The sequence below is a fragment of the Anser anser genome, assembly GCF_964211835.1.
Source record: "Anser anser genome assembly, contig: HAP1_SCAFFOLD_68, whole genome shotgun sequence".
In the NCBI taxonomy this organism is placed as follows: domain Eukaryota; kingdom Metazoa; phylum Chordata; class Aves; order Anseriformes; family Anatidae; genus Anser; species Anser anser.
The window spans coordinates 172,346-243,162 of record NW_028153654.1 but is presented as its reverse complement, the minus strand read 5'-3'; the positions used below and the strand labels follow the sequence as shown (position 1 = coordinate 243,162).

The 70,817-nt window shown below is 46.9% G+C and overlaps 3 protein-coding genes and 1 long non-coding RNA gene across 5 annotated transcripts; all 4 read right to left on the bottom strand.

Moving 5' to 3' along the window:
* Positions 1-20,046: 20,046 nt before the first annotated feature.
* Positions 20,047-26,018, bottom strand: LOC310891680. The gene is made up of 2 exons (XR_014577670.1): positions 24,009-26,018; positions 20,047-23,592 (listed from the first exon to the last, which is right to left on the bottom strand). It is a non-coding gene; the product is annotated as an uncharacterized lncRNA (long non-coding RNA).
* A 2,628-nt stretch (positions 26,019-28,646) lies between these two features.
* Positions 28,647-35,340, bottom strand: LOC310891677 (zinc finger CCCH domain-containing protein 11A-like). Its single transcript, XM_083853921.1, has 5 exons — positions 31,827-35,340; positions 31,266-31,459; positions 30,927-31,046; positions 30,021-30,144; positions 28,647-29,576 (listed from the first exon to the last, which is right to left on the bottom strand). Exons 2-5 carry the CDS (start codon positions 31,317-31,319, stop codon positions 29,473-29,475), a joined length of 402 nt encoding a protein of 133 aa, XP_083710047.1. The 5' UTR covers positions 31,320-31,459; positions 31,827-35,340; the 3' UTR covers positions 28,647-29,472.
* A 143-nt stretch (positions 35,341-35,483) lies between these two features.
* LOC310891675 (uncharacterized protein) lies at positions 35,484-42,243 on the bottom strand. Its single transcript, XM_083853919.1, is given in 5 exon segments — positions 35,484-39,078; positions 39,286-39,323; positions 39,326-39,344; positions 39,816-39,842; positions 40,038-42,243. Coding segments are annotated over 5 exon segments (453 nt in total). The 5' UTR covers positions 40,215-42,243; the 3' UTR covers positions 35,484-38,886.
* Positions 42,244-48,968: 6,725 nt separating this feature from the next.
* On the bottom strand, positions 48,969-62,999 carry LOC310891676 (zinc finger CCCH domain-containing protein 11A-like). Of its 2 annotated transcripts, none has more exons than XM_083853920.1 (6): positions 60,130-62,999; positions 52,143-59,658; positions 51,582-51,775; positions 51,243-51,362; positions 50,337-50,460; positions 48,969-49,892 (listed from the first exon to the last, which is right to left on the bottom strand). In XM_083853920.1, exons 3-6 carry the CDS (start codon positions 51,633-51,635, stop codon positions 49,789-49,791), a joined length of 402 nt encoding a protein of 133 aa, XP_083710046.1. In that variant the 5' UTR covers positions 51,636-51,775; positions 52,143-59,658; positions 60,130-62,999; the 3' UTR covers positions 48,969-49,788. The 2 variants fall into 2 exon arrangements, 1 of the variants encoding a protein (XP_083710046.1); XR_014577667.1 differs by having other exon boundaries at positions 49,113-49,892; positions 51,243-51,775; positions 52,143-59,393; positions 59,601-59,658.
* Positions 63,000-70,817: the final 7,818 nt, after the last annotated feature.

Sequence of the window (70,817 nt, the reverse complement as noted above, 5' to 3'; positions counted from 1 at the left end):
TACCAGTTCCAACTGTGCTTTAAGTCTCATTGCAAAGCCTCAGTTAGAAAAAGGATCACCTCAGGGTATCCAACAAGAAGAAGAGTTGTTTTTTTTTTTTTTTTTTTTTTTTTTTTTTTTTTTTAATATACCATAGGACTATGCAGTTCAATCATCAATCATCTTGGAAAGCTCAAGGAGGAGGTCATCCTCATCCTTCCCTGGGTCCAAGTCGAGCTCGGCTTCCAGTATGCCGTCTGAGAGTTCCCAAAGTAGCATCTCTAAATCCTCGTCTACAGATACGGGCGCGTTGCCTGTGGAACTCAGCCGGCGTGTCCTTGCTTCTTCTAGCTGGGAAGAAGCTGAAGTCGAGCTTGAGAACTCCATTGGCTCCACGGATTCTGCCTGGCTTCCAAGATGTGCTTCAGGTCTTGGCAGAGCAAGGAAGAGAACAATCAGTATATGCCATTTCTTAACGGGAAATCCCTTTTCTGCAAACCGGCTCTTAAAACCGTAGCCAACCCCTCCTGCACTTCAATCTTACCCAGGGATTGTTATTCAATTAACCCAGGGCTACATTTAGAGCCCAATATATTAGCAGGTACATTTTTCAGTTTGGGGGTTTCTCTGTGAAGCCAGAGCACCCGGAGTCTAGCAAAGATGGGAAACCAACATGGCCTCCCGGAAGCCCAGTGTCTGAGAACTACATCTCCCGGCATGCTCTGGGAAAACAATATGGACTCCCGGAAACCCGGTGGCCAAGAACTACATTTCCCAGCACTCCCCAGAGAATTGAGCCTCGCACCTTGCCGTAGGACGCCATTTTTTGCTCTGTTACATTACCGGTTTCGTGTTTATGGAGGGTTTTCCCGCCGTTTTGGGGGGTTTCCCCTCAATTTCGGGTTTTCAGCTCTCCATTTCAGAGTTCTTCCCCGCAATTTTGGGGTTCCTTCCCCTAATTTGGTGCTTCGCCCCCCCCCCCCACTTTTGGGGTTCCCCCTCCATTTTGGGGATTCCCCCCAATTCCAAGCCCCCCACAATTTTGGAGGCCCCCACCATCCTTTCTTGGCCTGCCACCCTAATATTAAGGTTCTTTCCCCCAATGTTGGGGTTCTGACCACATGTTTGAGGTTCCTTCCCTTAATTTGGGGCTTAGCTCCCCGGGATCTGGGGCTTTAACCCCAATTTTGGGGGTCCCCCCCAAGTTTGGGGATTCCTCCCCAGGTCTGGGGGGGGTCCACATTCAATTCTGGAATTTCACACTTCCATTTAAGTCTTCTTCCCCCCCAATATGGGGGTTCGCCCACCCAATTTTGGGGGTTCCTCCCCTAATTGGGGGGGACACAACCGATTTTGGGGGGGACACAACCAATTTTGGGGGGGACACAACCGATTTTAGAGTCCCCCACCCTCCTTTTTTGGGTTTCCCCCAATATTAAGAGCTCTTCCGCTCAATTTTGGGGGACCCCACAATTTTGACGTTCCTTCCCCTAACTTGGGGCTTCAACCCTTCAATTTTGGGGGGGGCTCCCACCCTCTTATTTTGGCCTTCCGCCCTAATATTAGGCCTAACCCCTAAGAACCTTGACCCCTAACGCTATGGCAACCACAGATCTAACCCTAACCCCTACCCCAACTAACCCTAGAAACCCTAACCCTAAAAACCCTTACAGCCCTAACCCGATAAAATTTACCACACTAAACCCCTGAAGACTGTTCTGGGGGGTCCACATTCAATTCTGGAATTTCACACTTCCATTTAAGTGTTCTGCCCCCCCAATATGGGGGTTCGCCCACCCAATTTTGGGGGTTCCTCCCCTAATTGGGGGGGACACAACCAATTTTGGGGGGGACACAACCAATTTGGGGGGGGACACAACCAATTTGGGGGGTCCCCCCAATTTTAGAGTCCCCCACCCTCCTTTTTTGGGTTTCCCCCAATATTAAGAGCTCTTCCGCCCAATTTTGGGGGACCCCACAATTTTGACGTTTCTTCCCCTAAATTGGGGCTTCGACCCTTCAATTTTGGGGGGGGGTCCCCCCTTAGTTTGGCCTTCCACCCTAATATTGGGCCTTACCCCTAGGAACCCTGACCCCTAACACTACGGCTCCCACGGATCTAACCCTAACCCCTACCCCAAAAAACCCTAGAAACCCTAACCCTAAAAACCCTTACAGTCCTAACCCGATAAAATTTACCACACTAGACCTACGCCTAAAAGCCCTAACCCTAAAAATTAAGACCCTCTAAACCCTAACCCAAAACGTAAAGATTCTCAAAGCCCTAACGCTGGAGACCCTAACCTTAAAAAAAAAAAAATAAGACCTTAAAACCCTAACCCTAAATACCTGACCATAACTAAAACCCTAAGACCCTAACCCTAAAAACCCTATCAACACTAAAACCACAAAATACTTTAAAACCTTAACACACTAACCCCCAAACCCTAACCCTTATAACTCCAACCCTAACAACCTTAAAATCCTAACCCTAAACCCTGGAAACCCTAACCCTGAAACCCAACCCTAGTGCCTTAGCCCTGAAACCTTAAAACCCTAACACCCTATTAGAAACACTCTGTAACCAATACCATAGGCTCAGGCAAGTATCTCAGTGAGGTAGCATTTTTATTCACGATTGCAATGGCAGGCGTCCCACAAGCCACCTACTAGTTCCATAACACAGTTTATATAATTTTTTTTTTCCTCTCGGTGACCAGGACCCTCCCCAGTTTCCCCATTGACTGGGTAATCCATGTTCACGATCTATCCAGTGCTTCACAGAAAATACACAGCTGCTGGCCTGTTACTAGTCAATTTTATTTTTTTCTTGACTGTTTTCCTCTTTGAGGTGGTAATGTTTCTTACACCGTGATTTCCACCCAATTGCTCTAAGGATTCTGGTTGTCTGCATTTTACAAGGTTGTCTGTTAAGCTTTCTTATCACTGCAAGCATATATCAATACCACCTTCCTTCCCTCTAAACGATGTAACTCTGTGCAAAAACATTTTTATTCCCACAACCTTGATCCCCTTACCCTAAAATCCTTATTCTCTTTAACCCTAACAACTCTAACCACAACCCTAACCCTTCATATTGTAAGAAATGGTCCAGCAATTCGTGCCACTAAGGGGTTTTGAAGGGTTAACATTGAGGCCTGGGTTTAGGCGAGAAGAGAACAAAGGGATTTCTTCGGAGAAAAACTGCTGACTTTGCACGAATGTGCAGTAACTTCTGACAGCCGGCCAAGAGACCACTAGATAAGGAGGAAGAATATGAGCCTCCCTGTCTCCCTGTCCGAGCGGCCCCCGAGAAAGTAACAGAGACTGATAAGCAGGTGCACCTGGAAGGACGTCGGATTCGGGAAACCAATTATAATAACCTTGCCTCTTTTAGAAGTAGTAATAAATATGTATTAGCCTAGGAGTATAAAAAATTAGATGCCTTACGTAACGGGTGTGCGTCCCGGTGGAGCAGAGACTCCCGGCGCACCCAGCGCTGTTTGCTTGCCTCTATTCGTTTAATAAATTGTAAACTCTGATTGTAATCCTATTTGGGACTCAGTCATTTATAACAATTGGGGGCTCGTCCGGGATGGTCTTGGTTCCTGAATTCTGACTTGATCTAGGAGGGGCGCCCCCACCATTTGGTGGCTCCTGTTCGAGTCAGGTCGGGACTAATGCCATCTCGAACCTGAATAAGGGCAAGCAAAGATTTAGATTTTTATGAGCTCCCTTTTGCCGGCTGCAGCACTATATTTTGCCCGTAATTCTGCGCGCGAAGATCCGAACGAAGACGACGGAGTCGTAAGTATTTAATGTGTATACCGTTCGGTTGGGTGGGATTCGGTTGCCTGTGTGTGTGTGAGAGTGTGATTGAGACGGAACGTAGTTCCGAAGCGATTGTGGAGGTCTTCTAACCGCGGTTCCAATCTCCCGCGAGGGACTTGGCCGGTGAAGGACCGAAGCGATTCCTATAGGATTCGTGGGCGGGTGATAGGTCCTAAACCCCCTGCAAGACACTCTCACTAAGGCAACCAAGGGCTGTAGGAATTGCCACAGTAAAATTCCTAGATGGGTCAGATTAAATCGAAGACCCAGGACCAGAGAAAAGGGAGCAAATTACCAGACATACCACCAGAAAGTCCATTAGGGATAATGATTAGAAATTGGAACGATAGGGGCCCCAGAAAAGGAAAAAGCAAAGTAAAAATGATTCAGTATTGTATGATAGAATGGCCAAAGGAGCCTTTAAGACCACATGTCTTTTGGCCTATTTTCGGATCTTTTGAAGACTGGGTTTGCCAGGCTTTAAATCTACATGTTAACTCAAAGGAACCTTTTAGTCAGGAGGAAAGTGATTATGCAAGATTATGGATCAGGACTTCACGTCCTTTTCCAGCCTCAGTATTTACACTAAAAACAGAGGAGGAGTTTGAAGAAGGAGAAGAAAAACGGGAAAAAGAAAAAGAGGATAAATGGGAGCCATTAGATAATTTACCACCTCTATATTCTAACAATCCACCTCTGGCAGTGGCCCCACCTCCGGCAGCTGTGGTATCTCCACCGCCGACAGCACCGGAATCAGACCGACCCCCGGCTGCATGTACGAGAAGTAGGACTGCCACATATGAGGGAGCTTCTCTATATCCCTTAAGAGAGGTACCCCTGGGAGGCAATCAGGGAGGCATTGGGTTTGTGGCAGTCCCCTTAAATACCACAGATGTAAGGAATTTCAAGAAAGAAATGGGGGCCTTATTAGATGACCCCCTCGGAGTAGCTGAAAGACTGGACCAATTCCTAGGTCCCAATACTTATACCTGGGAAGAAATACAGTCCATTTTAGGGATCTTATTTACTGTCGAGGAAAAAGGAATGATTAGGCAAGCTGGAATGAGAATGTGGGAGAGACAGAATCAGGCAGGACCCCCAGGAGACCAAAAATGGCCAAACGTGGATCCCCACTGGGATCATCAACAACCCCAAGGAAGACAGAATATGAGGGATTTGAGAACATTAATCATACAGGGAATAAGGGAAGCTGTTCCCCGAGGGCAAAACATTAATAAAGCATTTAATGAACAACAAGGGAAAGACGAATCTCCAACAGAATGGTTGGAGAGATTAAGGAGAAGTTTACAAATGTATTCTGGAATTGACCCGAATACAGTGGCTGGAACTGCACTCCTTAGAACGCAATTTGTAGCTAAATCCTGGGGGGACATAAGGAGGAAATTAGAGAAGCTGGAAGATTGGCAAGAGAGGGGATTAGAAGAGTTACTTAGGGAAGCACAGAAAGTATATGTTAGGAGAGATGAGGAAAAACAAAAAGCAAAAGCTAAGATTTTTGTAGCAGCAGTAAGAGAAAGTCAGAGAAATAAGACTCTGTCCGGAGAAAGGAGGGAGAAGGGAATAGAGAAAGCCCCTAGGGGGCAGTCTTGTCGAGAGAAATCCACCATTCCCGCTTGTTACTATTGCAACAAGAAGGGACACATTCAGAGGAACTGTCATAAGCGGGAGCAAGATGAGAAAACATTCAAAGAAGAATAGGGGTGTCAGGGGCTATATCTTCTGGGGACGTCAACATCAACGGAGCCCTTGATAAAACTACTAATTGGTCCCCATAAAGAGGAAGTTTTGTTTTTAGTGGACACAGGAGCTGAAAAATCTACTATTCAAAAACTTCCAAAAGGAGTAGAGGAAGGGAACAATTATATGTCAGTGATAGGGGCAAAAGGAGAGCCTTTTAGAGTGCCTGTCTTGAAAAATGTAAAAGTAGAAACTGGGAAGAAAACTTATGTTAATGATTTTCTTTTGCTCCCTGAAGCGGAGTACAATTTACTGGGGAGAGATTTGATTTTAAGATTGAATTTGAGCATTCAGAGTCAAGGGGACGAATTGCAGATTAAATTATACACTTTGACACAAAAAGATGAAGAAGTCATTAACCCTTTAGTATGGTATAAGGAGGGGGAGACTGGAAGGATAGAAATGGACCCCATAAATATTCAAATAATGGATCCCCATCGTCCAATCCGAGTCAAACAATACCCTATACCAATGGAGGGTCGAAAGGGGTTAAAACCTGTGGTTGACGGACTTCTGGAAAAAGGAACTTTAGAACCGTGCATGTCGCCTCATAATACACCCATCCTCCCCGTAAAAAAATCGGATGGGTCATACAGGATGGTGCAAGACCTGAGAGCTGTAAATCAGCGAACACTCGCTAAATTCCCTGTGGTGGCAAATCCTTATACTTTATTGAGTCGCATATCTCCCAAACATACCTGGTATAGTGTAATAGATCTGAAAGATGCATTTTGGGCCTGCCCTCTGGATGAGAGATCCAGAGATTATTTTGCCTTCGAGTGGGAGGACCCCGAAACGGGAAGAAAAAAACAATTAAGATGGACTGTGCTACCACAGGGGTTTACAGAGTCACCAAATCTATTTGGACAAACTTTAGAAAAAATTTTACAAGATTTCACGTTACCTAGGGGGGTCAAATTATTGCAATATGTGGATGATCTATTAATAGCAGGAGAAACTGAAGAGGGAACCCGAGAAGCTACTATTAAATTGCTAAACTTTTTAGGGGAAAGGAGATTAAAGGTGTCTCGATCGAAATTACAGTTTGTGGAACAGGAAGTAAAATACTTGGGGCACTGGCTGAGTAAGGGGAAAAAGAAATTAGATCCTGACAGGGTATTAGGGATTCTATCTTTAAGACCCCCACAAACTAAAAAGGAAATTCGGCAAGTATTGGGATTATTAGGATATTGTAGACCATGGCTTGAAGGCTACAGTGAAAAGGTCAAATTCTTATATGAGAAATTAACTAATAACCAGCTTAAGTGGTTCACAGAGGATGATCAGAAATTTGAGGAAATAAAAAGGGCTTTAATACAGGCACCTGTACTGAGCCTTCCAGATCTGGAAAAACCTTTCTATCTCTTTGTAAATACATCGAACCAAACAGCATATGGAGTTCTCACTCAAGATTGGGCAGGGATTAAGAAACCTGTAGGGTATTGCTCTAGGTTGCTTGATCCAGTAAGTAGAGGGTGGCCTGCTTGTCTTCAAGCTCTGGTCGCTACAGCATTACTAATAGAAGAAGTTAGGAAGATTACCTTTAGTGCTCCTTTAAAGGTGTATACTCCACACAATGTTAGAAGTGTCTTACAGCAAAAAGCAGAAAAATGGTTAACGGATAGTCGGATCCTAAAGTATGAAGCAATACTAATTGACTCACCTGACTTAGAACTGAGGGTAACCTCTGCTCAGAGCCCAGCACAATTTTTGTTCGGAGAACCACAGGAGGGAGTACAACATAACTGTTTAGAGGTAATTGAGACTCAGACAACAGTGAGGCCGGATTTAAAGGATGCTGAGTTGGAGAAAGGAGAGGCACTGTTTGTAGATGGCTCCTCCCGAGTAGTGGAAGGAAAAAGAAAATCAGGATATGCAATAATTAATAAGAACTTAGAACCTGTGGAATCCGGACCTTTGAGCCCATCATGGTCAGCTCAGGCTTGTGAGCTGTATGCCCTATGTAGGGCCCTGGAACTATTAAAAGGGAAAAGTGGGACGATATATACAGACTCTAAATATGCATATGGGGTGGTCCATACTTTTGGAAAAATTTGGGAAGAAAGAGGTCTAATTAATACTCAAGGGAGGAATCTTATACATGAAGAGTTAATAATAAAAATTTTAAGGGCATTAAGAGAACCAAAGGAGATAGCAGTGGTACATGTAAGAGGACACCAAAAGGGATTGGATTATCGAATCAGAGGAAATAATCTAGCAGATAAGGAGGCCCAGGAAGCAGCCCTGAGGACTCAGGTTGTTAAAATCAATGTGATACGAGAGGAAGAAAGGCGAGAAAGAGAAAAGAAATTTACCCCTGAAGAACAAGCAAAATTGGAGAAAATAGGGGCTAAGTTAGAACAAGGAGAATGGACACTGCCTGACGGGCGAGAGATATTGCCAAAAGCCTATGCGAGGCAAATACTGGAACGTTTACATGCACAAACACATTGGGGTATGAAGGCATTAAGCGATCATTTCCTTAAACAATTTGGTTGCATTGGAATTTTTGAAATAGCGAAACAAATTACACAAGGTTGTTTAACTTGTCAGAAAATAAATAAGAAAGTGTTTCAACAAGCAGCTATGGGAGGGAGAAAAACAGCTTATAGGCCTTTCGAGAAAGTACAAGTTGATTTCACTGAATTGCCCAAGGTAGGGAGAATGAAATATCTATTGGTAATCGTAGATCATTTAACACAATGGGTAGAAGCTTATCCTGTAGCACGAGCTACTGCACAGACAGTGGTAAAAATTTTATTGGAACATTTAATACCAAGGTATGGGATAATCCAGTACATTGATTCTGATCAGGGCACACACTTTACTTCTAAAATAATAAAATTGTTGTGTCAATCATTAGGTATTCAGTGGGAATACCACACTCCCTGGCACCCACAGAGCTCAGGGAAAGTAGAAAGGATGAATCAAACAATAAAACAACAATTGACTAAGTTAATGATCGAGACACAGCTGCCCTGGACGAAATGCTTACCATTGGCACTTTTAAACATAAGAACTAAACCACACAGTGAGACTGGATTATCATCATATGAAATGTTATATGGTATGCCTTATTCTCAAGGGATGCCCCTAGGGAACAATGTAATTGAGGATCATAGTATCCAGAAATACATAATTACCATTGGAAGGAGATTACAGGAGCTAAGAGAAATTGGGATGATGACTCAGACACCACCTTTAGGATTTGCTATTCATAAGATACAACCAGGAGACAAGGTCTTAATAAAAACCTGGAGAGAAGAATCATTGAACCCCCGATGGGAGGGACCGTACCTTGTTTTACTTACTACTGAAACAGCTGTGAGAACAGCAGAAAGGGGTTGGACCCACGCATCCAGAATAAAAGGACCAATAACTACCGAAGCCTGGAGGGTTGAGTCCACTCCTGGGGAACTGAAACTGAGATTAAAGAGGAACTGATATCCCAGCAATGAGGTTCTGCATGAAGTAAGGGCACTGGATAAAGAGGACAAGGCTGAAGGGAGGAAAGGGAGAAGGCAAGACCGGGGTAGGACCCTCCACTGCGGTGTGTATGGTCTACCGAGGGAGGCAACCCCTATGGGTATTGACTGCCGAGTGAGAGGGCCTCGACCGGACTTCTCCCGCGCTAAGATCAGGTTGTCCTGAGAAAAGTAACATGAGAACCTCTTAAACCCATAATGAAATTGTGATTAGTTTTTCCAGGAGCTGGATCACCCCGAAGGGCTGAATGGTAACACAAGCTCTGAAAGCGGGCCCAACCTCATGATTGAAGGCGTTTCCCACACTCTCAAGATTGGACGACGAAAAAGGATAAGAAATGCTATACTTTCTGGTATTGTTTTTACAGGGGCAATTGGGCCATGGGCAAGAATGGAGGAATAACTTTTTCACTTTGGGGGAGGAAGTGGCTAGGGCCTTTAACCTTAGTAACTGCTGGATTTGTGGAGGACCGGGGGGAACTGAAAGTTGGCCCTGGGTAGCAGGCCCAGTTGAACCCAAGTGGTGGGTCAGTAATCTGAGCGAAGTTCATAATGGGACGCAATTTTGGAAAGAGGAAGGAGGCCCATGGCAGTTACACTCATCAGCTCGGGGTGTATACTGCTTGAACAGAACAGGAACAGTGGCGGTGGGAAAAAGCATTTGCAATTGGACTCTGTCTCCTGGATATGATTGTACCGATCCTGGATGTAGTCCTATAAACTGTACAGCACGTAGTGGGAAATGGAACACCACACATGTTCAGCTGAGAAATGGGACTTGGCTGAAATGCTCATACAGAGAATTTTTTGGATCCGGATGTAAAACTGTGGCAAGAGCACAAGCGGGGGGACAATTTGATGGTCAAATCTTGAGCTGTCAGCGCGATAACACCACTAAGGAACAGCATGTGGTGCGGGTCTATCGCTGGAGATGGCAGAATGAGAATGGGAGGCGAGTGTTCTTTAAGCATTTCTGGTCAGCTTATAATATAACTGGCCACCAAGGAGAACTGAATTGTGACTGTAAGTGGAAACCCGATGCGGGAGCTTGGAAGTGCGCATATACGAGTACGAACGGGGCAGACATTGTAACAGGACCACTCGGTAACAAGGACACTCTGTATTATCACGCCCCAAGGGCTAAAAAGGGATGGAATGGTCCTTTTCCAAATGGGACATGGGCCCTAAAGGGACATTATTGGGTGTGTGGCAAACATGCTTACAAGAGGCTACCTGAAAATTGGTCGGGAATATGCTATGTGGGGTACATAAGACCCTTGTTCTTTTTATTGTCACAAACACAAGGAGATCATTTAGGAATAAGATTATATGATGACCTGAACAGAGTGAAACGATCTATAGATACTTCCTTAACCGGGGGTAGTGCCCAAGAATGGGGAAAGGATGAATGGCCTCCTGAAAGAATCATACAGCATTATGGGCCAGCCACCTGGAACCCGAATGAGTTGATATCAGGAGCCCGAGAACCTATTTATAATTTGAACCGAATAATTAGGTTGCAAGCTATCCTCGAAATTGTAACAAATCAAACAGCGACAGCCTTGGATCTTTTGGCTGACCAATCCACTCAAATGAGAAATGCTATATTCCAACATAGAATGGTCTTAGACTATTTACTAGCAGAAGAAGGGGGAGTATGTGGAAAACTGAACGATTCTAATTGTTGTCTACAGATTGATGATAATGGAAAAGTGGTCAAGCAGATAACAAAGGAAATTAGAAAGCTAGCCCACGTCCCAGTACAAACTTGGAAGGGTATGGATTGGGATTTCTTTTCATGGTTGCCTGGTGAACCATGGGTTAAAAGGATGCTGTTTTTATTTTTATGTGGTATAGTGACATTATTGTTTATACCTTGTATGATACCTTGCTTTACGTTGTTGATACGGCGAGTAATAAATAGCACCCAATTTGTGATGACTTCAGTGGAGAGAAAAGGTGACGTGTCGATAATGATGCTTAAGAAGTGGACACCCCGAGAACTGACTGATGAAATCCAATTGTTACTGACAAAGGTTGTAGGAGAGACACGAATTGATGATTAAAAAAAAAAAAAAGGGAGGAATTGTAAGAAATGGTCCAGCAATTCGTGCCACTAAGGGGTTTTGAAGGGTTAACATTGAGGCCTGGGTTTAGGCGAGAAGAGAACAAAGGGATTTCTTCGGAGAAAAACTGCTGACTTTGCACGAATGTGCAGTAACTTCTGACAGCCGGCCAAGAGACCACTAGATAAGGAGGAAGAATATGAGCCTCCCTGTCTCCCTGTCCGAGCGGCCCCCGAGAAAGTAACAGAGACTGATAAGCAGGTGCACCTGGAAGGACGTCGGATTCGGGAAACCAATTATAATAACCTTGCCTCTTTTAGAAGTAGTAATAAATATGTATTAGCCTAGGAGTATAAAAAATTAGATGCCTTACGTAACGGGTGTGCGTCCCGGTGGAGCAGAGACTCCCGGCGCACCCAGCGCTGTTTGCTTGCCTCTATTCGTTTAATAAATTGTAAACTCTGATTGTAATCCTATTTGGGACTCAGTCATTTATAACAATATCAACCCCCCGACGCTAATGACACTGACTAATGATCCAAACCCCAAACCCCAGGCAACCAACAAAGAAACAGACACAAAGCTGAAAACTACAAAAAAGGCAAAACCCTGGATACAGACCCCAAATCACAAACACGCTACCAAAATGCTACAGAAAAGCCCCAGACGCAGGCCCCAAGCACTACAGCTAGGCCCCAGAAGCTCTAGACACATCCCAAAGCCAAAATGCAATCCCCAAACACTACAGAAAAGCCCCCAAACACCAGACACAGGCTGCAGAAGTCTACAAGCAGGCCCCAGCCACACCCGGATGCAGACCCCAACTGTCCACAAGCAGCTCCCAACCCACCCCCCCCCATGAACTGGACCCCCCCCCCCCCCCCACCACCCAGATGCATGCCCCAGGCCCCAGGCCTCAGCCCCAGCCCCCACACCCCAGACTCAGGCCCCAAAGGTGTACAACCAGCTCCCAACTGCCCCCCTCAAAGGGAGGCCCCAAAGCCTGCCAGAGGACCCTAGAGCGTACAAGCAGCTCCCAACCCCCCCGGCACAGGCCCCAACCCCCCCCCAGACACAGGCCCCAAAGGTGTACAAGCAACTCCCCATCCTCCCCAGAGGCACGCCCCAAAGGTGTACAAACAGCCCCAACCCCCCAAGACCCAGACCCCTACAGCGTAGAAGCAGCTCCCAACCCCATGCCCCCAAGGCACATGCCCCAACCCCTCCCCCAAGGCAGGCCCTAACAGTGTACAAGCAGCTCCCACCCCCCCCCAGACGCAGGCCCCAAAGGTGTACAAGCAGGCCCCTACAGTATACAAGCAGCTCACAACCACCCCCCCCAAAGGCAGGCCCCAAGCCCCTCCAGATGCAAGCCCGAAAGGTTAAAACCAGCTCCAACCCCCTAACCCCCCCCCGCCCCGCGCAGACGCAGGCCCCAAAGGTGTACAAGCAGTTCCCAACCCCTCCAAGGCAGGCCCCAAAAGTGTACAGGCAGGCCCCTACAGTGTAGAAACGCTCCAACCCCCCCCGCTTCCACCTCGAGGGAGGCCCTCCCCCCCCAGTATACACGAAGCTCCCAACCCCCTCTCAGAGGAATGCCTAAAAAAGTATACAAGCAGCTCCTAACACCCCCCCCCCCCCCCCCCCCAAAAGAGGCAGTCCCCAAAGGTGTACAAGCAGGCCCTCAAATCCCTTAGGTGTACAAGCAGGCCCTTCAAATCCCTTAGCCCCTGCGCCAGCTTTATTGGCGAGCAGCGAGGCTGGGGGGGGAGGGGGGCAAGACAGCCTTAAATAAAATAGAAATATAAAAAGTGTTATAAATGGCTGTTATAAATCCAAATAGGATTACAATCAAAGTTTACAATTTATTAAACGAATAGAGGCAAGCAAGCAGCGCTGGGTGCGCCGGGAGTCTCTGCTCCCCCAGGACGCACGCCTGTTACGTAAGGCGGCTGGTTTTGATGCTCCCAGGCTAATACATATTCATTACTACTTCGAGAAGAGGCAGGGTTATTAGAATTGGTTTCCGGAATCCGAAACCCCTCCCAGGGGCGCCTGCGTACCTGTCTCTGGTGGTCTCTCGGGGCTTGCTCGGGCTGAATGCTGGTTGTCTTCCTCTCAGGCTTTTGTCCTTCAATTGTCCTTCAGCTCCCCCTTCCTCCTCGTTTGGGAGCCTCTGCGCCGGATTTCAGAAACTCTAGCAACATCCCCTGCAGTAGTCAGCACTTTTCCCTAAAAACCCCTTTGTTCTCTTATCACCTAGAACCGGGCCTCGATGGTAACCCTTCAAATCCCTTAGTGACACGAATTGCTGGACCATTCCTTACAAAAGGAAGGATAAAATATGTAGAGGAGCAATGGCACACGCGAAAGCCCAGCGCCGCGGGCAGAGGCAGCGAAGGTTGACGGCAGAACAGTGCTCGGTTTGAACACGGAGAGGGAAAGCGAGGGGAAGGTGGCCAAAGCCGGCCGCAGTCTCTGAGCTCTCCTCCTCATGATTGTTTTCTCTCAAAGCCATTTCTGTCTGTGTGCGGGCACCCGGAGCCGGCAGAAGTCCCCGTGAAGTCCTTCGGCAGGACGGAGGGCTGCGTGGGCTCCAGTGAGAGAGGGAGTTAGGAGAATCTTATCAAGTAGAGATAGAGCGCTGACAGCGTTAAACTAGGATGCTACTTAGTGTCTTTGCTAACTATGGTGCATTGTGCCAATTAACTAAAGCAAGAAGCCTTGGGCCCCTTACCAAGGTCAGTCTCCTAATAAGAGAGTGAGCCTGTCTTAAGAAACTGGGAGAAACTGGTCTTGCAGATGGACAAGAGCCAAGGAGCAACTGAGTCTGTGCAAAGACAAGAGGTCAACTAGCGGTGACGAGGAAGAGTCATCAATCTTCATGCCCACGACCTCCCATGCTGCCCAGCGCTGAATAAACATACCTACTTTACAATCTCACTGATTGTGGAGTCCCTTTTCCGCAAGTCACTAGCAGCGGTTTCTTCCGCAGAGGTTTTCCCAGAGCCGCTTCAAAGCTCCCCTCGCGGAGCTGGGGCGTCGCAGGGGGTCGTCAAAGCACGCACGCGTGCACACACACACACACACACACACACACACACACACACAGGCGTTGTTGTCCAAACAGAAAGTATTTACAACAAATTCGACAAGCGGTTTTCCTCTGCCAGCAGCAAATGCCTGAGGGCCCCTACAGCTTCACAAATCATAGCACAAAGAGCCTAAAGTTCCTCTAAAATTTAGGGAAATGATTCAAAATAGATCTGCTAGGGGAAAACGATCACTGGCGGCAGGGTACACAATACACGCGAGTCTCAGCTCTCCTCCGCAGGGTCAGTGCCCACGCCCAAGTGCGACGCTGATGGCACCCGAACATTTGCTGTAGCAGGCAGCAGAGCCAGCAGCTCAGGGGAGCAATTTTAAAAACCAGGAGGCACTTAAACCAACCCTTAATTGACCCAGTTACTGCAGGAGAGTCCCGACTACTCGCCCTGGAGTCCTACTGTCACCAGCAAAAAGCACCAACCAAAGCTTGGGGGAACTTTGGTACAGCACAAGAGAAGGGAGTGGGGGTAGCGTAGCCGTATCGCAGAGCTGCTGCTTTTCACACCATTTTATCATCCCCGATAATTGAAAGTAAGGCCGGGTGGGCTGACCCCACCACCACCACTCCTGGCAGCATGTTTGGTCCACAACGCTAGAATAATTATTTTGCTCCCTCCCGCCCCTACAGCTTCATCATCTGAAAAGATTACAGTCAAAACAATGGCATACACAAATAAAAGTCAAGAGTTGACATAGTAACTCCGGGATTTGGGTATCAACTGTCCGAGAAATCAGAACACCCAGGCTTCACAATGTGCCCAACATCGAGCTGTGCCAAGGGGGGCGGAAGGAAGAAGCTTTCCGTTTAAGCCTTCAGGGCATCGCTCCATCACTACGTCAATTCACAGCCACCACAGCGTGCCGATGGACATCTTTCTGTGCCAAAAGAAACAAGTGCTTTGTCCTCTTGATATCAAAGGTAGCCACCTATAGTTACGGAACCATGCACAAGACCTTAACTCTGACCAGCAGGAAAACTTAGGACAACTGAGTGCAGATCCTGCCAATTTCTACCAGTTCCAACTGTGCTTTAAGTCTCATTGCAAAGCCTCAGTTAGAAAAAGGATCACCTCAGGGTATCCAACAAGAAGAAGAGTTGTTTTCTTTTTTTTCTTTTTTTTTTTTTTTTTTTAATATACCATAGGACTATGCAGTTCAATCATCAATCATCTTGGAAAGCTCAAGGAGGAGGTCATCCTCATCCTTCCCTGGGTCCAAGTCGAGCTCGGCTTCCAGTATGCCGTCTGAGAGTTCCCAAAGTAGCATCTCTAAATCCTCGTCTACAGATACGGGCGCGTTGCCTGTGGAACTCAGCCGGCGTGTCCTTGCTTCTTCTAGCTGGGAAGAAGCTGAAGTCGAGCTTGAGAACTCCATTGGCTCCACGGATTCTGCCTGGCTTCCAAGATGTGCTTCAGGTCTTGGCAGAGCAAGGAAGAGAACAATCAGTATATGCCATTTCTTAACGGGAAATCCCTTTTCTGCAAACCGGCTCTTAAAACCGTAGCCAACCCCTCCTGCACTTCAATCTTACCCAGGGATTGTTATTCAATTAACCCAGGGCTACATTTAGAGCCCAATATATTAGCAGGTACATTTTTCAGTTTGGGGGTTTCTCTGTGAAGCCAGAGCACCCGGAGTCTAGCAAAGATGGGAAACCAACATGGCCTCCCGGAAGCCCAGTGTCCGAGAACTACATCTCCCGGCATGCTCTGGGAAAACAATATGGACTCCCGGAAACCCGGTGGCCAAGAACTACATTTCCCAGCACTCCCCAGAAAATTGAGCCTCGCACCTTGCCGTAGGACGCCATTTTTTGCTCTGTTACATTACCGGTTTCGTGTTTATGGAGGGTTTTCCCGCCGTTTTGGGGGGTTTCCCCTCAATTTCGGGTTTTCAGCTCTCCATTTCAGAGTTCTTCCCTGCAATTTTGGGGTTCCTTCCCCTAATTTGGTGCTTCGCCCCCCCCCCCACTTTTGGGGTTCCCCCTCCATTTTGGGGATTCCCCCCAATTCCAAGCCCCCCACAATTTTGGAGGCCCCCACCATCCTTTCTTGGCCTGCCACCCTAATATTAAGGTTCTTTCCCCCAATGTTGGGGTTCTCACCACATGTTTGAGGTTCCTTCCCCTAATTTGGGGCTTAGCTCCCCGGGATCTGGGGCTTTAACCCCAATTTTGGGGGTCCCCCCCAAGTTTGGGGATTCCTCCCCAGGTCTCGGGGGGGTCCACATTCAATTCTGGAATTTCACACTTCCATTTAAGTCTTCTTCCCCCCAATTTGGGGGTTCACCCACCCAATTTTGGGGGTTCCTCCCCTAATTTGGGGGGACCCGACCAATTTTGGGGGTCCCCCCGAATTGTAGAGTCCCCCACCCTCCTTTTTTGGGTTCCCCCCTAATATTAAAGAGTTCTTCCGCCCAATTTTGGGGGACCCCACAATTTGGCCGTTCCTTCCCCTAACTTTGGGCTTCAACCCTTCGATTTTGGGGGGGGGCTCCCCCCCTCTTATTTTGGCCTTCCGCCCTAATATTAGGCCTAACCCCTAAGAACCTTGACCCCTAAGCCTATGGCAACCACGGATCTAACCCTAACCCCTACCCCAACAAACCCTAGAAACCCTAACCCTAAAAACCCTTGCAGCCCTAACCCGATAAAATTTACCACACTAAACCCCTGAAGACTGTTCTGGGGGGTCCACATCCAATTCTGGAATTTCACACTTCCATTTAAGTCTTCTTCCCCCCAATTTGGGGGTTCGCCCACCCAATTTTGGGGGTTCCTCCCCTAATTTGGGGGGGACACAACCGATTTTAGAGTCCCCCACCCTCCTTTTTTGGGTTCCCCCCTAATATTAAAAGTTCTTCCGCCCAATTTTGGGGGACCCCACAATTTGGCCGTTCCTTCCCCTAACTTGGGGCTTCAACCCTTCAATTTTGGGGGGGGCTCCCACCCTCTTATTTTGGCCTTCCGCCCTAATATTAGGCCTAACCCCTAAGAACCTTGACCCCTAACGCTATGGCAACCACAGATCTAACCCTAACCCCTACCCCAACAAACCCTAGAAACCCTAACCCTAAAAACCCTTGCAGCCCTAACCCGATAAAATTTACCACACTAAACCCCTGAAGACTGTTCTGGGGGGTCCACATTCAATTCTGGAATTTCACACTTCCATTTAAGTGTTCTGCCCCCCCAATATGGGGGTTCGCCCACCCAATTTTGGGGGTTCCTCCCCTAATTGGGGGGGACACAACCAATTTTGGGGGGGACACAACCAATTTGGGGGGGTCCCCCCAATTTTAGAGTCCCCCACCCTCCTTTTTTGGGTTTCCCCCAATATTAAGAGCTCTTCCGCCCAATTTTGGGGGACCCCACAATTTTGACGTTTCTTCCCCTAAATTGGGGCTTCGACCCTTCAATTTTGGGGGGGGCTCCCCCCTTAGTTTGGCCTTCCACCCTAATATTGGGCCTTACCCCTAAGAACCCTGACCCCTAACACTACGGCTCCCACGGATCTAACCCTAACCCCTACCCCAAAAAACCCTAGAAACCCTAACCCTAAAAACCCTTACAGTCCTAACCCGATAAAATTTACCACACTAGACCTACGCCTAAAAGCCCTAACCCTAAAAATTAAGACCCTCTAAACCCTAACCCAAAACGTAAAGATTCTCAAAGCCCTACCGCTGGAGACCCTAACCTTAAAAAAAAAAAAATAAGACCTTAAAACCCTAACCCTAAATACCTGACCATAACTAAAACCCTAAGACCCTAACCCTAAAAACCCTATCAACACTAAAACCACAAAATACTTTAAAACCTTAACACACTAACCCCCAAACCCTAACCCTTATAACTCCAACCCTAACAACCTTAAAATCCTAACCCTAAACCCTGGAAACCCTAACCCTGAAACCCAACCCTAGTGCCTTAGCCCTGAAACCTTAAAACCCTAACACCTTATTAGAAACACTCTGTAACCAATACCATAGGCTCAGGCAAGTATCTCAGTGAGGTAGCATTTTTATTCACGATTGCAATGGCAGGCGTCCCACAAGCCACCTACTAGTTCCATAACACAGTTTATATAATTTTTTTTTTCCTCTCGGTGACCAGGACCCTCCCCAGTTTCCCCATTGACTGAGTAATCCATGTTCACGATCTATCCAGTGCTTCACAGAAAATACACAGCTGCTGGCCTGTTACTAGTCAATTTTATTTTTTTCTTGACTGTTTTCCTCTTTGAGGTGGTAATGTTTCTTACACCGTGATTTCCACCCAATTGCTCTAAGGATTCTGGTTGTCTGCATTTTACAAGGTTGTCTGTTAAGCTTTCTTATCACTGCAAGCATATATCAATACCACCTTCCTTCCCTCTAAACGATGTAACTCTGTGCAAAAACATTTTTATTCCCACAACCTTGATCCCCTTACCCTAAAATCCTTATTCTCTTTAACCGTAACAACTCTAACCACAACCCTAACCCTTCATATCAACCCCCCGACGCTAATGACACTGACTAATGATCCAAACCCCAAACCCCAGGCAACCAACAAAGAAACAGACACAAAGCTGAAAACTACAAAAAAGGCAAAACCCTGGATACAGACCCCAAATCACAAACACGCTACCAAAATGCTACAGAAAAGCCCCAGACGCAGGCCCCAAGCACTACAGCTAGGCCCCAGAAGCTCTAGACACATCCCAAAGCCAAAATGCAATCCCCAAACACTACAGAAAAGCCCCCAAACACCAGACACAGGCTGCAGAAGTCTACAAGCAGGCCCCAGCCACACCCGGATGCAGACCCCAACTGTCCACAAGCAGCTCCCAACCCACCCCCCCCCATGAACTGGACCCCCCCCCCCCCACCACCCAGATGCATGCCCCAGGCCCCAGGCCTCAGCCCCAGCCCCCACACCCCAGACTCAGGCCCCAAAGGTGTACAACCAGCTCCCAACTGCCCCCCTCAAAGGGAGGCCCCAAAGCCTGCCAGAGGACCCTAGAGCGTACAAGCAGCTCCCAACCCCCCCGGCACAGGCCCCAACCCCCCCCCAGACACAGGCCCCAAAGGTGTACAAGCAACTCCCCATCCTCCCCAGAGGCACGCCCCAAAGGTGTACAAACAGCCCCAACCCCCCAAGACCCAGACCCCTACAGCGTAGAAGCAGCTCCCAACCCCATGCCCCCAAGGCACATGCCCCAACCCCTCCCCCAAGGCAGGCCCTAACAGTGTACAAGCAACTCCCACCCCCCCCCCAGACGCAGGCCCCAAAGGTGTACAAGCAGGCCCCTACAGTATACAAGCAGCTCACAACCACCCCCCCAAAGGCAGGCCCCAAGCCCCTCCAGATGCAAGCCCAAAAGGTTAAAACCAGCTCCAACCCCCTAACCCCCCCCGCCCCGCGCAGACGCAGGCCCCAAAGGTGTACAAGCAGTTCCCAACCCCTCCAAGGCAGGCCCCAAAAGTGTACAGGCAGGCCCCTACAGTGTAGAAACGCTCCAACCCCCCCAGCTTCCACCTCAAGGGAGGCCCTCCCCCCCCAGTATACACGAAGCTCCCAACCCCCTCTCAGAGGAATGCCTAAAAAAGTATACAAGCAGCTCCTAACACCCCCCCCCCAAAAGAGGCAGTCCCCAAAGGTGTACAAGCAGGCCCTCAAATCCCTTAGGTGTACAAGCAGGCCCTTCAAATCCCTTAGCCCCTGTGCCAGCTTTATTGGCGAGCAGCGAGGCTGGGGGGGGAGGGGGGCAAGACAGCCTTAAATAAAATACAAATATAAAAAGTGTTATAAATGGCTGTTATAAATCCAAATAGGATTACAATCAAAGTTTACAATTTATTAAACGAATAGAGGCAAGCAAGCAGCGCTGGGTGCGCCGGGAGTCTCTGCTCCCCCAGGACGCACGCCTGTTACGTAAGGCGGCTGGTTTTGATGCTCCCAGGCTAATACATATTCATTACTACTTCGAGAAGAGGCAGGGTTATTAGAATTGGTTTCCGGAATCCGAAACCCCTCCCAGGGGCGCCTGCGTACCGGTCTCTGGTGGTCTCTCGGGGCTTGCTCGGGCTGAATGCTGGTTGTCTTCCTCTCAGGCTTTTGTCCTTCAATTGTCCTTCAGCTCCCCCTTCCTCCTCGTTTGGGAGCCTCTGCGCCGGATTTCAGAAACTCTAGCAACATCCCCTGCAGTAGTCAGCACTTTTCCCTAAAAACCCCTTTGTTCTCTTATCACCTAGACCCGGGCCTCGATGGTAACCCTTCAAATCCCTTAGTGACACGAATTGCTGGACCATTCCTTACAAAAGGAAGGATAAAATATGTAGAGGAGCAATGGCACCCGCGAAAGCCCGGCGCCGCGGGCAGAGGCAGCGAAGGTTGACGGCAGAACAGTGCTCGGTTTGAACACGGAGAGGGAAAGCGAGGGGAAGGTGGCCGAAGCCGGCCGCAGTCTCTGAGCTCTCCTCCTCCTGATTGTTTTCTCTCAAAGCCATTTCTGTCTGTGTGCGGGCACCCGGAGCCGGCAGAAGTCCCCGTGAAGTCCTTCGGCAGGACGGAGGGCTGCGTGGGCTCCAGTGAGAGAGGGAGTTAGGAGAATCTTATCAAGTAGAGATAGAGCGCTGACAGCGTTAAACTAGGATGCTACTTAGTGTCTTTGCTAACTATGGTGCATTGTGCCAATTAACTAAAGCAAGAAGCCTTGGGCCCCTTACCAAGGTCAGTCTCCTAATAAGAGAGTGAGCCTGTCTTAAGAAACTGGGAGAAACTGGTCTTGCAGATGGACAAGAGCCAAGGAGCAACTGAGTCTGTGCAAAGACAAGAGGTCAACTAGCGGTGACGAGGAAGAGTCATCAATCTTCATGCCCACGACCTCCCATGCTGCCCAGCGCTGAATAAACATACCTACTTTACAATCTCACTGATTGTGGAGTCCCTTTTCCGCAAGTCACTAGCAGCGGTTTCTTCCGCAGAGGTTTTCCCAGAGCCGCTTCAAAGCTCCCCTCGCGGAGCTGGGGCGTCGCAGGGGATCGTCAAAGCACGCACGCGTGCACACACACACACACACACACACACACACACACACAGGCGTTGTTGTCCAAACAGAAAGTATTTACAACAAATTCGACAAGCGGTTTTCCTCTGCCAGCAGCAAATGCCTGAGGGCCCCTACAGCTTCACAAATCATAGCACAAAGAGCCTAAAGTTCCTCTAAAATTTAGGGAAATGATTCAAAATAGATCTGCTAGGGGAAAACGATCACTGGCGGCAGGGTACACAATACACGCGAGTCTCAGCTCTCCTCCGCAGGGTCAGTGCCCACGCCCAAGTGCGACGCTGATGGCACCCGAACATTTGCTGTAGCAGGCAGCAGAGCCAGCAGCTCAGGGGAGCAATTTTAAAAACCAGGAGGCACTTAAACCAACCCTTAATTGACCCAGTTACTGCAGGAGAGTCCCGACTACTCGCCCTGGAGTCCTACTGTCACCAGCAAAAAGCACCAACCAAAGCTTGGGGGAACTTTGGTACAGCACAAGAGAAGGGAGTGGGGGTAGCGTAGCCGTATCGCAGAGCTGCTGCTTTTCACACCATTTTATCATCCCTGATAATTGAAAGTAAGGCCGGGTGGGCTGACCCCACCACCACCACTCCTGGCAGCATGTTTGGTCCACAACGCTAGAATAATTATTTTGCTCCCTCCCGCCCCTACAGCTTCATCATCTGAAAAGATTACAGTCAAAACAATGGCATACACAAATAAAAGTCAAGAGTTGACATAGTAACTCCGGGATTTGGGTATCAACTGTCCGAGAAATCAGAACACCCAGGCTTCACAATGTGCCCAACATCGAGCTGTGCCAAGGGGGGGCGGAAGGAAGAAGCTTTCCGTTTAAGCCTTCAGAGCATCGCTCCATCACTACGTCAATTCACAGCCACCACAGCGTGCCGATGGACATCTTTCTGTGCCAAAAGAAACAAGTGCTTTGTCCTCTTGATATCAAAGGTAGCCACCTATAGTTACGGAACCATGCACAAGACCTTAACTCTGACCAGCAGGAAAACTTAGGACAACTGAGTGCAGATCCTGCCAATTTCTACCAGTTCCAACTGTGCTTTAAGTCTCATTGCAAAGCCTCAGTTAGAAAAAGGATCACCTCAGGGTATCCAACAAGAAGAAGAGTTGTTTTCTTTTTTTTCTTTTTTTTTTTTTTTTTTTAATATACCATAGGACTATGCAGTTCAATCATCAATCATCTTGGAAAGCTCAAGGAGGAGGTCATCCTCATCTTTCCCTGGGTCCAAGTCGAGCTCGGCTTCCAGTATGCCGTCTGAGAGTTCCCAAAGTAGCATCTCTAAATCCTCGTCTACAGATACGGGCGCGTTGCCTGTGGAACTCAGCCGGCGTGTCCTTGCTTCTTCTAGCTGGGAAGAAGCTGAAGTCGAGCTTGAGAACTCCATTGGCTCCACGGATTCTGCCTGGCTTCCAAGATGTGCTTCAGGTCTTGGCAGAGCAAGGAAGAGAACAATCAGTATATGCCATTTCTTAATGGGAAATCCCTTTTCTGCAAACCGGCTCTTAAAACCGTAGCCAACCCCTCCTGCACTTCAATCTTACCCAGGGATTGTTATTCAATTAACCCAGGGCTACATTTAGAGCCCAATATATTAGCAGGTACATTTTTCAGTTTGGGGGTTTCTCTGTGAAGCCAGAGCACCCGGAGTCTAGCAGAGATGGTTCAATTTTTGTAGCAAGAGGCACTTTGCCACCTTGCTTAATTTTCCTGTAAAAATGTTAAGAAGTCTCCATCTGCAAATATCTGTTTACTAAGTTAGTCATTTTTCCCACGGCACACTCAGCAGAGTTTGCTCCCCACTACAGGAAGCTGATCTGCAGCCATCACTTCCCTCTGCTCTCCCTGCACTCTTGTCACCTTGTATGTTTGTTCGGGTGGCATTCTTGAGGACCAAAAGGCAGAGGACACTACTCATCATTTATCACCTCACGAGGAAGTAGAAGAACTTCACCTCATCCTCATTTAGGTATTCAGACAGAGCAAGAAGTCACTGGAAAGCTGTACCGACTTGCAGCATTTAAAGAAAGTAAGTCTAATTAAGCATTCCTGCTAGCTGCTAGAAAGTCATTTCACGTGACTTATTTATCTTATAAGATAAATAAGTGACTTATCCTCTGATGGATTTGGGCTTTAATTATCTCAGAACCCTCCTTTTTTCCCCACCTGTGACAGAACTTATGTTTCACTGGGGATATACACCGATTGAGAAAAAGAACAAGTTGTGGTCATCACCTGTTTTGGGGATTTTCTTCAAGTCTGGTGGCTGGGACGTGCTCCAACGTGGCTGGAACAGCCTAGAAAGCAGCAAAACAGTGTTTAGGACTCATGGGTAAAAGATTCCTTGCTAGCTTTTTCCTCCATGCTGCTTCTCCTCTGGCATTGCGGAGCCTTAGCCAAAATACAAAACCAAGGTGCTCCTGAAGAAAGTTAATATTCACTTGGAGGTTACTAATGATCTTGTGTCTTTTAAGAACACAGCATTAATGGACAAAATCCTCCACACCAGAGAAATCACAGAATCACAGAGGACTAAGTAAATAGTGCCATTAATCTAATAAATATGGAAGGGTACTACAAGAATTCTGTAGGCAGCTACTGGATTTAAAAGGAAACAGAAGGCCTGTAGAACATTTGAGTTTTCCATCTTTTCTCCTAGAGGAGGGTATAAATTTTACAAGGGATCCATTTCTGCATTAGCCCCTGTCCTTACCATAGCTGCTTTTTTGGCTGGAGGTCCCATTGTGTCTGCATCGGAGGCAGTCCGTGGTTTCACAGCTGCTACAGCAGAGGGAAAACTGCCAGGTGCCTTACGTTTCAGTGCCTTCTTCTTGGGGGAAGCGACTTTCCCATCCCAAGGCTTCGCAAACATGTTAAAGTTGGCTAGAGTAAAAGGAAGAGAGAACTGATACAGTCTTGCTCTGCCTCATGAAAAATCCACGTTCTCTTCCTCATTTCCACGGCCCTTCTACACAGTTAACTGTATTTGGCCAGCAGAATTACACTGCCATTGCCTGGATTCTCAGCAATATCTTCCACATAGTAAACTCCGTCTACCAACAATCCATACAAAGGAACAAAGAAAGTGAATGGCTACAGTAAATCATAATCCAGGACGAGGGAAACTCAGACACAGAGCGATCCCAAGTGCAAGCAATACTCTAAGACGTTGTATGAAGTCTAGTAAGATTCACAAATGTTGACAGCTTTTGTATTTAAAGTCTTGCTCCCTCTAGGAAAGGAAAAGCAGCAGGTATAGTAAGACAAGAGAGTGTATGCAACTGTTGTACCAGCTTCCTCTCCCCTGCAGTGATGTCCCACAAAATTTATTAAGTTGTTCTACAAAATCCAAATTTGTAGAGTCATATTCTAGTCTCCCATTCCTGACCTAACGTCTGGCTGGCAGGAGAAGAAACGAAAGAAAGCTGGGTACTTGTTTTCTTTGTGTGTTTATTTCCTCGTGTCCCGTGAGACAGAGAGAAAGGCTACAATGTGCAGTGCATGCAGCCTTTAAGCCCTCCTTATCTCCCTCACACAATCTCATTTTACAAAGTTGATATAATCTTAACAACGAGGCCTTTGATCCTCTGTCATTTTTGACAGAAACTGGCCCCCCACATTAAGATGCTGATGCATGCTTTACAAACACATACACGTGTCAAGCTAAGCAACACATGCCAAAGAGGAAGGTGAACTTGAACTCAACACAGGGAGGACTTCATACCATAAACAGATGGCAGAAAAAAACAGAATACCAAAATTAGACTAAAAAGCCCCTCAATGTGTTAATTTTCTAGTGGGAAATACAGAATACCATCACGTAATTAACGAAAACAGACATGGTTGCACGTTCTGGCCCTTCTTTGCCTTTGAACTTTGTAGCCTTAAACTCTTTTATCCTCCGCATTGAAGGAAAAAGCAAAGCAGATCCTGAGCAAATGGAACTTGCTCAATATGGGAAGCACCTCACCGGGGCAGGTATTAAAGCATCTTATTACCTGATAGCTTTGTGTTCCATAACGATTTCTGCCCGGCTGGGGCAGGTCCAGGTTGTGCTGGGGGAGCTGGCACATTTCCTCCACTCTGCTGCATCCGCAGAGCTTTCTCGCGCTTTATTTCTTCCAGGGTTTTAACACGCACTTCTCCTTCTGGCTTGGCTTTACCTGCCGGCTCCTTCGACTGCACTTTGCTGGGCCCGGAAAGAGTGAGCACACTCTGCTTCTTGGGCTCACCCTCAATTTTTGCCCCTGCGCTGGGATCTTTGGTTTTACCATGCCATTCAGCCTGGGCTTTGGCTTGACTTTCTCGAAGAGCTCTCTCACGATGGATTTCCTCCAGTGTTTTCACATGGATCTCTCCCTTTGGCTTAGCAGCCTTCCCTGTCATCATCAAGAAATGAGAAGCACCAGCATTTAAAGAGAGTCCAACAATAGTTTAAGTCTCCAAAATTTGTCACAGTACTAAGGAAAACTAAGCCTGAGCGTTCCCAATAACCCATCTTAGGACAATAGCCTAACATTCTCCTCCTCCTCTGAGCCACTTGTTGTATTTTGAAGACCAGCCCTATCCAGAGAGAGTTGCTACACAGAAATGCTAGTTTACTTGATTACTTTTTCAGACTGCATTTCAAATTCCTGCTCCCGGCAGTGGCTCTATTCTAATTGTATATGATGGTTCACAGAAGCAGCTTAAAACCTTGACAAGGCACAAGCGGAAAATAAACACACACCTAGAGGCAGATTTCTGATAGTGGCTGTCAGAAGAGCTTCAGCACTCGAGCGAGAGGAACCAGTTCTTTGTTTTCATTTGAATTCCTTTTTAGGGCTGTATGAAAACGGTCTAAGTTCACGGAAAGGAAGAAGGAGAAAGTATATTTAATAGCCAGTTGTTACCTTTCGCAGTACTAGTCCGTTGAGAAGGTAATCCTAGTCTCTCCTTCACAGACTTGGGAACTTGAACTGCAAAACAGAAAAAGACCAAATTAGGGAGGCTGCATAAACGTCAACTTTGTGTTCACATTCGAAAACAAGGCAGGAAAGGTAACTTTGAATCCCGGTGATTAAGACCTCAGCCAACATGCAAAAAGAAACATCGCAGGAAAAGGACAAACAGAGAGCCTAAATACAAAACCCGTGAATCACATCCAGATGCCTGTTTAGTAGCTGTACCTCTCTTTGGTGCTTTGTCAGCATTTCCCGGAACCTCCACCTTCTTCCCCAGCCTTTCAGCAAGGCTGCGCTTCACGGGAAGGGCGCTTACATCAGCTTCAGACAGAGAAAACAAGGAATATTTTAAGAACATTTCTTTGCAGGAAGATTTGAGAACAGTCAACCACAAGCTTCTATTTTTCAAGCATATTTTCATAAAATTGCCTTTCAGCTGCTAAATGGTTTTTTTGCCATTTCTGCAGTCAACACAGATCTCCACTGCAACGCATTTTCCTCTCACACGTCAAAAATACTCTTCGATGCAGTCATATAGAGAAGGCGGCACCTAAATAACAGCTCATAAAAAGTTCTTACCCACGGAGGCTTTCCGTTTTCCTTGTTTCTCAGCAAGATCTAGTCGAACCACAGGTTCCTCCCCTAAAACAAAAGTAAAATTTTTCTATTTCATAGAGACCAGTAGCCAATAGAAATAGTATACTGTTAGCCCATGTCCAAAAAAACCCAGCAAGACACTGTTTTGACAGCTAAACCACACAAACTCATATTACAACTATAATTAACTTAGAAAAAGTATCCATAGTCTCAGTGTTTGCCTCAAATTCCAGCTGAATGTAGTCGAGAATGAATCTGAGTCTGCTTGACAGCTATACTTTGTGCAGAACAGAGCTGCATAAGCAAGCAGAATATTATTAGGTACCAATGCTGAGAAATATTCCTTTCTAAGGTGAATGTCTATGAGTAAAAGTACTTCTTCACTTCTTTCCCTTTCAAAGGAATTTGCACAACTCTAAACAATATAATTTATACACAGACTCCTATCGCACTACTGTCCACACGTGCCACTGTCAGCCTCTTTAAAGCTTCAGAAATTGCTTCTTACATAGCACTGTCCTCTAGAGCTCTTTCTTCTCGTTACTCTCCTGTTTTTCAGTTATCCCCCTATTTGCATACTGACACATTTTTTTCTTTCTCCTGCTACTGCACTTAACCTGAGCACCAAAGCTTTCCAGTACAACCAGGGACTTTCAGCATAAAAGCATGTTTTGAACAGAAGGCGGCAGCACCAGGAGGCTAACAGGGGTGAATTGCCTTCCTTCTTGCTTAACCTTCCAGTTTAGGAGTAATGAAATCAAAACAAAAGCATGAATTATTACCTTCCTCTGTAGACAGTGTCACAGTTCTCACCACTGTCCGGACATTTTCCTTTTCCGGAGCAGGAAAAATCATAGAATCGACGGGAGGAAGAGAAGATCTTGAAGGACCTTCTGCTCAGAGCAAGCAAAACATAAGGAAGTTTACCAAACAGAAAAAACTATCACGAAGAACAAAAAACTGTAATTATTCATTACTGTCAAACATACAGTGACCAGAGCATGCAAATAAGAGAGGTGACTAATTTGCCTCTGGTTGCCCTTGGAATTCCCATCTAGAATACCAGCTGGCTGAGAATCAGGTTGCTCGATGCCCCCAGCTAAACATGGAAGTCTATCCCTCAAGCAGCTCCCAGCCACCATCACCTGCCATTCTGAAGCCAATCAAATTTCACTTCTTTGGCAAATAGTTGGATTCACCAAAGCATAGCCAGCTACCCGGTATTACTGGAAGAATTTTTTTTTGAAAGAAAAATCATCACACAGGATGAAGGTGAAGAGGGTAAGAAAGTAGGGAATATTAACTCACCACCGTGTCTCTTAGTTTTTTCCTTCATTTTCTGCAATTTGATTTCTTCAAGTGTTTTTATTCCAAAATTCAGACCGTCCTCTGAAAACAGAAAACAGTTAATGAGACTAAGGCTTAGAGGCACTCACTGAGGACCACAGATCCTCAGGCTTCTTAGTGCTCAGGAACTTTCAGAAGTATTTAGAATAAACCCTGTCAACACTCCTCACAAGTGAAACAACCATAGAATCAATGGCATTTTGCCCCTCCTTTCACCCTTCAGGGTAAAAACTGTAGTTTTAATTTTAATCCATTTACGTGATATTAGATCCCTCTATCGTTAGATATGGCTTTCAACAGTGGTTGCCAGGCTGCACGTGCAGCCATTTAAACTCCATGCTGTGACCCTGTTTTGTTCTCCAAAAGGAAAGAAAAGGAGTTCAACTTTCTGACCCAATGGGCACATGATGGTATCAGGGAGAAATGAGATCATGGAAATAACCGAGTCCATTCAGCACCCCTACATTCTGTTGTGTTTTTACGCCACATTGCTTTTGAGTTAATTGTCAAGTTCTCCTTCCGATTTATCCTACTACAGGTGCTGGAATACCTTGTTTAGCAGTAGTAGCACTGGCTTTCCGAGTGGAAATCATCCGTAATCCATTTTGGCCTTCCTCAGCTGGTTGCTGGACGGGAGTTTTAGTTTCTTCTCCTTCCGCAGAAAGCTGGTCTGAAGGGGAAAAATCTATTCAGTTATGCATAGGCCAGATTGTTCGTGATTATGTAGCTCATGCAATGACACTTCAGTCCATGGTTCCTATAAAAAAGCTTTTTTTTTTTTTTTTTTTTTTTAATACAGCTACACTGACCTGATGAACTCGTAAGTAGACTACCCTAGGACAAAACATCTAGGACTCTAGATTCTCTCTGCAGCTTTAACTACTACACAACATATTACTCTTCAGACAAAAAAAAAGGAATTTCCTTCCTAGTTTCACATAGAGCTTTACACAACAGACCAACTAAAGCCAAGAGTGGTTCTAAGCTTTCCTCCAACATTTCAGGTTCTGTCCACTGACTGCCAGACAAAGCCACCAGTGACCTGACCAGACTGCCTGCCCTATCGCTAGTCAGACCTCAGGTCATCTGTGATTTATACATTGATTTACAGCACAAATTCCTTCCAAGAACCAAAGACTTACACAATCATTTACAGCACAAATTCCTTCCAAGAACCAAACCATGCTCACCATCATCATCTTCATCATCATCTGCAGCATTGATTACAACTGGAGGGTGTGTAGGGCTTGGGACATTTTCCGAGTTTTCCACTTTCATCACCCGCCTTAGCTATGGAGAGGGATTGGACTGGACAGAAAGTTTGTTTTGCTGCAGTGACATCTGAGCCACTTTCAAATCATCGTCCGCGGACTCAGGCGGACTTGGCAGTGTAGCTAGAGGAAGAGGAGGATCATCAGTAATATGGCAGTTTAAAACTTTGACCACAATGCACGAAGATGGTAGCTAAGGCAGATAACCTGCACAGACAATGAATTCAGCATCTCCTTTTGCCCATCCCGCCACTGTTTACACCGTGAACAATGACTTGCCTTCAAACAACAACACATCTCCCTACCACCCAGCAGAGGACGAAACAACAGAAAGCAAACTGCAAGGCAAATATCACACAAAGCAGAGAGAAGCTGAGCATGAAAGCAGAAAACAAATACCAGCAGTACAGCAGCAGTACACTCGGTTTAGCTGACCACCTAGGACTGCAGACCTTTTCCTGCACTCACAAATGGACGGTTACCTGATGTCTCCTACACTATTGGCACCCACTAAGTAATATGCAAAATTAATTCTTCAATACTTAAAGAAAAAGGACCTAAACTCACTCTTGCTTGGTGGTAAGAAGACTCCATCGATGTAACGTCCCTTTGCGTGATGAAAAGCACAGTTGGCTTTCTGACAGCCTACTGGCTGCTTCTCCCAGTAGCAGGGAATCTCACCGCGCTTTTTCTGAAGACAGAAAGAAAGACAAGCTCGTGATAACATGCACCTAAGGTTTGCAAAGAGATGCACAGTTCCAGGTCACGACAGCGATAGGGCTGTCACAATACAGTGCTGAAACATCATTCCAAAGGTCAGTTTATCACGGAAGTATAGTATTTCCGGGCATATTCACAAAGTTTGCAGAAGCTGTAACCGCTATGCACGTTTAGCCCTGTCATCATTCAGTTTGAGAAGACAGGCACTCTCAGACATCAGTTTAGGGTGGGTTAAACTAATACACCTAGGATTATACTAGGATTATTCAGAGGGAAAAAGAACATCTTAAATTGCCTACGTTAACTCTATCCAGAACTACTTCTTGGAGACTTCGTTCTTCTGCACCTTTAACTTTCCCCACTGCTTCCTAGCCCAGGCAGCTAGAACAGCATTATCTGAAGGACTCCGGGACACAAGAGACCTGATAGATCATTATCAAGCCTGCTCTCAGGAGGCTAGTACAGCCTGTTTATTACCCCCCTGCTCCAGCAGGTTTTAGCAGTCTAGTTAGCGGTTATTCTGCATCTGTTGAGACAATACTGTCGGCGTCTAATAAAAGAAAATCTTGCTAAGACATACCTAAGGCATTGATTTTATTTCCCTCTCCTTCCTCCCACCCCCTCCCCTGCTAACAGAAACCAGTGTAATTCCAAAGCAAATGACTCTATCCTGCAAAAGCACAATCAGCACACCTACAGCACTGAAAAATGCTTTTGTTGATTTATTTTGAGAACACATCTTTAGGCACTCACGTCAATTTCCATGTGTCTGAATCGGCAGACATTCCTGAAACAACGACCCTCCTGCCACAGCGTGCAGACTGTCTCGTTCCCCAGAGCAGCTTCGCAGTGGCGGAAGGAACAGTTGTCTCCCTGTAACCAAAAGGAAACCAACAAGGAAAATATAGTACAGCCTCAAAAACGTCCATGCTACTGCCTCAGGTTGCTACGATTGAATTCAGAATCTATCTGGTTATCACGTTAACCAAAGACCAGTGTGCCTCCTCCTCCTACTCTACCCCTTCCTGAAAAAAATGAAAAAAAAAAAAAACAAAAACAAAGCAAAGCAAAGCAAAAGAAACCCAGCCATACCTTGGTACAGGTAGAATAGAAATAGAAGTAGCAATCGTCTCCTTGTTTAGACATGCCGACAAGTTCTGATAACAAGCTCGGGTTCTCTCCACAGGGACTTCCTCTGCTCTTGGAGAGAGCTGTCTTCACCCTTGCTTGGGCTGAAAGTCTTCCACTGGCTTGTGATCAGTGAAATCTTCTTTTTAAAAGTAACCCTAAACAAAGTACCAACAAGTGAAAAATAATGAGTAACAAGCATTTTTCCAGCTTTCTTCTGTTCATCAAATTAGTCTCTTGAGGAGAGCAATGCCTTGAAATCAGCTGTTACGGGAACTAACACAATATTAAACTAAAGTTCTGTAAAGCTGCCAGGAGCTTTGTCAGCAAGTGTTCTCTTCCACGTCCTCAATAATATGCCTTGGAGCACACCTGGAAGCCTGAAAATGGAGTCACTTCTTCAAAAACCACCTGATCATACATGCAAGGCAATGATCAACTATGGCTACGAGTAACTTCTACAGAACGCAGTATGACGCATTAAATAGCATGTTCCAGTCACTGTGGGTCTTCGAGTTCACCTACCTGGACAACCTCAGCAAAGTTATTGATCTTCAAAGACTTCCAGTTAACTTCTCCTGGAGGCCGAACCAACACTGAATCCGTGAATTAATGATAAAGGGGTAGGAAGAATTTGCCTCTCCACTTTGCCAAGGGAACCTCTCATCCACAATTCAAACGTAGGATGTGCTTTTAAACAGCTTATAACTAATGGAGGAAGCAAGTCCATCTGAACACTCTCTCAGACTGGAGACAGCCAGGGTTAGTTAGCTCTTCAAAAAATAAAAACCAAAAAAAAACCCCCACAAAACAAAACAAAAACAAAAAAAAAACAGTGCATTTAGAGATGAACTCGTGATTCAAAGTGGCTGCAAAAATGAGGATCCATCTTCCACAGCCAGACAATTTGACTTTTTTTTTTTTTTTTTTATTCAAAATTCAGTATGTTCCAATCTCTGGTCTTCAAGATTTCTTCACCTATTAAGAAAACACTAAAACCTTTCCCCGTCTTTATTACCTGTACAGCAAAAAACACACCAGTGCATAGAAATACACAAATGTGCATACGCATACACACATATGTGTTTAGACACACACACGAGGAGTGAGTGATAGAAAGTTAGCGAGAGCGACAGTGGAAATCAGAAGTTTTGCCTTTTTGACACAGAGAGCGCGTAAAAACTCTCTCATTTTGAGGGAACTAGAAAAAAATGGAGGATCTACCAAATATTTTGATGAGTATGCCTTCGAGGCCAATGCTTTATACCATGAGTGATCTGGGGGCCAGCACACAAATATGCATACATATGTACATGCATACAGGATAAACATATCTATACACACAAGCGTGCACAGTATATGTTGTATGGTATCCATATGGAGAACAACTCGTAGCCCTGATCAGACACGTAGAGTTGCAATCAATTAACAGCAGGAAGACAGCAGATCAAGGATACAGCAAGCTTTGAGAGGCAGGGCAATGCTCACTTTGCCAGTGGCATGGCTGCATGATACCAAGAATTTTGAATTAGTTTGATTTTTTGGAAGCAATTTGTTTTCTTTCTGCGCTGTAGCAAATACCACAGGTTTGCCATCACGTGCTGTTCCCTAATCCATATATCCATCATCATCCATTGCTGCAAGATCATGAAAGGTTAGAAAAGATGACTAAGGTCCAATTTAACAGCCAATGATTTTTCAATGACCAGAGCTGCAACAGATTTTATTTAGCCACAAGCAGGTTTTTTTTTCTGATGTGAAGTCAGATATTTTGATTTTTTTTTTAAGACACTAAATGTCATAAAACCTGCAACCAGACCAGATAAAGTTCAAATTAGAGTGATTCTGAATCCTTTCATTAAAATGCTGCACATTTCTGTGCAAATTATTTCTGACTCTTCTGGACAAAAGCGGATGAAATAGTTCTTACAAATTAATAATAAAAGGTTGGAACCTTTTACTCACACAAACACTAGTGAATTTTCCAGGAAGTATTATTTTGGCAGGGAATTTTCCCAAATCTAAAGTAAAGAGGGGAAAAGTTGGGTTCTCGTATTAGTTGTTGGTTTTGACTGCTTGACAAAGGGAATAAAAACAGTAGTTAAGTGCAAGGTTTCCTTCTCTTCTTTAGTATTGAGAGGAATCGTCACTTCCGACCTTTAGCACCTTCAGAAACACGCTTAGTGCCATGCAGATTCCTCTGCATCTACTTCTAAAAATTACTGGTGCTCCTTAACATGGAAGTTGGACTTGAAATCTTTTCCAGATTGAGCTCTTTTGAATGCCCAAGGAGCTCATCATTTTGCTTGTTGCCTTCCATTTTCCTGAACAGACCCAGAACGCTGTTCAGGATATGAATGGATCTGGTCTAAGGAATGGGAAGAAAGCAAAAACCAAGGATACCTCACAGCCCTAAATGCCATAAAAAGCAGTCTCATTTTAAAAAAGATCTCCAAAGCTTTTTTTTTTTTTTTTAACTGACATCTGCCAATATGGCGATCCAAGTGCTGAACAGAAACCAACTGAACTAGCCCCTGAAAGCCTGAATAAAAATGAGTAACTCTGGTGCACTCAGCAGGTCTGTAATAGAAGTTGGCAAGAGTTTTAGATTTCTTTTTTCTCCAGGGTGCTAGTAAAGTTTTTGCGTTACGAGATTTTGAACTCTTTTTGTACAAAAGAATTACAGATGCACTACAGTCACGGTAGCTGGGGGTCTGGAAATACATGCCAACAAGTGTCATAAACTTTGCCTTTGCTGAAGGAAGATAACTAGTCCAAAGAAAACCTGTCTAGTTTGTTTTACAGGCTTGTCTTTCTCAGTATGGAACAAACTGACCTCCCTGGTCTAACTTTCCAGTTGGCTATTCTGCCTTTGTCCTGGAGAGAAGAGCAAGAAGGGAACAAAATATTTTTGCACTCCAAAAAATGCATTAGGGAAGGATTATCACACCTACCTAAGGGTAATTTCTTGTTTGTTTATAAAGCACAAAGTCTTTCTCTTGGACAGTCTCTGTTGCTGGCCTGTTTTGTGCCTTCCATTTATAATAAAGGTATTAAAGATGCTTACCCCGTTTTGGTGGTTTTTTTTTTTTTTTAGAACAGTGTAAGCAGACAGTCGGATGACAAGCAAGAAAGAACAGCATAAACTCCTTGTTGTGACCCTGCTTTTCAATCACCCAGCATCAGCCTGGCTGCAAAACAGTCTCCGCTGATTTACCTGCTTGTTAAAGCACCCCACAGGCTGCAAGTGTTGTGTGCTAGGTGTCAAACTATATTTAACGGTGCATAGGTAAACCATTCATCTTCCCATGGTCGAAGCACAGAACAGCCCCCTGCTAGCACAGCTCATCCTTGCTGTAACTGCTTTTAAACCTATTTGTTGGTAAGAAAAGAGCTCAGTACACCACCTTCACAGGGCAAAAATTCACATGGAAGAGCAGAAAAACCCAGAAGTGCTTCCTGAACTTCACGTTACCAACAGCACCATCGGATTTAGATCCTGGCCTGGCATCCAGGATGCACGGCCTGCAAGCACTGCTGCGATGTGGAAGTGCCAAGGCAGGTTTTTGGCCTGCCCTAAAACACTTTTTTTTTTTTTTTTTTCTTTAACAAACAATACAAAGAGTGTGCCAGGTATGCTGTAATGCCCGTGTGCCAGGTCAATAGAGGATATCCAAATAACAGAGGCGCTTCTCCTAATTTCCCGCGTGAAAACACTTTCACAGCGTTCTTTTCACGAAGAAACCCCTCTCTATCTTCTCCAATGCTCCAGGACCTGCTGCAGCTGCAGCGGCTGCGCTGGTACAACCCGCATCTTTGACAAATCTTTTCAACAGTTCTGCTTTACCTCGGCACAGTTGAGGTCACTCCTCTTCCTCTTCCAGCTGAGGAAGCAGCTTGCGGGCTCTGCCACACGGTCGGTGCAGAAGCGAAAGCTGGGAACACAGCAGTCAAACTCTCACTGCTAACGAAGCCACCAGGGCAGAGGGCTGACACAGACCCGCCAGAGGCGAACCGTACCCGCTCTCCCTCCCAGCTGCGAGGCTCGCCGCAGCAGCCCCGACCCGAAGCGCTCACAGTGCTTTGCTTGGTGATGTCACCGATGAGTCAGAGTCCCCAGATGAGCATCTGCCTTGCCACTCTTTAATGTTGGTGTTGTTTTTTGGTTGGTTGTTTGCTTGCTTTTGAAACTTATGCAGGTTATGGTAAACCTTCAGGTAAACCACAGATCAATGGGGAAGAAGTCCCACACGAGGGAAGGCCGTGCTTTTCTTCCAGGCAATGGCGCATGCTTTAACATGCTGCATTCGACAAAGAAGCTCTCTCCATTTTGCGCAGTGGCAACAGGCACGACTGCAACACACGCACGTGTAGGCAGCACCTGCAGGTCCCAAACCCTTAACCAATTTTTAGATAGCACCAATTTTTTATGTAGTTGCTTTCCCTTCATCCATAACCCCTTTTTTCCTTTCTTTGTATCGGGTGGCTCTCCTCCATTGTTCTCTCTGTCATTTTCCTCCCCAGTGTCTGAGCAGGCACTGGGAATCGTTTCCAGAGGAAGGGTACTGCTGAAGCTACAACATTTACTCTCAGGGAAAAGAGAGTATGTGAAAGAATACATACTTCCTTTCTTTTTCCTTTTTTTTTTTTTTAAATCTCTGAAATCAACGCTGCGGCCTGGCAGCAAATAACTATGGGAGTAATGATGATTCCTCATCCTCACTGTAACGTTGTAGTTAATGTCATAAAGAAGCAATTTCCCCAGACAGTGGCCATTTGAGATGGGAAGGGGCAGTAAGAGGAAGTTTTCCTTAGACTAGCTCTTCCCCCAGAACACCTCGCCATCCAGCAACAAATTCAATTCACCTGCTCCGCCTGATCAGTCAAACGCGCGTCCGACTCCAGCACACGCCACAGCGGTGGTTCTGACGTGGTTTGAGAATCACCTATCCGCAGAATATCTCGGGTTTGTACACTCAAATAACGCAGTCTTTTCCAAATAAGGCCCAGAGCTCACACTCCGAGTGCAGCCTAACAACACCAGAGGGCCGGTAGGCTAAACATTCCCATCCTGGCAACAGGACTGACCCGGGCAACAGTAAGCATCCCTTCTGCACTTTCATTGTGAACATCAGCATAAGGAAACAGAGACCTCCTCGATCCAAGTTTGAAGAAACAAACACAAAGGTCACCCAAGAGGGTTGTTTTCAGCAAACTAACGGAGAAATTAAGGTGACAACCGCGTGCATCCAGAGTTAGTCAGATCCCGAAGGCAGTTCCTTTGGGAAACGCAGGAGCAGCGCGCCAGATGACGGCTACCTTACAGCGCACCCCTCAGAGGCACTGCTACGAAAGGAAGGCAGAAGGTTGGAACTCAAAATAACTCGCAAGGCGGGTTAAGGGGGAAGCTTTAATTTCCTGAGCAGAACCTCCCCCCTGAAGGCAGCCCAGGGACTCTTTGCTTCCCTCGGAAGACGGCAGGGACGGAGGGACACAGGGCCAGATGGACGGCCAGACAGCCCAAAAGGCCTGAGCAAGGGCTGCGGAGCGGGAGGGAAGGGCAGGGCAAGGGGAAGGGCGGCCCTGGGCCTGACAGGGCACCTTGGGCCTAACCCCAGGCAGCAGCTCCCCGTCTCACAGGGCCCGCGGGGGGCTGCCTGTAACAGGAGATGCGGGCAGGTAAATTTTACAAGCACTGCATCACAAATACCCTGCAACACCTGAACTATTCACTGGGACAGCCTCCTTCCTCACCTCCTGAAAGCTCCAGCTGGCAAACCAAGGACAAAATGAAAGGCAGATGTGGAGGACCTCGTAAGATACTGTTTTGTTCCCTACGTGCCCACTGCTGGTGACACGTAATGCCTCCTGTTCCCAAACGACATTGGCACGTTACATCTTTACTACATGCTGAAAGGAACTCAGCAACTTGAACACAACTTAGAATTACCCATCCCGGCAGCAGGCTGTCCAGCTGAAGCTGCTTTCGCCAATCAAGTGTGTCATGCTGCCCCTCAAAGGTTTCTTCCTGGGAACGTCTGCTGTGACACTCCTGACGTATTACTTCTCGGAATGGCAGAACTGCGCTGGGTAGGCCCCACAGCAAGACTCGTATTTCTGTCCTTCCCTTTCAGGAAAGGATCTCCCACCTTGAATTTATTAATTTTCATGATGATGATACACAAATTGAAGTTTTGAAAAACTGAATGCTGATTAACAGATTTCTAGCACAGCCTGTGCATCAAAATTCATTTCTCTCCATTTAGGTAATCTTAGTTTCTGAGTTACAGTTACAGTCAAAATTTTTCTTCTTCGATTTTTTTCTTTTTCTTTTTTTTTTTTTTTGTGATCAGAAAAACGAGGGGACTGGCTGTCCCAAGTCAGCCGGGGAACTTCTCTTTGGTCGATGCATCAAGGAACTCAGCTCTCTTGGGGAAACTTAAATAGAAAAGACAGATCTCCAAACGGATAAAAAAAATAAATCAAATGATAAAAACCCAACCGACACATCTGATACCCCAGCTTATTGAACAGCACAAGGGTTTAATCTACAGGCTCTGTCCAAAGCAGCAAGAAGTGACAGATTTAATCTGAACCAGTTGCCCGCTCTCACTCTCTGATCTGGAGACGTTATTGGACAAGCATGCGTAGCAGTAACACTTGTAAACACTGGGTTACTGCACCACAGCCCTGAATCCCTCACGGGCCCACTAAGATACTTTTACTGACTGATCCACAATAAGCACTCCCAAAAAGATTCTCAACAAGTTAAACCCTGTTTAGAAAGAATCTGAGGAACCTGTCACTGCAGCAACAAAGGGCTGCAATTGCATGCAAAATCTCCAACACCCTCCTTAGCACCCTGCTAGCTCAAGGACTGTGTGGGGCTTCCGTGCCCTGAACGAGTCCACCCTGGCCACATAATGCAGATGTAATGGTCAAGAAAGCACATAGCGTTATCGAAACTTATCAGATCCACAGCAAAAAGAAAAGCCCACGCTTCTATATTTCTCCTCCTTCTCCATTCACAGAAGGAAGAGACTGAAAACAAGCAGATTTGTGGTTTACATTTACAGTTAATGTGAAAAATGGCTATTTGTGAAATACATCACGTATTGTTTCAAGCTACAAACAACTCGCTCCCACAAAGGAAGGACTTTTGACCTCAGCATGCAACCCCAGTTACAAATAACTTCCTATCTACCAGCGGGCCGCGTTCCCCTGGCACTCAGTCACTCCGCAGCACGGCAGCCACCTTTGTTCTAAGGATGGCAAATTCTACTTAGAAACGCTCTGTAGAAGAGTGATGCTGTCCCCTTTTAACACGATCCGGCCTGCAGCACAGAGAAGGGAAAGAGGGGATTAGAGAGAGCCCAGAACCTGAGAATAATCTCGTGTTTTCAGAAAGTGTTTCGTGTGGTTGAGCAGGGTTTTGCCCATCACGCAGAGTGCAGGCCGCCTGGTATTACACGTTTCAAAGACCAGAACTGATCTCAGGCAGGGACAGATTCTCCTTCATTCAGCAAAATCAGCAGCTCAAAAATCATCAGGGACAGAGATGTAGCCAGGAATTGCTCACTGAACTTCAACAGCAAGGCTCGTCACACGGTTGGTACCTCTCAGTGCTGCTACCTAGAAGGCTCACCCGGGCAGGTTTCAGACCGCGCGTCACTCGGGTTGCACAGACACACGACACACCCAGCTGTTTCCTTGATTTTGTCTTGGAGTGAATCTCCTCTGCGTCGTCCAGCGCCAAATTCACGTACTCGTCAAAGCCCTAGAAATCGGCAACAGTGGCAATTAGTTCAGCAACAACACGAACCATCGTCAGCTTTGCTGAGCCAGGCTGGACAATGAAGACTAATTGTTAGAGAAGCACGATTTCTTTTTTCCCTTGGGCTAGTTTTTCTTGACAAGAAAAAATAGGATTGTGAATGAGGGAAAACAAACTAACGACGTAACGTGGGGTCGTGCTGACACTCACGATGATGCAGCCTTCTATCCGCACGTTCACTTGCTCAGCCACACCTGGATCCTCGAGCTCTGCAGAACGAAGGAGGAGAGTAAATTGGAACACAAACACCGCGAGCAGTTTTGTTCTCTCTCGTGTGTTCAGAAATACCCGCTAACCATAGCCGCTAGAGCTCCCAAACACTCCAAGGAGCAACTCTCAGGGGCAGTTTCAATTAACAGTCTGACATTTTAGAGTCTTATATGACTGGGTGAATACTACACGTTTGCTGAAGGACACGTTTCCAGTCACAAGGGAACACTCCTGCACGCCCGGCTGCACGATCCCACTCCCGTTAACACGAGGGCGAAACGCCGGGCTGCGCAGCAGCTCCTTGTACCCACCAGCACGCCGCACAGCTCTCCATTCCCCACAAACCTGCCCCGAGCAACGGGTGGGAGCCGAAAACTCAGCGAGGGAGATCCCCGGACCCTCCCCGCTCCCCCCACCCCCCCCAAATCCCCATCCCCATCCCCTCCCCGTCCTCTCCCCGCGCTACTCACGCTCTGCAGGTAGCGGAAGATGAGGTTCTGGGGCGCTGCGTGAAGGGCTCAGCACGGGGACAAGAGCTCCAGGCCCGGGACAAGGCCTCAGGACAAGGCCTCAAACCCTGCAACGAGGCCCCAAGGCCCCGGGACAAGGCCTCAAGGCCCGGGCCGAGACCCCTGAGGCCGGGGCCGCCCCCCACCTGCTCCCCCGTCGCTCCCCGGCCGCAGGAAGGCTACGATGGGCTGCACCATCACCTTCTGCACCTTCTGGTCCTGCCCGCGGTACGCCATGGCTGCCGCCGCCTCGCTGCTCCCGCCGCCCCTGCTGGGCCGCCTCCGGAAGCCCCTGAGGCCGGGCGGGAGCGCGCAAGGGACGCTGGGATGCTGGAGGAGCGTGGGGGGCCGCTCTAGCATGCCGGGAGGACCGCGTCTCTATGGTTGCAGGCAGGGGTCCCTGCGCTAGCTTTATTGGCGAGCAGCGAGGCTGGGGGGGGGAGGGGGGCAAGACAGCCTTAAATAAAATACGAATATAAAAAGTTTTATAAATGGCTGAGTCCCAAATAGGATTACAATCAAAGTTTACAATTTATTAAACGAATAGAGGCAAGCAAGCAGCGCTGGGTGCGCCGGGAGTCTCTGCTCCCCCAGGACGCACGCCTGTTACGTAAGGCGGCTGGTTTTGATGCTCCCAGGCTAATACATATTCATTACTACTTCGAGAAGAGGCAGGGTTATTAGAATTGGTTTCCGGAATCCGAAACCCCTCCCAGGGGCGCCTGCGTACCAGTCTCTGGTGGTCTCTCGGGGCTTGCTCGGGCTGAATGCTGGTTGTCTTCCTCTCAGGCTTTTGTCCTTCAATTGTCCTTCAGCTCCCCCTTCCTCCTCGTTTGGGAGCCTCTGCGCCGGATTTCAGAAACTCTAGCAACATCCCCTGCAGTAGTCAGCACTTTTCCCTAAAAACCCCTTTGTTCTCTTATCACCTAGACCCGGGCCTCGATGGTAACCCTTCAAATCCCTTAGTGACACGAATTGCTGGACCATTCCTTACAAAAGGAAGGATAAAATATGTAGAGGAGCAATGGCACACGCGAAAGCCCAGCGCCGCGGGCAGAGGCAGCGAAGGTTGACGGCAGAACAGTGCTCGGTTTGAACACGGAGAGGGAAAGCGAGGGGAAGGTGGCCGAAGCCGGCCGCAGTCTCTGAGCTCTCCTCCTCCTGATTGTTTTCTCTCAAAGCCATTTCTGTCTGTGTGCGGGCACCCGGAGCCGGCAGAAGTCCCCGTGAAGTCCTTCGGCAGGACGGAGGGCTGCGTGGGCTCCAGTGAGAGAGGGAGTTAGGAGAATCTTATCAAGTAGAGATAGAGCGCTGACAGCGTTAAACTAGGATGCTACTTAGTGTCTTTGCTAACTATGGTGCATTGTGCCAATTAACTAAAGCAAGAAGCCTTGGGCCCCTTACCAAGGTCAGTCTCCTAATAAGAGAGTGAGCCTGTCTTAAGAAACTGGGAGAAACTGGTCTTGCAGATGGACAAGAGCCAAGGAGCAACTGAGTCTGTGCAAAGACAAGAGGTCAACTAGCGGTGACGAGGAAGAGTCATCAATCTTCATGCCCACGACCTCCCATGCTGCCCAGCGCTGAATAAACATACCTACTTTACAATCTCACTGATTGTGGAGTCCCTTTTCCGCAAGTCACTAGCAGCGGTTTCTTCCGCAGAGGTTTTCCCAGAGCCGCTTCAAAGCTTCCCTCGCGGAGCTGGGGCGTCGCAGGGGGTCGTCAAAGCACGCACGCGTGCACACACACACACACACACACACACACACACAGGCGTTGTTGTCCAAACAGAAAGTATTTACAACAAATTCGACAAGCGGTTTTCCTCTGCCAGCAGCAAATGCCTGAGGGCCCCTACAGCTTCACAAATCATAGCACAAAGAGCCTAAAGTTCCTCTAAAATTTAGGGAAATGATTCAAAATAGATCTGCTAGGGGAAAACGATCACTGGCGGCAGGGTACACAATACACGCGAGTCTCAGCTCTCCTCCGCAGGGTCAGTGCCCACGCCCAAGTGCGACGCTGATGGCACCCGAACATTTGCTTTAGCAGGCAGCAGAGCCAGCAGCTCAGGGGAGCAATTTTAAAAACCAGGAGGCACTTAAACCAACCCTTAATTGACCCAGTTACTGCAGGAGAGTCCCGACTACTCGCCCTGGAGTCCTACTGTCACCAGCAAAAAGCACCAACCAAAGCTTGGGGGAACTTTGGTACAGCACAAGAGAAGGGAGTGGGGGTAGCGTAGCCGTATCGCAGAGCTGCTGCTTTTCACACCATTTTATCACCCCTGATAATTGAAAGTAAGGCCGGGTGGGCTGACCCCACCACCACCACTCCTGGCAGCATGTTTGGTCCACAATGCTAGAATAATTATTTTGCTCCCTCCCGCCCCTACAGCTTCATCATCTGAAAAGATTACAGTCAAAACAATGGCATACACAAATAAAAGTCAAGAGTTGACATAGTAACTCCGGGATTTGGGTATCAACTGTCCGAGAAATCAGAACACCCAGGCTTCACAATGTGCCCAACATCGAGCTGTGCCAAGGGGGGGCGGAAGGAAGAAGCTTTCCGTTTAAGCCTTCAGAGCATCGCTCCATCACTACGTCAATTCACAGCCACCACAGCGTGCCGATGGACATCTTTCTGTGCCAAAAGAAACAAGTGCTTTGTCCTCTTGATATCAAAGGTAGCCACCTATAGTTACGGAACCATGCACAAGACCTTAACTCTGACCAGCAGGAAAACTTAGGACAACTGAGTGCAGATCCTGCCAATTTCTACCAGATCCAACTGTGCTTTAAGTCTCATTGCAAAGCCTCAGTTAGAAAAAGGATCACCTCGGGGTATCCAACAAGAAGAAGAGTTTTTTTTTGTTGTTGGTTTTTTTTTTTTTTTTTTTTAATATACCATAGGACTATGCAGTTCAATCATCAATCATCTTGGAAAGCTCAAGGAGGAGGTCATCCTCATCCTTCCCTGGGTCCAAGTCGAGCTCGGCTTCCAGTATGCCGTCTGAGAGTTCCCAAAGTAGCATCTCTAAATCCTCGTCTACAGATACGGGCGCGTTGCCTGTGGAACTCAGCCGGCGTGTCCTTGCTTCTTCTAGCTGGGAAGAAGCTGAAGTCGAGCTTGAGAACTCCATTGGCTCCACGGATTCTGCCTGGCTTCCAAGATGTGCTTCAGGTCTTGGCAGAGCAAGGAAGAGAACAATCAGTATATGCCATTTCTTAATGGGAAATCCCTTTTCTGCAAACCGGCTCTTAAAACCGTAGCCAACCCCTCCTGCACTTCAATCTTACCCAGGGATTGTTATTCAATTAACCCAGGGCTACATTTAGAGCCCAATATATTAGCAGGTACATTTTTCAGTTTGGGGGTTTCTCTGTGAAGCCAGAGCACCCGGAGTCTAGCAGAGATGGTTCAATTTTTGTAGCAAGAGGCACTTTGCCACCTTGCTTAATTTTCCTGTAAAAATGTTAAGAAGTCTCCATCTGCAAATATCTGTTTACTAAGTTAGTCATTTTTCCCACGGCACACTCAGCAGAGTTTGCTCCCCACTACAGGAAGCTGATCTGCAGCCATCACTTCCCTCTGCTCTCCCTGCACTCTTGTCACCTTGTATGTTTGTTCGGGTGGCATTCTTGAGGACCAAAAGGCAGAGGACACTACTCATCATTTATCACCTCACGAGGAAGTAGAAGAACTTCACCTCATCCTCATTTAGGTATTCAGACAGAGCAAGAAGTCACTGGAAAGCTGTACCGACTTGCAGCATTTAAAGAAAGTAAGTCTAATTAAGCATTCCTGCTAGCTGCTAGAAAGTCATTTCACGTGACTTATTTATCTTATAAGATAAATAAGTGACTTATCCTCTGATGGATTTGGGCTTTAATTATCTCAGAACCCTCCTTTTTTCCCCACCTGTGACAGAACTTATGTTTCACTGGGGATATACACCGATTGAGAAAAAGAACAAGTTGTGGTCATCACCTGTTTTGGGGATTTTCTTCAAGTCTGGTGGCTGGGACGTGCTCCAGCGTGGCTGGAACAGCCTAGAAAGCAGCAAAACAGTGTTTAGGACTCATGGGTAAAAGATTCCTTGCTAGCTTTTTCCTCCATGCTGCTTCTCCTCTGGCATTGCGGAGCCTTAGCCAAAATACAAAACCAAGGTGCTCCTGAAGAAAGTTAATATTCACTTGGAGGTTACTAATGATCTTGTGTCTTTTAAGAACACAGCATTAATGGACAAAATCCTCCACACCAGAGAAATCACAGAATCACAGAGGACTAAGTAAATAGTGCCATTAATCTAATAAATATGGAAGGGTACTACAAGAATTCTGTAGGCAGCTACTGGATTTAAAAGGAAACAGAAGGCCTGTAGAACATTTGAGTTTTCCATCTTTTCTCCTAGAGGAGGGTATAAATTTTACAAGGGATCCATTTCTGCATTAGCCCCTGTCCTTACCATAGCTGCTTTTTTGGCTGGAGGTCCCATTGTGTCTGCATCGGAGGCAGTCCGTGGTTTCACAGCTGCTACAGCAGAGGGAAAACTGCCAGGTGCCTTACGTTTCAGTGCCTTCTTCTTGGGGGAAGCGACTTTCCCATCCCAAGGCTTCGCAAACATGTTAAAGTTGGCTAGAGTAAAAGGAAGAGAGAACTGATACAGTCTTGCTCTGCCTCATGAAAAATCCACGTTCTCTTCCTCATTTCCACGGCCCTTCTACACAGTTAACTGTATTTGGCCAGCAGAATTACACTGCCATTGCCTGGATTCTCAGCAATATCTTCCACATAGTAAACTCCGTCTACCAACAATCCATACAAAGGAACAAAGAAAGTGAATGGCTACAGTAAATCATAATCCAGGACGAGGGAAACTCAGACACAGAGCGATCCCAAGTGCAAGCAATACTCTAAGACGTTGTATGAAGTCTAGTAAGATTCACAAATGTTGACAGCTTTTGTATTTAAAGTCTTGCTCCCTCTAGGAAAGGAAAAGCAGCAGGTATAGTAAGACAAGAGAGTGTATGCAACTGTTGTACCAGCTTCCTCTCCCCTGCAGTGATGTCCCACAAAATTTATTAAGTTGTTCTACAAAATCCAAATTTGTAGAGTCATATTCTAGTCTCCCATTCCTGACCTAACGTCTGGCTGGCAGGAGAAGAAACGAAAGAAAGCTGGGTACTTGTTTTCTTTGTGTGTTTATTTCCTCGTGTCCCGTGAGACAGAGAGAAAGGCTACAATGTGCAGTGCATGCAGCCTTTAAGCCCTCCTTATCTCCCTCACACAATCTCATTTTACAAAGTTGATATAATCTTAACAACGAGGCCTTTGATCCTCTGTCATTTTTGACAGAAACTGGCCCCCCACATTAAGATGCTGATGCATGCTTTACAAACACATACACGTGTCAAGCTAAGCAACACATGCCAAAGAGGAAGCTGAACTTGAACTCAACACAGGGAGGACTTCATACCATAAACAGATGGCAGAAAAAAACAGAATACCAAAATTAGACTAAAAAGCCCCTCAATGTGTTAATTTTCTAGTGGGAAATACAGAATACCATCACGTAATTAACGAAAACAGACATGGTTGCACGTTCTGGCCCTTCTTTGCCTTTGAACTTTGTAGCCTTAAACTCTTTTATCCTCCGCATTGAAGGAAAAAGCAAAGCAGATCCTGAGCAAATGGAACTTGCTCAATATGGGAAGCACCTCACCGGGGCAGGTATTAAAGCATCTTATTACCTGATAGCTTTGTGTTCCATAACGATTTCTGCCCGGCTGGGGCAGGTCCAGGTTGTGCTGGGGGAGCTGGCACATTTCCTCCACTCTGCTGCATCCGCAGAGCTTTCTCGCGCTTTATTTCTTCCAGGGTTTTAACACGCACTTCTCCTTCTGGCTTGGCTTTACCTGCCGGCTCCTTCGACTGCACTTTGCTGGGCCCGGAAAGAGTGAGCACACTCTGCTTCTTGGGCTCACCCTCAATTTTTGCCCCTGCGCTGGGATCTTTGGTTTTACCATGCCATTCAGCCTGGGCTTTGGCTTGACTTTCTCGAAGAGCTCTCTCACGATGGATTTCCTCCAGTGTTTTCACATGGATCTCTCCCTTTGGCTTAGCAGCCTTCCCTGTCATCATCAAGAAATGAGAAGCACCAGCATTTAAAGAGAGTCCAACAATAGTTTAAGTCTCCAAAATTTGTCACAGTACTAAGGAAAACTAAGCCTGAGCGTTCCCAATAACCCATCTTAGGACAATAGCCTAACATTCTCCTCCTCCTCTGAGCCACTTGTTGTATTTTGAAGACCAGCCCTATCCAGAGAGAGTTGCTACACAGAAATGCTAGTTTACTTGATTACTTTTTCAGACTGCATTTCAAATTCCTGCTCCCGGCAGTGGCTCTATTCTAATTGTATATGATGGTTCACAGAAGCAGCTTAAAACCTTGACAAGGCACAAGCGGAAAATAAACACACACCTAGAGGCAGATTTCTGATAGTGGCTGTCAGAAGAGCTTCAGCACTCGAGCGAGAGGAACCAGTTCTTTGTTTTCATTTGAATTCCTTTTTAGGGCTGTATGAAAACGGTCTAAGTTCACGGAAAGGAAGAAGGAGAAAGTATATTTAATAGCCAGTTGTTACCTTTCGCAGTACTAGTCCGTTGAGAAGGTAATCCTAGTCTCTCCTTCACAGACTTGGGAACTTGAACTGCAAAACAGAAAAAGACCAAATTAGGGAGGCTGCATAAACGTCAACTTTGTGTTCACATTCGAAAACAAGGCAGGAAAGGTAACTTTGAATCCCGGTGATTAAGACCTCAGCCAACATGCAAAAAGAAACATCGCAGGAAAAGGACAAACAGAGAGCCTAAATACAAAACCCGTGAATCACATCCAGATGCCTGTTTAGTAGCTGTACCTCTCTTTGGTGCTTTGTCAGCATTTCCCGGAACCTCCACCTTCTTCCCCAGCCTTTCAGCAAGGCTGCGCTTCACGGGAAGGGCGCTTACATCAGCTTCAGACAGAGAAAACAAGGAATATTTTAAGAACATTTCTTTGCAGGAAGATTTGAGAACAGTCAACCACAAGCTTCTATTTTTCAAGCATATTTTCATAAAATTGCCTTTCAGCTGCTAAATGGTTTTTTTGCCATTTCTGCAGTCAACACAGATCTCCACTGCAACGCATTTTCCTCTCACACGTCAAAAATACTCTTCGATGCAGTCATATAGAGAAAGCGGCACCTAAATAACAGCTCATAAAAAGTTCTTACCCACGGAGGCTTTCCGTTTTCCTTGTTTCTCAGCAAGATCTAGTCGAACCACAGGTTCCTCCCCTAAAACAAAAGTAAAATTTTTCTATTTCATAGAGACCAGTAGCCAATAGAAATAGTATACTGTTAGCCCATGTCCAAAAAAACCCAGCAAGACACTGTTTTGACAGCTAAACCACACAAACTCATATTACAACTATAATTAACTTAGAAAAAGTATCCATAGTCTCAGTGTTTGCCTCAAATTCCAGCTGAATGTAGTCGAGAATGAATCTGAGTCTGCTTGACAGCTATACTTTGTGCAGAACAGAGCTGCATAAGCAAGCAGAATATTATTAGGTACCAATGCTGAGAAATATTCCTTTCTAAGGTGAATGTCTATGAGTAAAAGTACTTCTTCACTTCTTTCCCTTTCAAAGGAATTTGCACAACTCTAAACAATATAATTTATACACAGACTCCTATCGCACTACTGTCCACACGTGCCACTGTCAGCCTCTTTAAAGCTTCAGAAATTGCTTCTTACATAGCACTGTCCTCTAGAGCTCTTTCTTCTCGTTACTCTCCTGTTTTTCAGTTATCCCCCTATTTGCATACTGACACATTTTTTTCTTTCTCCTGCTACTGCACTTAACCTGAGCACCAAAGCTTTCCAGTACAACCAGGGACTTTCAGCATAAAAGCATGTTTTGAACAGAAGGCGGCAGCACCAGGAGGCTAACAGGGGTGAATTGCCTTCCTTCTTGCTTAACCTTCCAGTTTAGGAGTAATGAAATCAAAACAAAAGCATGAATTATTACCTTCCTCTGTAGACAGTGTCACAGTTCTCACCACTGTCCGGACATTTTCCTTTTCCGGAGCAGGAAAAATCATAGAATCGACGGGAGGAAGAGAAGATCTTGAAGGACCTTCTGCTCAGAGCAAGCAAAACATAAGGAAGTTTACCAAACAGAAAAAACTATCACGAAGAACAAAAAACTGTAATTATTCATTACTGTCAAACATACAGTGACCAGAGCATGCAAATAAGAGAGGTGACTAATTTGCCTCTGGTTGCCCTTGGAATTCCCATCTAGAATACCAGCTGGCTGAGAATCAGGTTGCTCGATGCCCCCAGCTAAACATGGAAGTCTATCCCTCAAGCAGCTCCCAGCCACCATCACCTGCCATTCTGAAGCCAATCAAATTTCACTTCTTTGGCAAATAGTTGGATTCACCAAAGCATAGCCAGCTACCCGGTATTACTGGAAGAATTTTTTTTTGAAAGAAAAATCATCACACAGGATGAAGGTGAAGAGGGTAAGAAAGTAGGGAATATTAACTCACCACCGTGTCTCTTAGTTTTTTCCTTCATTTTCTGCAATTTGATTTCTTCAAGTGTTTTTATTCCAAAATTCAGACCGTCCTCTGAAAACAGAAAACAGTTAATGAGACTAAGGCTTAGAGGCACTCACTGAGGACCACAGATCCTCAGGCTTCTTAGTGCTCAGGAACTTTCAGAAGTATTTAGAATAAACCCTGTCAACACTCCTCACAAGTGAAACAACCATAGAATCAATGGCATTTTGCCCCTCCTTTCACCCTTCAGGGTAAAAACTGTAGTTTTAATTTTAATCCATTTACGTGATATTAGATCCCTCTATCGTTAGATATGGCTTTCAACAGTGGTTGCCAGGCTGCACGTGCAGCCATTTAAACTCCATGCTGTGACCCTGTTTTGTTCTCCAAAAGGAAAGAAAAGGAGTTCAACTTTCTGACCCAATGGGCACATGATGGTATCAGGGAGAAATGAGATCATGGAAATAACCGAGTCCATTCAGCACCCCTACATTCTGTTGTGTTTTTACGCCACATTGCTTTTGAGTTAATTGTCAAGTTCTCCTTCCGATTTATCCTACTACAGGTGCTGGAATACCTTGTTTAGCAGTAGTAGCACTGGCTTTCCGAGTGGAAATCATCCGTAATCCATTTTGGCCTTCCTCAGCTGGTTGCTGGACGGGAGTTTTAGTTTCTTCTCCTTCCGCAGAAAGCTGGTCTGAAGGGGAAAAATCTATTCAGTTATGCATAGGCCAGATTGTTCGTGATTATGTAGCTCATGCAATGACACTTCAGTCCATGGTTCCTATAAAAAAGCTTTTTTTTTTTTTTTTTTTTTTAATACAGCTACACTGACCTGATGAACTCGTAAGTAGACTACCCTAGGACAAAACATCTAGGACTCTAGATTCTCTCTGCAGCTTTAACTACTACACAACATATTACTCTTCAGACAAAAAAAAAGGAATTTCCTTCCTAGTTTCACATAGAGCTTTACACAACAGACCAACTAAAGCCAAGAGTGGTTCTAAGCTTTCCTCCAACATTTCAGGTTCTGTCCACTGACTGCCAGACAAAGCCACCAGTGACCTGACCAGACTGCCTGCCCTATCGCTAGTCAGACCTCAGGTCATCTGTGATTTATACATTGATTTACAGCACAAATTCCTTCCAAGAACCAAAGACTTACACAATCATTTACAGCACAAATTCCTTCCAAGAACCAAACCATGCTCACCATCATCATCTTCATCATCATCTGCAGCATTGATTACAACTGGAGGGTGTGTAGGGCTTGGGACATTTTCCGAGTTTTCCACTTTCATCACCCGCCTTAGCTATGGAGAGGGATTGGACTGGACAGAAAGTTTGTTTTGCTGCAGTGACATCTGAGCCACTTTCAAATCATCGTCCGCGGACTCAGGCGGACTTGGCAGTGTAGCTAGAGGAAGAGGAGGATCATCAGTAATATGGCAGTTTAAAACTTTGACCACAATGCACGAAGATGGTAGCTAAGGCAGATAACCTGCACAGACAATGAATTCAGCATCTCCTTTTGCCCATCCCGCCACTGTTTACACCGTGAACAATGACTTGTCTTCAAACAACAACACATCTCCCTACCACCCAGCAGAGGACGAAACAACAGAAAGCAAACTGCAAGGCAAATATCACACAAAGCAGAGAGAAGCTGAGCATGAAAGCAGAAAACAAATACCAGCAGTACAGCAGCAGTACACTCGGTTTAGCTGACCACCTAGGACTGCAGACCTTTTCCTGCACTCACAAATGGACGGTTACCTGATGTCTCCTACACTATTGGCACCCACTAAGTAATATGCAAAATTAATTCTTCAATACTTAAAGAAAAAGGACCTAAACTCACTCTTGCTTGGTGGTAAGAAGACTCCATCGATGTAACGTCCCTTTGCGTGATGAAAAGCACAGTTGGCTTTCTGACAGCCTACTGGCTGCTTCTCCCAGTAGCAGGGAATCTCACCGCGCTTTTTCTGAAGACAGAAAGAAAGACAAGCTCGTGATAACATGCACCTAAGGTTTGCAAAGAGATGCACAGTTCCAGGTCACGACAGCGATAGGGCTGTCACAATACAGTGCTGAAACATCATTCCAAAGGTCAGTTTATCACGGAAGTATAGTATTTCCGGGCATATTCACAAAGTTTGCAGAAGCTGTAACCGCTATGCACGTTTAGCCCTGTCATCATTCAGTTTGAGAAGACAGGCACTCTCAGACATCAGTTTAGGGTGGGTTAAACTAATACACCTAGGATTATACTAGGATTATTCAGAGGGAAAAAGAACATCTTAAATTGCCTACGTTAACTCTATCCAGAACTACTTCTTGGAGACTTCGTTCTTCTGCACCTTTAACTTTCCCCACTGCTTCCTAGCCCAGGCAGCTAGAACAGCATTATCTGAAGGACTCCGGGACACAAGAGACCTGATAGATCATTATCAAGCCTGCTCTCAGGAGGCTAGTACAGCCTGTTTATTACCCCCCTGCTCCAGCAGGTTTTAGCAGTCTAGTTAGCGGTTATTCTGCATCTGTTGAGACAATACTGTCGGCGTCTAATAAAAGAAAATCTTGCTAAGACATACCTAAGGCATTGATTTTATTTCCCTCTCCTTCCTCCCACCCCCTCCCCTGCTAACAGAAACCAGTGTAATTCCAAAGCAAATGACTCTATCCTGCAAAAGCACAATCAGCACACCTACAGCACTGAAAAATGCTTTTGTTGATTTATTTTGAGAACACATCTTTAGGCACTCACGTCAATTTCCATGTGTCTGAATCGGCAGACATTCCTGAAACAACGACCCTCCTGCCACAGCGTGCAGACTGTCTCGTTCCCCAGAGCAGCTTCGCAGTGGCGGAAGGAACAGTTGTCTCCCTGTAACCAAAAGGAAACCAACAAGGAAAATATAGTACAGCCTCAAAAACGTCCATGCTACTGCCTCAGGTTGCTACGATTGAATTCAGAATCTATCTGGTTATCACGTTAACCAAAGACCAGTGTGCCTCCTCCTCCTACTCTACCCCTTCCTGAAAAAAATGAAAAAAAAAAAAAACAAAAACAAAGCAAAGCAAAGCAAAAGAAACCCAGCCATACCTTGGTACAGGTAGAATAGAAATAGAAGTAGCAATCGTCTCCTTGTTTAGACATGCCGACAAGTTCTGATAACAAGCTCGGGTTCTCTCCACAGGGACTTCCTCTGCTCTTGGAGAGAGCTGTCTTCACCCTTGCTTGGGCTGAAAGTCTTCCACTGGCTTGTGATCAGTGAAATCTTCTTTTTAAAAGTAACCCTAAACAAAGTACCAACAAGTGAAAAATAATGAGTAACAAGCATTTTTCCAGCTTTCTTCTGTTCATCAAATTAGTCTCTTGAGGAGAGCAATGCCTTGAAATCAGCTGTTACGGGAACTAACACAATATTAAACTAAAGTTCTGTAAAGCTGCCAGGAGCTTTGTCAGCAAGTGTTCTCTTCCACGTCCTCAATAATATGCCTTGGAGCACACCTGGAAGCCTGAAAATGGAGTCACTTCTTCAAAAACCACCTGATCATACATGCAAGGCAATGATCAACTATGGCTACGAGTAACTTCTACAGAACGCAGTATGACGCATTAAATAGCATGTTCCAGTCACTGTGGGTCTTCGAGTTCACCTACCTGGACAACCTCAGCAAAGTTATTGATCTTCAAAGACTTCCAGTTAACTTCTCCTGGAGGCCGAACCAACACTGAATCCGTGAATTAATGATAAAGGGGTAGGAAGAATTTGCCTCTCCACTTTGCCAAGGGAACCTCTCATCCACAATTCAAACGTAGGATGTGCTTTTAAACAGCTTATAACTAATGGAGGAAGCAAGTCCATCTGAACACTCTCTCAGACTGGAGACAGCCAGGGTTAGTTAGCTCTTCAAAAAATAAAAACCAAAAAAAAACCCCCACAAAACAAAACAAAAACAAAAAAAAAACAGTGCATTTAGAGATGAACTCGTGATTCAAAGTGGCTGCAAAAATGAGGATCCATCTTCCACAGCCAGACAATTTGACTTTTTTTTTTTTTTTTTATTCAAAATTCAGTATGTTCCAATCTCTGGTCTTCAAGATTTCTTCACCTATTAAGAAAACACTAAAACCTTTCCCCGTCTTTATTACCTGTACAGCAAAAAACACACCAGTGCATAGAAATACACAAATGTGCATACGCATACACACATATGTGTTTAGACACACACACGAGGAGTGAGTGATAGAAAGTTAGCGAGAGCGACAGTGGAAATCAGAAGTTTTGCCTTTTTGACACAGAGAGCGCGTAAAAACTCTCTCATTTTGAGGGAACTAGAAAAAAATGGAGGATCTACCAAATATTTTGATGAGTATGCCTTCGAGGCCAATGCTTTATACCATGAGTGATCTGGGGGCCAGCACACAAATATGCATACATATGTACATGCATACAGGATAAACATATCTATACACACAAGCGTGCACAGTATATGTTGTATGGTATCCATATGGAGAACAACTCGTAGCCCTGATCAGACACGTAGAGTTGCAATCAATTAACAGCAGGAAGACAGCAGATCAAGGATACAGCAAGCTTTGAGAGGCAGGGCAATGCTCACTTTGCCAGTGGCATGGCTGCATGATACCAAGAATTTTGAATTAGTTTGATTTTTTGGAAGCAATTTGTTTTCTTTCTGCGCTGTAGCAAATACCACAGGTTTGCCATCACGTGCTGTTCCCTAATCCATATATCCATCATCATCCATTGCTGCAAGATCATGAAAGGTTAGAAAAGATGACTAAGGTCCAATTTAACAGCCAATGATTTTTCAATGACCAGAGCTGCAACAGATTTTATTTAGCCACAAGCAGGTTTTTTTTTCTGATGTGAAGTCAGATATTTTGATTTTTTTTTTAAGACACTAAATGTCATAAAACCTGCAACCAGACCAGATAAAGTTCAAATTAGAGTGATTCTGAATCCTTTCATTAAAATGCTGCACATTTCTGTGCAAATTATTTCTGACTCTTCTGGACAAAAGCGGATGAAATAGTTCTTACAAATTAATAATAAAAGGTTGGAACCTTTTACTCACACAAACACTAGTGAATTTTCCAGGAAGTATTATTTTGGCAGGGAATTTTCCCAAATCTAAAGTAAAGAGGGGAAAAGTTGGGTTCTCGTATTAGTTGTTGGTTTTGACTGCTTGACAAAGGGAATAAAAACAGTAGTTAAGTGCAAGGTTTCCTTCTCTTCTTTAGTATTGAGAGGAATCGTCACTTCCGACCTTTAGCACCTTCAGAAACACGCTTAGTGCCATGCAGATTCCTCTGCATCTACTTCTAAAAATTACTGGTGCTCCTTAACATGGAAGTTGGACTTGAAATCTTTTCCAGATTGAGCTCTTTTGAATGCCCAAGGAGCTCATCATTTTGCTTGTTGCCTTCCATTTTCCTGAACAGACCCAGAACGCTGTTCAGGATATGAATGGATCTGGTCTAAGGAATGGGAAGAAAGCAAAAACCAAGGATACCTCACAGCCCTAAATGCCATAAAAAGCAGTCTCATTTTAAAAAAGATCTCCAAAGCTTTTTTTTTTTTTTTAACTGACATCTGCCAATATGGCGATCCAAGTGCTGAACAGAAACCAACTGAACTAGCCCCTGAAAGCCTGAATAAAAATGAGTAACTCTGGTGCACTCAGCAGGTCTGTAATAGAAGTTGGCAAGAGTTTTAGATTTCTTTTTTCTCCAGGGTGCTAGTAAAGTTTTTGCGTTATGAGATTTTGAACTCTTTTTGTACAAAAGGATTACAGATGCACTACAGTCACGGTAGCTGGGGGTCTGGAAATACATGCCAACAAGTGTCATAAACTTTGCCTTTGCTGAAGGAAGATAACTAGTCCAAAGAAAACCTGTCTAGTTTGTTTTACAGGCTTGTCTTTCTCAGTATGGAACAAACTGACCTCCCTGGTCTAACTTTCCAGTTGGCTATTCTGCCTTTGTCCTGGAGAGAAGAGCAAGAAGGGAACAAAATATTTTTGCACTCCAAAAAATGCATTAGGGAAGGATTATCACACCTACCTAAGGGTAATTTCTTGTTTGTTTATAAAGCACAAAGTCTTTCTCTTGGACAGTCTCTGTTGCTGGCCTGTTTTGTGCCTTCCATTTATAATAAAGGTATTAAAGATGCTTACCCCGTTTTGGTGGTTTTTTTTTTTTTTTAGAACAGTGTAAGCAGACAGTCGGATGACAAGCAAGAAAGAACAGCATAAACTCCTTGTTGTGACCCTGCTTTTCAATCACCCAGCATCAGCCTGGCTGCAAAACAGTCTCCGCTGATTTACCTGCTTGTTAAAGCACCCCACAGGCTGCAAGTGTTGTGTGCTAGGTGTCAAACTATATTTAACGGTGCATAGGTAAACCATTCATCTTCCCATGGTCGAAGCACAGAACAGCCCCCTGCTAGCACAGCTCATCCTTGCTGTAACTGCTTTTAAACCTATTTGTTGGTAAGAAAAGAGCTCAGTACACCACCTTCACAGGGCAAAAATTCACATGGAAGAGCAGAAAAACCCAGAAGTGCTTCCTGAACTTCACGTTACCAACAGCACCATCGGATTTAGATCCTGGCCTGGCATCCAGGATGCACGGCCTGCAAGCACTGCTGCGATGTGGAAGTGCCAAGGCAGGTTTTTGGCCTGCACTAAAACACTTTTTTTTTTTTTTTTTTTCTTTAACAAACAATACAAAGAGTGTGCCAGGTATGCTGTAATGCCCGTGTGCCAGGTCAATAGAGGATATCCAAACAACAGAGGCGCTTCTCCTAATTTCCCGCGTGAAAACACTTTCACAGCGTTCTTTTCACGAAGAAACCCCTCTCTATCTTCTCCAATGCTCCAGGACCTGCTGCAGCTGCAGCGGCTGCGCTGGTACAACCCGCATCTTTGACAAATCTTTTCAACAGTTCTGCTTTACCTCGGCACAGTTGAGGTCACTCCTCTTCCTCTTCCAGCTGAGGAAGCAGCTTGCGGGCTCTGCCACACGGTCGGTGCAGAAGCGAAAGCTGGGAACACAGCAGTCAAACTCTCACTGCTAACGAAGCCACCAGGGCAGAGGGCTGACACAGACCCGCCAGAGGCGAACCGTACCCGCTCTCCCTCCCAGCTGCGAGGCTCGCCGCAGCAGCCCCGACCCGAAGCGCTCACAGTGCTTTGCTTGGTGATGTCACCGATGAGTCAGAGTCCCCAGATGAGCATCTGCCTTGCCACTCTTTAATGTTGGTGTTGTTTTTTGGTTGGTTGTTTGCTTGCTTTTGAAACTTATGCAGGTTATGGTAAACCTTCAGGTAAACCACAGATCAATGGGGAAGAAGTCCCACACGAGGGAAGGCCGTGCTTTTCTTCCAGGCAATGGCGCATGCTTTAACATGCTGCATTCGACAAAGAAGCTCTCTCCATTTTGCGCAGTGGCAACAGGCACGACTGCAACACACGCACGTGTAGGCAGCACCTGCAGGTCCCAAACCCTTAACCAATTTTTAGATAGCACCAATTTTTTATGTAGTTGCTTTCCCTTCATCCATAACCCCTTTTTTCCTTTCTTTGTATCGGGTGGCTCTCCTCCATTGTTCTCTCTGTCATTTTCCTCCCCAGTGTCTGAGCAGGCACTGGGAATCGTTTCCAGAGGAAGGGTACTGCTGAAGCTACAACATTTACTCTCAGGGAAAAGAGAGTATGTGAAAGAATACATACTTCCTTTCTTTTTCCTTTTTTTTTTTTTTTAAATCTCTGAAATCAACGCTGCGGCCTGGCAGCAAATAACTATGGGAGTAATGATGATTCCTCATCCTCACTGTAACGTTGTAGTTAATGTCATAAAGAAGCAATTTCCCCAGACAGTGGCCATTTGAGATGGGAAGGGGCAGTAAGAGGAAGTTTTCCTTAGACTAGCTCTTCCCCCAGAACACCTCGCCATCCAGCAACAAATTCAATTCACCTGCTCCGCCTGATCAGTCAAACGCGCGTCCGACTCCAGCACACGCCACAGCGGTGGTTCTGACGTGGTTTGAGAATCACCTATCCGCAGAATATCTCGGGTTTGTACACTCAAATAACGCAGTCTTTTCCAAATAAGGCCCAGAGCTCACACTCCGAGTGCAGCCTAACAACACCAGAGGGCCGGTAGGCTAAACATTCCCATCCTGGCAACAGGACTGACCCGGGCAACAGTAAGCATCCCTTCTGCACTTTCATTGTGAACATCAGCATAAGGAAACAGAGACCTCCTCGATCCAAGTTTGAAGAAACAAACACAAAGGTCACCCAAGAGGGTTGTTTTCAGCAAACTAACGGAGAAATTAAGGTGACAACCGCGTGCATCCAGAGTTAGTCAGATCCCGAAGGCAGTTCCTTTGGGAAACGCAGGAGCAGCGCGCCAGATGACGGCTACCTTACAGCGCACCCCTCAGAGGCACTGCTACGAAAGGAAGGCAGAAGGTTGGAACTCAAAATAACTCGCAAGGCGGGTTAAGGGGGAAGCTTTAATTTCCTGAGCAGAACCTCCCCCCTGAAGGCAGCCCAGGGACTCTTTGCTTCCCTCGGAAGACGGCAGGGACGGAGGGACACAGGGCCAGATGGACGGCCAGACAGCCCAAAAGGCCTGAGCAAGGGCTGCGGAGCGGGAGGGAAGGGCAGGGCAAGGGGAAGGGCGGCCCTGGGCCTGACAGGGCACCTTGGGCCTAACCCCAGGCAGCAGCTCCCCGTCTCACAGGGCCCGCGGGGGGCTGCCTGTAACAGGAGATGCGGGCAGGTAAATTTTACAAGCACTGCATAACAAATACCCTGCAACACCTGAACTATTCACTGGGACAGCCTCCTTCCTCACCTCCTGAAAGCTCCAGCTGGCAAACCAAGGACAAAATGAAAGGCAGATGTGGAGGACCTCGTAAGATACTGTTTTGTTCCCTACGTGCCCACTGCTGGTGACACGTAATGCCTCCTGTTCCCAAACGACATTGGCACGTTACATCTTTACTACATGCTGAAAGGAACTCAGCAACTTGAACACAACTTAGAATTACCCATCCCGGCAGCAGGCTGTCCAGCTGAAGCTGCTTTCGCCAATCAAGTGTGTCATGCTGCCCCTCAAAGGTTTCTTCCTGGGAACGTCTGCTGTGACACTCCTGACGTATTACTTCTCGGAATGGCAGAACTGCGCTGGGTAGGCCCCACAGCAAGACTCGTATTTCTGTCCTTCCCTTTCAGGAAAGGATCTCCCACCTTGAATTTATTAATTTTCATGATGATGATACACAAATTGAAGTTTTGAAAAACTGAATGCTGATTAACAGATTTCTAGCACAGCCTGTGCATCAAAATTCATTTCTCTCCATTTAGGTAATCTTAGTTTCTGAGTTACAGTTACAGTCAAAATTTTTCTTCTTCGATTTTTTTCTTTTTCTTTTTTTTTTTTTTTTTGTGATCAGAAAAACGAGGGGACTGGCTGTCCCAAGTCAGCCGGGGAACTTCTCTTTGGTCGATGCATCAAGGAACTCAGCTCTCTTGGGGAAACTTAAATAGAAAAGACAGATCTCCAAACGGATAAAAAAAATAAATCAAATGATAAAAACCCAACCGACACATCTGATACCCCAGCTTAATGAACAGCACAAGGGTTTAATCTACAGGCTCTGTCCAAAGCAGCAAGAAGTGACAGATTTAATCTGAACCAGTTGCCCGCTCTCACTCTCTGATCTGGAGACGTTATTGGACAAGCATGCGTAGCAGTAACACTTGTAAACACTGGGTTACTGCACCACAGCCCCGAATCCCTCACGGGCCCACTAAGATACTTTTACTGACTGATCCACAATAAGCACTCCCAAAAAGATTCTCAACAAGTTAAACCCTGTTTAGAAAGAATCTGAGGAACCTGTCACTGCAGCAACAAAGGGCTGCAATTGCATGCAAAATCTCCAACACCCTCCTTAGCACCCTGCTAGCTCAAGGACTGTGTGGGGCTTCCGTGCCCTGAACGAGTCCACGCTGGCCACATAATGCAGATGTAATGGTCAAGAAAGCACATAGCGTTATCGAAACTTATCAGATCCACAGCAAAAAGAAAAGCCCACGCTTCTATATTTCTCCTCCTCCATTCACAGAAGGAAGAGACTGAAAACAAGCAGATTTGTGGTTTACATTTACAGTTAATGTGAAAAATGGCTATTTGTGAAATACATCACGTATTGTTTCAAGCTACAAACAACTCGCTCCCACAAAGGAAGGACTTTTGACCTCAGCATGCAACCCCAGTTACAAATAACTTCCTATCTACCAGCGGGCCGCGTTCCCCTGGCACTCAGTCACTCCGCAGCACGGCAGCCACCTTTGTTCTAAGGATGGCAAATTCTACTTAGAAACGCTCTGTAGAAGAGTGATGCTGTCCCCTTTTAACACGATCCGGCCTGCAGCACAGAGAAGGGAAAGAGGGGATTAGAGAGAGCCCAGAACCTGAGAATAATCTCGTGTTTTCAGAAAGTGTTTCGTGTGGTTGAGCAGGGTTTTGCCCATCATGCAGAGTGCAGGCCGCCTGGTATTACACGTTCCAAAGACCAGAACTGGTCTCAGGCAGGGACAGATTCTCCTTCATTCAGCAAAATCAGCAGCTCAAAAATCATCAGGGACAGAGATGTAGCCAGGAATTGCTCACTGAACTTCAACAGCAAGGCTCGTCACACGGTTGGTACCTCTCAGTGCTGCTACCTAGAAGGCTCACCCGGGCAGGTTTCAGACCGCGCGTCACTCGGGTTGCACAGACACACGACACACCCAGCTGTTTCCTTGATTTTGTCTTGGAGTGAATCTCCTCTGCGTCGTCCAGCGCCAAATTCACGTACTCGTCAAAGCCCTAGAAATCGGCAACAGTGGCAATTAGTTCAGCAACAACACGAACCATCGTCAGCTTTGCTGAGCCAGGCTGGACAATGAAGACTAATTGTTAGAGAAGCACGATTTCTTTTTTCCCTTGGGCTAGTTTTTCTTGACAAGAAAAAATAGGATTGTGAATGAGGGAAAACAAACTAACGACGTAACGTGGGGTCGTGCTGACACTCACGATGATGCAGCCTTCTATCCGCACGTTCACTTGCTCAGCCACCCTGGATCCTCGAGCTCTGCAGAACGAAGGAGGAGAGTAAATTGGAACACAAACACCGCGAGCAGTTTTGTTCTCTCTCGTGTGTTCAGAAATACCCGCTAACCATAGCCGCTAGAGCTCCCAAACACTCCAAGGAGCAACTCTCAGGGGCAGTTTCAATTAACAGTCTGACATTTTAGAGTCTTATATGACTGGGTGAATACTACACGTTTGCTGAAGGACACGTTTCCAGTCACAAGGGAACACTCCTGCACGCCCGGCTGCACGATCCCACTCCCGTTAACACGAGGGCGAAACGCCGGGCTGCGCAGCAGCTCCTTGTACCCACCAGCACGCCGCACAGCTCTCCATTCCCCACAAACCTGCCCCGAGCAACGGGTGGGAGCCGAAAACTCAGCGAGGGAGATCCCCGGACCCTCCCCGCTCCCCCCACCCCCCCCAAATCCCCATCCCCATCCCCTCCCCGTCCTCTCCCCGCGCTACTCACGCTCTGCAGGTAGCGGAAGATGAGGTTCTGGGGCGCTGCGTGAAGGGCTCAGCACGGGGACAAGAGCTAATACATATTCATTACTACTTCGAGAAGAGGCAGGGTTATTAGAATTGGTTTCCGGAATCCGAAACCCCTCCCAGGGGCGCCTGCGTACCAGTCTCTGGTGGTCTCTCGGGGCTTGCTCGGGCTGAATGCTGGTTGTCTTCCTCTCAGGCTTTTGTCCTTCAATTGTCCTTCAGCTCCCCCTTCCTCCTCGTTTGGGAGCCTCTGCGCCGGATTTCAGAAACTCTAGCAACATCCCCTGCAGTAGTCAGCACTTTTCCCTAAAAACCCCTTTGTTCTCTTATCACCTAGACCCGGGCCTCGATGGTAACCCTTCAAATCCCTTAGTGACACGAATTGCTGGACCATTCCTTACAAAAGGAAGGATAAAATATGTAGAGGAGCAATGGCACACGCGAAAGCCCAGCGCCGCGGGCAGAGGCAGCGAAGGTTGACGGCAGAACAGTGCTCGGTTTGAACACGGAGAGGGAAAGCGAGGGGAAGGTGGCCGAAGCCGGCCGCAGTCTCTGAGCTCTCCTCCTCCTGATTGTTTTCTCTCAAAGCCATTTCTGTCTGTGTGCGGGCACCCGGAGCCGGCAGAAGTCCCCGTGAAGTCCTTCGGCAGGACGGAGGGCTGCGTGGGCTCCAGTGAGAGAGGGAGTTAGGAGAATCTTATCAAGTAGAGATAGAGCGCTGACGGCGTTAAACTAGGATGCTACTTAGTGTCTTTGCTAACTATGGTGCATTGTGCCAATTAACTAAAGCAAGAAGCCTTGGGCCCCTTACCAAGGTCAGTCTCCTAATAAGAGAGTGAGCCTGTCTTAAGAAACTGGGAGAAACTGGTCCTGCAGATGGACAAGAGCCAAGGAGCAACTGAGTCTGTGCAAAGACAAGAGGTCAACTAGCGGTGACGAGGAAGAGTCATCAATCTTCATGCCCACGACCTCCCGTGTTGCCCAGCGCTGAATAAACATACCTACTTTACAATCTCACTGATTGTGGAGTCCCTTTTCCGCAAGTCACTAGCAGCGGTTTCTTCCGCAGAGGTTTTCCCAGAGCCGCTTCAAAGCTTCCCTCGCGGAGCTGGGGCGTCGCAGGGGGTCGTCAAAGCACACACACACACACACACACACACACACAGGCGTTGTTGTCCAAACAGAAAGTATTTACAACAAATTCGACAAGCGGTTTTCCTCTGCCAGCAGCAAATGCCTGAGGGCCCCTACAGCTTCACAAATCATAGCACAAAGAGCCTAAAGTTCCTCTAAAATTTAGGGAAATGATTCAAAATAGATCTGCTAGGGGAAAACGATCACTGGCGGCAGGGTACACAATACACGCGAGTCTCAGCTCTCCTCCGCAGGGTCAGTGCCCACGCCCAAGTGCGACGCTGATGGCACCCGAACATTTGCTGTAGCAGGCAGCAGAGCCAGCAGCTCAGGGGAGCAATTTTAAAAACCAGGAGGCACTTAAACCAACCCTTAATTGACCCAGTTACTGCAGGAGAGTCCCGACTACTCGCCCTGGAGTCCTACTGTCACCAGCAAAAAGCACCAACCAAAGCTTGGGGGAACTTTGGTACAGCACAAGAGAAGGGAGTGGGGGTAGCGTAGCCGTATCGCAGAGCTGCTGCTTTTCACACCATTTTATCATCCCTGATAATTGAAAGTAAGGCCGGGTGGGCTGACCCCACCACCACCACTCCTGGCAGCATGTTTGGTCCACAACGCTAGAATAATTATTTTGCTCCCTCCCGCCCCTACAGCTTCATCATCTGAAAAGATTACAGTCAAAACAATGGCATACACAAATAAAAGTCAAGAGTTGACATAGTAACTCCGGGATTTGGGTATCAACTGTCCGAGAAATCAGAACACCCAGGCTTCACAATGTGCCCAACATCGAGCTGTGCCAAGGGGGGCGGAAGGAAGAAGCTTTCCGTTTAAGCCTTCAGAGCATCGCTCCATCACTACGTCAATTCACAGCCACCACAGCGTGCCGATGGACATCTTTCTGTGCCAAAAGAAACAAGTGCTTTGTCCTCTTGATATCAAAGGTAGCCACCTATAGTTACGGAACCATGCACAAGACCTTAACTCTGACCAGCAGGAAAACTTAGGACAACTGAGTGCAGATCCTGCCAATTTCTACCAGTTCCAACTGTGCTTTAAGTCTCATTGCAAAGCCTCAGTTAGAAAAAGGATCACCTCAGGGTATCCAACAAGAAGAAGAGTTGTTTTCTTTTTTTTCTTTTTTTTTTTTTTTTTTAATATACCATAGGACTATGCAGTTCAATCATCAATCATCTTGGAAAGCTCAAGGAGGAGGTCATCCTCATCCTTCCCTGGGTCCAAGTCGAGCTCGGCTTCCAGTATGCCGTCTGAGAGTTCCCAAAGTAGCATCTCTAAATCCTCGTCTACAGATACGGGCGCGTTGCCTGTGGAACTCAGCCGGCGTGTCCTTGCTTCTTCTAGCTGGGAAGAAGCTGAAGTCGAGCTTGAGAACTCCATTGGCTCCACGGATTCTGCCTGGCTTCCAAGATGTGCTTCAGGTCTTGGCAGAGCAAGGAAGAGAACAATCAGTATATGCCATTTCTTAACGGGAAATCCCTTTTCTGCAAACCGGCTCTTAAAACCGTAGCCAACCCCTCCTGCACTTCAATCTTACCCAGGGATTGTTATTCAATTAACTCAGGGCTACATTTAGAGCCCAATATATTAGCAGGTACATTTTTCAGTTTGGGGGTTTCTCTGTGAAGCCAGAGCACCCGGAGTCTAGCAAAGATGGGAAACCAACATGGCCTCCCGGAAGCCCAGTGTCCGAGAACTACATCTCCCGGCATGCTCTGGGAAAACAATATGGACTCCCGGAAACCCGGTGGCCAAGAACTACATTTCCCAGCACTCCCCAGAAAATTGAGCCTCGCACCTTGCCGTAGGACGCCATTTTTTGCTCTGTTACATTACCGGTTTCGTGTTTATGGAGGGTTTTCCCGCCGTTTTGGGGGGTTTCCCCTCAATTTCGGGTTTTCAGCTCTCCATTTCAGAGTTCTTCCCCGCAATTTTGGGGTTCCTTCCCCTAATTTGGTGCTTCGCCCCCCCCCCCACTTTTGGGGTTCCCCCTCCATTTTGGGGATTCCCCCCAATTCCAAGCCCCCCACAATTTTGGAGGCCCCCACCATCCTTTCTTGGCCTGCCACCCTAATATTAAGGTTCATTCCCCCAATGTTGGGGTTCTCACCACATGTTTGAGGTTCCTTCCCTTAATTTGGGGCTTAGCTCCCCGGGATCTGGGGCTTTAACCCCAATTTTGGGGGTCCCCCCCAAGTTTGGGGATTCCTCCCCAGGTCTGGGGGGGGTCCACATTCAATTCTGGAATTTCACACTTCCATTTAAGTCTTCTTCCCCCCAATTTGGGGGTTCACCCACCCAATTTTGGGGGTTCCTCCCCTAATTTGGGGGGACCCGACCAATTTTGGGGGTCCCCCCCAATTGTAGAGTCCCCCACCCTCCTTTTTTGGGTTCCCCCCTAATATTAAAGAGTTCTTCCGCCCAATTTTGGGGGACCCCACAATTTGGCCGTTCCTTCCCCTAACTTTGGGCTTCAACCCTTCAATTTTGGGTGGGCTCCTCCCCTCTTATTTTGGCCTTCCGCCCTAATATTAGGCCTAACCCCTAAGAACCTTGACCCCTAACGCTATGGCAACCACGGATCTAACCCTAACCCCTACCCCAACAAACCCTAGAAACCCTAACCCTAAAAACCCTTACAGCCCTAACCCGATAAAATTTACCACACTAAACCCCTGAAGACTGTTCTGGGGGGTCCACATTCAATTCTGGAATTTCACACTTCCATTTAAGTGTTCTGCCCCCCCAATATGGGGGTTCGCCCACCCAATTTTGGGGGTTCCTCCCCTAATTGGGGGGGACACAACCAATTTTGGGGGGGACACAACCAATTTGGGGGGGTCCCCCCAATTTTAGAGTCCCCCACCCTCCTTTTTTGGGTTTCCCCCAATATTAAGAGCTCTTCCGCCCTATTTTGGGGGACCCCACAATTTTGACGTTTCTTCCCCTAAATTGGGGCTTCGACCCTTCAATTTTGGGGGGGGCTCCCCCCTTAGTTTGGCCTTCCACCCTAATATTGGGCCTTACCCCTAAGAACCCTGACCCCTAACACTACGGCTCCCACGGATCTAACCCTAACCCCTACCCCAACAAACCCTAGAAACCCTAACCCTAAAAACCCTTACAGTCCTAACCCGATAAAATTTACCACACTAGACCTACGCCTAAAAGCCCTAACCCTAAAAATTAAGACCCTCTAAACCCTAACCCAAAACGTAAAGATTCTCAAAGCCCTACCGCTGGAGACCCTAACCTTAAAAAAAAAAAAAAAAAGACCTTAAAACCCTAACCCTAAATACCTGACCATAACTAAAACCCTAAGACCCTAACCCTAAAAACCCTATCAACACTAAAACCACAAAATACTTTAAAACCTTAACACACTAACCCCCAAACCCTAACCCTTATAACTCCAACCCTAACAACCTTAAAATCCTAACCCTAAACCCTGGAAACCCTAACCCTGAAACCCAACCCTAGTGCCTTAGCCCTGAAACCTTAAAACCCTAACACCTTATTAGAAACACTCTGTAACCAATACCATAGGCTCAGGCAAGTATCTCAGTGAGGTAGCATTTTTATTCACGATTGCAATGGCAGGCGTCCCACAAGCCACCTACTAGTTCCATAACACAGTTTATATAATTTTTTTTTTCCTCTCGGTGACCAGGACCCTCCCCAGTTTCCCCATTGACTGGGTAATCCATGTTCACAATCTATCCAGTGCTTCACAGAAAATACACAGCTGCTGGCCTGTTACTAGTCAATTTTATTTTTTTTCTTGACTGTTTTCCTCTTTGAGGTGGTAATGTTTCTTACACCGTGATTTCCACCCAATTGCTCTAAGGATTCTGGTTGTCTGCATTTTACAAGGTTGTCTGTTAAGCTTTCTTATCACTGCAAGCATATATCAATACCACCTTCCTTCCCTCTAAACGATGTAACTCTGTGCAAAAACATTTTTATTCCCACAACCTTGATCCCCTTACCCTAAAATCCTTATTCTGTTTAACCCTAACAACTCTAACCACAACCCTAACCCTTCATATCAACCCCCCGACGCTAATGACACTGACTAATGATCCAAACCCCAAACCCCAGGCAACCAACAAAGAAACAGACACAAAGCTGAAAACTACAAAAAAGGCAAAACCCTGGATACAGACCCCAAATCACAAACACGCTACCAAAATGCTACAGAAAAGCCCCAGACGCAGGCCCCAAGCACTACAGCTAGGCCCCAGAAGCTCTAGACACATCCCAAAGCCAAAATGCAATCCCCAAACACTACAGAAAAGCCCCCAAACACCAGACACAGGCTGCAGAAGTCTACAAGCAGGCCCCAGCCACACCCGGATGCAGACCCCAACTGTCCACAAGCAGCTCCCAACCCACCCCCCCCCATGAACTGGACCCCCCCCCACCACCACCCAGATGCATGCCCCAGGCCCCAGGCCTCAGCCCCAGCCCCCACACCCCAGACTCAGGCCCCAAAGGTGTACAACCAGCTCCCAACTGCCCCCCTCAAAGGGAGGCCCCAAAGCCTGCCAGAGGACCCTAGAGCGTACAAGCAGCTCCCAACCCCCCTGGCACAGGCCCCAACCCCCCCCCAGACACAGGCCCCAAAGGTGTACAAGCAACTCCCCATCCTCCACAGAGGCACGCCCCAAAGGTGTACAAACAGCCCCAACCCCCCAAGACCCAGACCCCTACAGCGTAGAAGCAGCTCCCAACCCCATGCCCCCAAGGCACATGCCCCAACCCCTCCCCCAAGGCAGGCCCTAACAGTGTACAAGCAGCTCCCACCCCCCCCCAGACGCAGGCCCCAAAGGTGTACAAGCAGGCCCCTATAGTATACAAGCAGCTCACAACCACCCCCCCAAAGGCAGGCCCCAAGCCCCTCCAGATGCAAGCCCAAAAGGTTAAAACCAGCTCCAACCCCCTAACCCCCCCCGCCCCGCGCAGACGCAGGCCCCAAAGGTGTACAAGCAGTTCCCAACCCCTCCAAGGCAGGCCCCAAAAGTGTACAGGCAGGCCCCTACAGTGTAGAAACGCTCCAACCCCCCCCCGCTTCCACCTCGAGGGAGGCCCTCCCCCCCCAGTATACACGAAGCTCCCAACCCCCTCTCAGAGGAATGCCTAAAAAAGTATACAAGCAGCTCCTAACACACCCCCCCCCCCCCCAAAAGAGGCAGTCCCCAAAGGTGTACAAGCAGGCCCTCAAATCCCTTAGGTGTACAAGCAGGCCCTTCAAATCCCTTAGCCCCTGCGCCAGCTTTATTGGCGAGCAGCGAGGCTGGGGGGGGAGGGGGGCAAGACAGCCTTAAATAAAATACAAATATAAAAAGTGTTATAAATGGCTGTTATAAATCCAAATAGGATTACAATCAAAGTTTACAATTTATTAAACGAATAGAGGCAAGCAAGCAGCGCTGGGTGCGCCGGGAGTCTCTGCTCCCCCAGGACGCACACCTGTTACGTAAGGCGGCTGGTTTTGATGCTCCCAGGCTAATACATATTCATTACTACTTCGAGAAGAGGCAGGGTTATTAGAATTGGTTTCCGGAATCCGAAACCCCTCCCAGGGGCGCCTGCGTACCAGTCTCTGGTGGTCTCTCGGGGCTTGCTCGGGCTGAATGCTGGTTGTCTTCCTCTCAGGCTTTTGTCCTTCAATTGTCCTTCAGCTCCCCCTTCCTCCTCGTTTGGGAGCCTCTGCGCCGGATTTCAGAAACTCTAGCAACATCCCCTGCAGTAGTCAGCACTTTTCCCTAAAAACCCCTTTGTTCTCTTATCACCTAGACCCGGGCCTCGATGGTAACCCTTCAAATCCCTTAGTGACACGAATTGCTGGACCATTCCTTACAAAAGGAAGGATAAAATATGTAGAGGAGCAATGGCACACGCGAAAGCCCAGCGCCGCGGGCAGAGGCAGCGAAGGTTGACGGCAGAACAGTGCTCGGTTTGAACACGGAGAGGGAAAGCGAGGGGAAGGTGGCCGAAGCCGGCCGCAGTCTCTGAGCTCTCCTCCTCCTGATTGTTTTCTCTCAAAGCCATTTCTGTCTGTGTGCGGGCACCCGGAGCCGGCAGAAGTCCCCGTGAAGTCCTTCGGCAGGACGGAGGGCTGCGTGGGCTCCAGTGAGAGAGGGAGTTAGGAGAATCTTATCAAGTAGAGATAGAGCGCTGACAGCGTTAAACTAGGATGCTACTTAGCGTCTTTGCTAACTATGGTGCATTGTGCCAATTAACTAAAGCAAGAAGCCTTGGGCCCCTTACCAAGGTCAGTCTCCTAATAAGAGAGTGAGCCTGTCTTAAGAAACTGGGAGAAACTGGTCCTGCAGATGGACAAGAGCCAAGGAGCAACTGAGTCTGTGCAAAGACAAGAGGTCAACTAGCGGTGACGAGGAAGAGTCATCAATCTTCATGCCCACGACCTCCCGTGTTGCCCAGCGCTGAATAAACATACCTACTTTACAATCTCACTGATTGTGGAGTCCCTTTTCCGCAAGTCACTAGCAGCGGTTTCTTCCGCAGAGGTTTTCCCAGAGCCGCTTCAAAGCTTCCCTCGCGGAGCTGGGGCGTCGCAGGGGGTCGTCAAAGCACACACACACACACACACACACACACACAGGCGTTGTTGTCCAAACAGAAAGTATTTACAACAAATTCGACAAGCGGTTTTCCTCTGCCAGCAGCAAATGCCTGAGGGCCCCTACAGCTTCACAAATCATAGCACAAAGAGCCTAAAGTTCCTCTAAAATTTAGGGAAATGATTCAAAATAGATCTGCTAGGGGAAAACGATCACTGGCGGCAGGGTACACAATACACGCGAGTCTCAGCTCTCCTCCGCAGGGTCAGTGCCCACGCCCAAGTGCGACGCTGATGGCACCCGAACATTTGCTGTAGCAGGCAGCAGAGCCAGCAGCTCAGGGGAGCAATTTTAAAAACCAGGAGGCACTTAAACCAACCCTTAATTGACCCAGTTACTGCAGGAGAGTCCCGACTACTCGCCCTGGAGTCCTACTGTCACCAGCAAAAAGCACCAACCAAAGCTTGGGGGAACTTTGGTACAGCACAAGAGAAGGGAGTGGGGGTAGCGTAGCCGTATCGCAGAGCTGCTGCTTTTCACACCATTTTATCATCCCTGATAATTGAAAGTAAGGCCGGGTGGGCTGACCCCACCACCACCACTCCTGGCAGCATGTTTGGTCCACAACGCTAGAATAATTATTTTGCTCCCTCCCGCCCCTACAGCTTCATCATCTGAAAAGATTACAGTCAAAACAATGGCATACACAAATAAAAGTCAAGAGTTGACATAGTAACTCCGGGATTTGGGTATCAACTGTCCGAGAAATCAGAACACCCAGGCTTCACAATGTGCCCAACATCGAGCTGTGCCAAGGGGGGGCGGAAGGAAGAAGCTTTCCGTTTAAGCCTTCAGAGCATCGCTCCATCACTACGTCAATTCACAGCCACCACAGCGTGCCGATGGACATCTTTCTGTGCCAAAAGAAACAAGTGCTTTGTCCTCTTGATATCAAAGGTAGCCACCTATACTTACGGAACCATGCACAAGACCTTAACTCTGACCAGCAGGAAAACTTAGGACAACTGAGTGCAGATCCTGCCAATTTCTACCAGTTCCAACTGTGCTTTAAGTCTCATTGCAAAGCCTCAGTTAGAAAAAGGATCACCTCAGGGTATCCAACAAGAAGAAGAGGTTTTTTTTTTTGTTTTGTTGTTTTTTTTTTTTAATATACCATAGGACTATGCAGTTCAATCATCAATCATCTTGGAAAGCTCAAGGAGGAGGTCATCCTCATCCTTCCCTGGGTCCAAGTCGAGCTCGGCTTCCAGTATGCCGTCTGAGAGTTCCCAAAGTAGCATCTCTAAATCCTCGTCTACAGATACGGGCGCGTTGCCTGTGGAACTCAGCCGGCGTGTCCTTGCTTCTTCTAGCTGGGAAGAAGCTGAAGTCGAGCTTGAGAACTCCATTGGCTCCACGGATTCTGCCTGGCTTCCAAGATGTGCTTCAGGTCTTGGCAGAGCAAGGAAGAGAACAATCAGTATATGCCATTTCTTAACGGGAAATCCCTTTTCTGCAAACCGGCTCTTAAAACCGTAGCCAACCCCTCCTGCACTTCAATCTTACCCAGGGATTGTTATTCAATTAACTCAGGGCTACATTTAGAGCCCAATATATTAGCAGGTACATTTTTCAGTTTGGGGGTTTCTCTGTGAAGCCAGAGCACCCGGAGTCTAGCAAAGATGGGAAACCAACATGGCCTCCCGGAAGCCCAGTGTCCGAGAACTACATCTCCCGGCATGCTCTGGGAAAACAATATGGACTCCCGGAAACCCGGTGGCCAAGAACTACATTTCCCAGCACTCCCCAGAAAATTGAGCCTCGCACCTTGCCGTAGGACGCCATTTTTTGCTCTGTTACATTACCGGTTTCGTGTTTATGGAGGGTTTTCCCGCCGTTTTGGGGGGTTTCCCCTCAATTTCGGGTTTTCAGCTCTCCATTTCAGAGTTCTTCCCCGCAATTTTGGGGTTCCTTCCCCTAATTTGGTGCTTCGCCCCCCCCCCCCACTTTTGGGGTTCCCCCTCCATTTTGGGGATTCCCCCCAATTCCAAGCCCCCCACAATTTTGGAGGCCCCCACCATCCTTTCTTGGCCTGCCACCCTAATATTAAGGTTCATTCCCCCAATGTTGGGGTTCTCACCACATGTTTGAGGTTCCTTCCCTTAATTTGGGGCTTAGCTCCCCGGGATCTGGGGCTTTAACCCCAATTTTGGGGGTCCCCCCCAAGTTTGGGGATTCCTCCCCAGGTCTGGGGGGGTCCACATTCAATTCTGGAATTTCACACTTCCATTTAAGTCTTCTTCCCCCCAATTTGGGGGTTCACCCACCCAATTTTGGGGGTTCCTCCCCTAATTTGGGGGGACCCGACCAATTTTGGGGGTCCCCCCCAATTGTAGAGTCCCCCACCCTCCTTTTTTGGGTTCCCCCCTAATATTAAAGAGTTCTTCCGCCCAATTTTGGGGGACCCCACAATTTGGCCGTTCCTTCCCCTAACTTTGGGCTTCAACCCTTCGATTTTGGGGGGGGCTCCCCCCCTCTTATTTTGGCCTTCCGCCCTAATATTAGGCCTAACCCCTAAGAACCTTGACCCCTAAGCCTATGGCAACCACGGATCTAACCCTAACCCCTACCCCAACAAACCCTAGAAACCCTAACCCTAAAAACCCTTGCAGCCCTAACCCGATAAAATTTACCACACTAAACCCCTGAAGACTGTTCTGGGGGGTCCACATTCAATTCTGGAATTTCACACTTCCATTTAAGTGTTCTGCCCCCCCAATATGGGGGCTCGCCCACCCAATTTTGGGGGTTCCTCCCCTAATTGGGGGGGACACAACCAATTTTGGGGGGGACACAACCAATTTTAGTGTCCCCCACCCTCCTTTTTTTGGGTTTCCCCCAATATTAAGAGCTCTTCCGCTCAATT

Coding starts and splice junctions, on each gene's coding strand:
- LOC310891677 (XM_083853921.1), bottom strand. CDS start 31,319: ATGTCTAAACAAGGAGACGATTGCTACTTCTATTTCTATTCTACCTGT. Junction 30,145..30,926: donor TCAGACACATGGAAATTGAC/GTGAGTGCCTAA, acceptor TTCTGTCTTCAG/AAAAAGCGCGGTGAGATTCC. Junction 29,577..30,020: donor CTTCTTACCACCAAGCAAGA/GTGAGTTTAGGT, acceptor CTCTTCCTCTAG/CTACACTGCCAAGTCCGCCT.
- LOC310891676 (XM_083853920.1), bottom strand. CDS start 51,635: ATGTCTAAACAAGGAGACGATTGCTACTTCTATTTCTATTCTACCTGT. Junction 50,461..51,242: donor TCAGACACATGGAAATTGAC/GTGAGTGCCTAA, acceptor TTCTGTCTTCAG/AAAAAGCGCGGTGAGATTCC. Junction 49,893..50,336: donor CTTCTTACCACCAAGCAAGA/GTGAGTTTAGGT, acceptor CTCTTCCTCTAG/CTACACTGCCAAGTCCGCCT.